Source organism: Manihot esculenta, chromosome 11, assembly GCF_001659605.2.
Source record: "Manihot esculenta cultivar AM560-2 chromosome 11, M.esculenta_v8, whole genome shotgun sequence".
NCBI classification, from domain to species: domain Eukaryota; kingdom Viridiplantae; phylum Streptophyta; class Magnoliopsida; order Malpighiales; family Euphorbiaceae; genus Manihot; species Manihot esculenta.
The window spans coordinates 14,859,436-14,931,524 of NC_035171.2; the positions used below are offsets into that span (position 1 = coordinate 14,859,436).

Consider the following 72,089-nt stretch of genomic DNA (forward strand, 5'->3'; position numbering starts at 1 on the left):
AAATATTTTTTGCCCCCTAAAGCCAACCTTCGGCTTCCGAAAGTCAGGGACAGAGACGAAAGTCTCACATGTTCGGCCGCCGAAAGTGTGTTTTCATCCTGCCCCCTAAAGTACATCCTTCGGCTTCCGAAAGTGAGGAACAGAGACGAAAGTCCTGTATGTTCAGCCGCCGAACATTGGCTTTCGGCCGCCGAAGGTGGTTTGCCCCCTAAGCTAAATGTTTGGCTTCCGAAAGTGAAGGACAGAGGCAAAAGTCACCTATGTTCGGCCGCCGAACATTACCTTCGGCCGCCGAAAGTGTGCTTTTAAGTCAGCCTCCGAAGCCTAAAGTTTGGCTTCCGAAAGAGAGGGACAGAGACGAAAGTCCCACATGTTCGGCCGCCGAACTTAAACTTTAGGCCGCCGAAAGTCCTTTTTTAAAGAGTGATGTTCTTCACCTCAATTGGTTCGGCCGCCGAACTTTAGCTTAGGCCGCCGAACCTGAATTTCTCTGAGAAAGATATAACGGTTATTTCTGAACATGAACGGCTCTATTTGCATTTAATGCATCCCCAACGGCCATATTTATGACTGAACTATAAATACAATGAGTTTTTGATGTGAAGAGGTTACAACAACCATCTAAGCAAATATTTATTGAGATCACAGCATTTTTCATTCTCTCTCTCTCAAAACCTTGAGCCAAAGCATTGATTTCTTGAAAGCTTGTTTTGAGTTGTAATTGGTTGGCTTTTCAGAGTGAGTAAAGGTTGTTGAGAGATTCTATTGTTGTGAGTGTGGCATTGAGCAAAGAATTGCTCTTGAGTGAAAAAGAGATTTGTAAAGAGCAAAGGCTTGCTCTAAGATTGTAAGGGTTTTATTCTTCACCCAAAGAAGAGTTGATAGTGGAGTTGAACTCTCAAGGTGGACCTTGAGGAGAGGACCTAGGCTTGGGATAGCTGAACCTCTATAAATTCTTGCGTTGATTATCTTCTTCTTTATTGCCTTCTAATTTGTGCTTTTCCCTTTAAATTTTTTATAAACCCAATTCACCCCCCCTCTAGGGTTGCTTCAAGGGACAACAAGTGGTATCAGAGTTGAGTCTCCCTATCTTGAAGATTTAATTATCTTGGAGTAAAGATCAAATGGCAGCCCTCAATTCTCAAGAAGGTCAATCGGTTGTGAGACCACCTTTCTTTGATGGAAATGACTTTCTATATTGGAAAAATAGAATGTATTATTTCCTCAAATCGGAAGGAGTTGATTTGTGGGATATTATAGAGAATGGTCCCTTCTTTCCCACAAGAGTGATAGATGGAAACCAAGAGCAAAAACCTAAGAGTGAATGGAGTGAACTAGAGAAGAGAAGGGTAGCCCTTAATGACAAAGCCATTCACATCTTATTTTGTGCTCTTAGTAGAAGTGAGTATAACAAAGTGTGCATGAAGTCTACCGCAAAGGAAATTTGGGATGCTTTGGTTGTCACTCATGAAGGAACTAATCAAGTCAAAGAAAACAAGATGGAATCCCTCATTTACCAATATGAGTTGTTCAAAATGAAATCCGATGAAACTATTAGTCAAATGTATGATAGGTTTATTGAGATCATTGGAGGGATGAAATCTCTTGGGAAGACATTCACAAATGAAGAGTTGGTGAAGAAAATCCTTAGATGTCTACCTAAAGAATGGCTACCAAAGGTAACTTCTTTAAAGGATGCCAAAGACTTGAGCAAAGTGCAATTGGATGAACTCTTGGGGAATCTCATTGACTATGAGATGACTCTAAAGAGAGAGCAAGTGGAGGAACCTAGCAAGATGAAAAAGAACATTGCTCTAAGGGTAGCCTCCGAAGATACTAGTGAGGAAGAAGAAGAGATAAGTGAGGAAGAACTAGCCTTGGTAACTAGGAGAATAAGGAAGTTGCTTCTTCAAAATAAAAAGTTCATCCCAAGGAAGAATTTTAGAAAGGAAAAGGGTGAATCAAGCAAAAAGGAAGTTGTCATTTGCTATGAGTGTAATAAGCCGGGTCACTACAAAGTGGATTGTCCCAAGTTGAAGAAGCCTATCAAGAAGTTCAAGAAGAAGGCCTTCAAAGCAACATGGGATGAGTCAAGTGATACCGAAGAGGAGGAGGTTGGTGATGAAATTGTCAACATGTGCTTCATGGCTCTAGAGGAAAGCTCCGATGAGGTAACTATACTTGATGACTCTACTTTATGTGATGATGTTGTTGAGTTTTCATATGATGAACTTGTAGGTGCTTTAAAATTGATGAATGATGAGCTTGAAAAGAGTCATAAGAAAAACAAGTTTTTGAAATGTGAGTTAGCTAGCTTGAAAAAGGAAAGTGAGAACTCACCTAAGGAACCTTTACCCTTAAATGATCCTTTACAAAAATCCTTAGATGAGCTCTCATTAGAAAATAAAAAGTTGAAAAATGAAGTCCTTGAGTTGAAAAATTCTCTTTCAAAATTTTTAAAAGGCAAGGACAAACTTGATGAAATTTTAGACTCTCAAAGGTCTCCTAGTATCAAGTATGGCCTTGGCTATGATAAATCAACTCAAGTAAACTTTTCTAAAACCGTTTTTGTTAAAGCTACTAACTCACATGAACCTAAGGTTTCTAGCTCAAATGGAAATGTGCCTAAAGCCTCTACTAGTAATATGTCTATGAGAAATGCACATGTACATCAATCCACTAGTTACAACACTCATATAAGACACACACCTAGGCAATTTGCATATAAGAGAAATGATCATTATAGAACACACACTTCTAGTTCACAAAATCACCACTCTAATCATATCTCTTGCTCACATGCTTTTAATAAACAAAGGAAAAATGGCCACATGAGAACTCAAACACACTCACTCACCTATGGACCTAGAATAAGAAGGTTCAATAGTCATTGTCACTATTGTGGCAAGTTTGGTCATACCAATTATAAGTGCACTATTAGAAAATTGCATCTTGGATATGGTAGTATATGGAGATTGGATAGTGGAATGACTAACCCCCAAGGACCCAAGTACATTTGGGTACCTAAAAGTGTTTGAATTCCTTTTTCTAGGTGTGCTTGAAATCCTCAAAAATTGAAAGCAAATGGTATCTAGATAGTGGATGTTCAAGGCACATGACCGAAAATTCAAGCCACTTCATCTCTCTTGAAAAGAAAGACGGAAGTGGACAAGTAACTTTTGGAGACAATGGAAAAGGTAAAATTGTTGGCATAGGTAAAGTCGATAAGGAAAACTCTCCTATTCTTGATAAAGTTCTATTAGTTGATGGTTTGAAGCATAATTTATTAAGTGTAAGTCAATTATGTGATAAAGGTTGTAGAGTTATCTTTGAACCAAAATCATGTTTTGTTTCTAGAATGTCGGATAACAAAATATTGTTTGTTGGTGAAAGAGTTGAAAATATTTATCTTATTGACTTACAAGCTATGACTAACCAAGATATGAAGTGCTTTGTGTCTATTAGTGATAACTCTTGGATTTGGCATAGAAGGCTTTCTCATGCTAGCATGGATCTCCTAAAAAATTTAAGCAAAGATGAGCTAGTTGATGGCCTTCCAAAGATCAAATATGAAAAGGACAAAGTATGTGATGCATGTCAAATGGGTAAGCAAGTTAAGAGTTCCTTTAAAGCTATTAATAAGGTAATCTCTTCTAGACCTTTGCAACTCTTGCATATGGATTTATTTGGTCCAACTAGAGTAGCTAGTCTTGGTGGCATGCATTATGGTTTTGTTATAGTTGATGACTACTCTAGGTATACTTGGGTTGTGTTCCCTGCTCATAAGGATGATTATTTTGATGCTTTTAAAAGTTTTACAAAGAAATTTCAAAATGAAAAGGGTTTTCAAATTTCTTCAATAAGGAGTGATCATGGTAGAGAATTTGAAAATGAAAAATTTGAAGTCTTTTGTAATAAGTTAGGGATCACTCATAATTTTTCATCTCCTAGGACTCCCCAACAAAATGGTGTTGTTGAAAGAAAAAATAGAACTCTTTTAGATATAGGGAGGACTATGTTAAGAGAATATAATTTACCTACTTATTTTTGGGCGAAAGCCATAAATACGGCTTGTTATGTTTCAAATAGAGTTTTAATTAGACCTCTCTTAAATAAGACTCCTTATGAGCTTTGGAATGGAAGGAAACCTAGAGTTAGTTATTTTAGAGTTTTTGGTTGGAAATGCTTCATATTAAATAATAAGGATAATTTAGGCAAATTTGACTCCAAAACCGATGAAGGTATCTTCTTGGGATACTCTATTTCTAGTAAATCATATAGAGTATTTAATAAAAGAACTTTGATAGTTGAAGAGTCAATGCATGTTGTTTTTGATGAATCTAATCCCTTTGCTCCTAGAAAGGAGGTATCTTGTGATGATAATCTTGTAGGTAACCTTGATGAGTTGACCTTTGAAGATCCTCAACCTCATGGAGATCAAAGTCAACCCAAGGAGGATTCAATAGAGGCAAAGGAAGATGAAGTTGGACTTCAAGAGCAACAAATGCAAATTACACAAAGTCAAGGAGTCCAACATGACTTGCCAAGGGATTGGGCCTACAAGAAGGATCATCCCAAGGATTAAATAATTGGTGATGCATCACAAGGGGTAACTACTAGATCTTCTATTAGACATGTATGTAATAATATTGCATTCATATCTCATATAGAACCTAAATCTATAGATGAGGCTATTAGTGATGAGAGTTGGGTTCTTGCTATGCAAGAAGAACTCAACCAATTTGAAAGAAACAAGGTTTGGACCTTAGTTTCTAGACCAAAACATCACCCCACCATAGGCACCAAATGGGTGTTTAGAAATAAGCTTGATGAAGATGGCAATATCATTAGAAACAAAGCTAGGTTGGTAGCTAAAGGCTATAACCAAGAGGAGGGCATAGACTATGATGAAACATTTGCCCCCGTAGCTAGATTAGAAGCCATTAGAATCTTGCTTGCATATGCATCATACATGAATTTTAATCTCTTTCAAATGGATGTGAAAAGTGCTTTTTTAAATGGTTTTATTGAGGAGGAGGTTTATGTTGAGCAACCTCCGGGGTTTGAAAATCATGACCTTCCAAATCATGTTTTTAAATTGTCTAAAGCTTTATATGGTTTAAAACAAGCTCCAAGAGCTTGGTATGAAAGACTAAGCAATTTTCTTTTGCAAAATGGTTTTTCAAAAGGCAAAGTGGATACAACACTCTTTGTAAAAAATCATGAAAATGACATCCTTGTAGTACAAATATATGTTGATGATATTATATTTGGTGCTACTAATGTGTGTTTGTGTGAAGAGTTCTCAAAAGTTATGAAAAGTGAGTTTGAGATGAGCATGATGGGAGAACTCAAATTCTTCCTTGGGCTTCAAATCAAACAAGCTAAGGATGGCATCTTCATCAACCAAGCCAAATACACAAAGGAGCTAATCAAAAGGTTTGGAATGGAGAATAGCAAGCCTAGTAGAACTCCAATGAGCACAAACACCAAGCTTGACAAGGATGAAAAGGGTAAGCCTATTGGTGAAAAGCTCTATAGAGGTATGATCGGAAGCCTTTTATATCTCACCGCATCTAGACCGGATATCATGTTTTCCGTATGCTTATGTGCACGTTTTCAATCATGTCCTAAAGAGTCTCATTTGCATGCCGTTAAACGCATTCTTAGATATTTAAATGGTTCATTGCATTTGGGGTTATGGTATCCTAGAAGTACATCCTTTAGTTTATGTTCCTACTCGGATGCCGACTGTAATACCCGGCTAGACTCCGGTATCGGAATTCCTACCGTCCGGTGGAATCTCGGATGTCGGAGACCTTTAGAAGGGTAGAATCATGTTTTATAAAAATGTTTTCATGTTTTAATGGTTTTAAGTATGAAATTAAATGAGTTTTTGCATGAAAATAGCATTGGAGGAAAACCCAGGTTCGGCCGCCGAAAGTCAAGTTCGGCCGCCGAACATGCATGCGTTTTGGAGGCACGTTAGGCCCCCGAAAGCATGAGAAGTTCAGGTTCGGCCGCCGAAAGTCAAGTTCGGCCGCCGAACATTGCATGGATGCGGAGGCACATTCGGCCCCCGAACGTGGCCTGGCCAGCCACCTATAAATGGGGCACTTAGCCGAAATGGGCGAGCTTTCTCCCATTTTCGGCCACAGCAAGCTTCCGACCTTCCTTTTTCAACTCTTGTGTTCTTCCTCCAAATCTCTTCCATTTTTCTTAAGTTTTAAACTCACATTGCAAGTTTTAAGCTTTTGAAACCAAGTTTTGGAGCTTTGGGAACTCAGGAGCTCATTTTCGTGGATCTCCAAGTTTGGGTCGTCTTCCTCTCGATCTTCAAGAGGTAAGAGCCGATCTTAAGCTCCTTATGTGTTTTAAGTAAGTTTTAAGTGATTTTATGGGGTAGAATGGCATGTATAGGGTTGTATGAGTTTTTAAGTAAATGTTAGGTTTTATGTGATTTTTGAGCAATGTGGCATGTTTGAGTATGTTTGAAGTGTTGTAGTTGGGGTATATGCTTGTTTGAGGCCCCTAGGAGCTTGTATGCATGTTTTGGTTGAGTGGTATGCATGATTGGTGAGTTTGGAGGCGAAAATGCACAAGGGAGCCAAGTTTCTGCCCTTTGGCAGAAACCAGGTTCGGCAGCCGAAGGCACTTTCGGCCGCCGAACATGGCTGGGGAGGCAGGCCTTTCGGCTGCCGAAGTTGCCCCCGAAAAGAGACTTTCGTCTCTGTCTGGGACTTTCGGCCGCCGAAGGTGCCGCCGAACCTACCTGAGTTTCGTCTCTGTCCAGGACTTTCGGCCGCCGAAGGTGCCGCCGAAAGTGCCTTGTTCAGCCACTTCATGCATATCTCTATGTGATATTTTCAGGATGTTTTAGGGGGTTTTTGGGGAATGTAATAGAGTTATGTTTATGTATGTTTGGTCCCTCATTGGAGTCCACCTGTGTAGGTTCGGACCCGAGGAACCAAGGACCCCAGCAGTGAGCCAGCTGCTACAGAGTTTGTCAGAGTCAGCCAGAGGTGAGTGGAACTAAACTTAACCTTTTAAATTAAGAAATGAAATGCTTTTGTCATGCTTCATGCATCATGATCATATTATAGGTTGTTTGCATTAGAATTCACGACTATGCCACATTGTATTGTTGTGATAGATGATAGTGGATGGACATTAGGATGATTCATTAGCCTTCTATATACGAAGTCCTGTGGTGCCCATAATAGGGCCGGGCAATACGAAGTCCTATGGTGCCCATAATAGGGCCGGGCAATAACTCCGAGTACGAAGTCCTGTGGTGCCCATAATAGGGCCGGGCAATACGAAGTCCTGTGGTGCCCATAATAGGGCCGGGCATGGAGTTGAGGGATTTTTGAATCAGTCCATCCGTGGTGTGATTTGTTTGTGCAGTGACGCATTCATGATAGCATGTTTTAAATATTTTCTTTTACAGTTCTACTCACTGGGCATCTAGCTCACCCCTCTCCCCTAACCCCCAGGTTTGCAGGTACGGGATAGATAGAGAAGGCAAGAAGAAAAAGTCATATGTATGTAATAGTTAGTTTGTGGACATGACAATTGTATTATGATGAAATGTAAAAATATTCAGGATGTTATGTAATGAGGTTATTGAGGATAGAGTTATGCTTGACCATAATGTATTGTTAATCCCTTTTGTATATACATGATCTTATGTTATGATGTTTATGTAAACTAACTCAACACAGGTTGTTTTGCCTTTAAGGCTTGATGAGATCCCACAGAGGGACTATGTTATGTATATGTTCAGAGTATGCACATGTTGAGTTAGTAGATGACAGTTTGTATGAAGAAAAGTTTTAATTTTTATGCATGTTGTTGATCATGTATGGGATTATACAGGCTTACAGGTTATATGTCAGGCTTGCTACGGGTCCCGGCGGCCTTAAGTCGACCCGGATCCTAGCGCCGGTAGCGGTCCGGATTTCCGGGGCGTTACACCGACTTTACCGGAAGCATTCTTGATAGGAAAAGTACCTCGGGTACTTGTCAACTTCTAGGACAATCTCTTGTTTCTTGGTGTAGCAAGAAACAAAATTCGGTTGCACTTTCAACCGCTGAAGCCGAATATGTGGCGGCGGGTCTTTGTTGTAGTCAAATCCTTTGGATTAAGCAACAATTAAGAGACTTTGAAGTGTCTCTTGATCACATTCCTATTAAATGTGATAATACAAGTGCAATCAATCTAACCAAGAACCCCATTCAACATTCTAGAACTAAGCATATTGACATTAGACATCATTTCATTCGTGATCATGTGTTAAATGGTGATGTTGTTCTTGAATTTGTGGATTCAAACAACCAACTAGCTGATATTTTCACTAAACCTTTAAATGAAGAAAGATTTAACTTCATTAAAAGGGAATTGGGAATGCTAGATGGTGTTGCTTGTTGAGTGTATATTTTTCTTTGAGTGTCCTTTTGAAAGCATGTCAAAATTGTTTGATTTAATTTTAATTCTTTTTTTAAAAAAAAAAAACAAAAAAAAGGGAGGGGGAAGCCCAAAAATTCTAGGTTCGGAGGCACTTTCGGCCCCCTAACCTTCAATTTCAAGGGCAATATGAAAAGCGGGAAACTTTCCGTCTTTTTTTTCTTTTATCCTTTTCGGCCGCCTAACATTCTATTCGGCCGCCTAACATTGTGAAGTTCGGCCGCCAAAGTTTAAGTTCGGCCTCCTAAACTTGCCCAGTTTCGGCCGCCGAAGATTAGTTCGGCCGCCGAAAATGCGCGTCCCTTAAAAACCCCCCGCGACAGCTCATCGTCTTCCTCGCGCAACATTCTCTCTCCCCGAAGCTTTCTCTCTCTCCCCGAAGCTCCCTTCGTCTCCCTCTCAAAAATCTGCATTTTTGAGCCTCTTTTTCCCCCCAAACCTCCATTTTTCTTCCTTCTCTTCCCTCAAAAGCACAAAAACAGTTTCTTTCTCCACATAGAACCCATTTCGAGCTTTTTCCATTTGGGTAAGTTTTCTGTTTTCTCTCTTTTTTTATACGTTTTTGATTTATTTTCTGTTGATTTTATCCTGTTTTCAGCTCCTAATATGATTAGGATTTTTTTTATTGGGTTTTGTTGATATGGGTATGTAAAATCTGCTGGATTTTTTTTTTTATTGTTGCTCTCTGTTAGCTGGGTTATTTTATTGACCGCTATGTTTATGTATAAAAAAATTTTTTTGGCTCCCTTTATAATGCATTTTGGTAGCTGGGTTGATTTGTTTGCGTTTTTGCATATTATGAAGCACTCATATTTTTTTTGCTCTGTTTTTGAAATGGGCATGATGCAATAACTGGATAGCTGGGTATATGTAAAAACTGCCTGTTTTTTTTTTTTGTTGTTGTTTTGTTCGCTCTCTTTATATTACATATGGTGCAATGATGAATGTTTAGTTGTTATGTGAGTTTGTGGTACTTATTGGTTTTGAATATGGGCTTGGTGCAATAACTGATTAGCTGGGTTAATACATGTTGATTAGCTGGGTTACTTTATTTGGTTGGTTTAGCTTTATTTTTTTAAAAAAAAAAAAATTATGATGCAAATCAAACCCAGGTTTATTTTTTATTTCTGATCTTGAATATTTGTATGGTGCAATAACAGTTATTTGACTGGTTTGTGGTTCTGTGCTTTATGGGTTGAGTTTTGTGATAATGTAATTGCTTATGGGTTGGTATTTCATTGTCTGTTTGTTTATATCATTGCCTCTTTAGCTGTAGTTTGTCTGTGTAAAAATGGGTAGAAAATCCACTGCTCGTAGACATCCATATTTTAGAGGTCAATCCAGTAGACAATCTGAGGCTCCTAGGTCCCCCTCCCCAGACCCTCCTGCCTCTCCCCCATTTGAGTTTCCTGTAGTTAGAGAGGAGGATCCAGCTTTTGAGCCTTTTTCTCTCAGGTTTGTTCATCCTGGGAGAACAGTTCATGCTAATAGTGTTCAGCTCTTTCGCTCTCAGGGATTCCTTCAGCCCTTCAGAGTCCAGGGTTGGGAGCACCTTCTTATCACTCCATCAGACACCCATCCTAGGATTGTTAGGGAGTTCTATGGAAACCTACACACCTTTACCCGTCACACTCCCCCCCACCTGGTCAGTTTTGTAAATGGTCAGAGAGTTTTCCTCACTCCTGACATCATTGCTCGGCATCTAGGTGTCTCCAACTCTGGGGCTGTTGTCTCTACCACTCATAAGTGGATCACTGGTGAGGTCTCTTCCCTTCATCAGACTAGGATTATTTCAGGAGACGTAGATCGTGAGGAGCCCTCTAGGCTTAAGGCCTGTGACCTCAACACTCTCCCTAAAGTTGTTCACCACATAGTCACCTATGAGATTCTCCCTAGATCGGGTCATAGGACTGCACTCTCCTACTCTGACATGTTTGTAGTATCTTGTCTGCTAGAAGGTCGAGCCCTTAACCTGCCACATATTATGATTCACTCTATAGCAGACTCCCTTAGGCTGAGTCGAGGTTGTCTCCCCTTTGGCCGTCATCTCACTCTTCTTCTTCGAGCCCTAGGGGTTGACCCAGGTACCGAGTCGGCCTTACATTTGTCTAGTGAGTACACCCCCTACACTGAGGCTACCCTCCACCACATGGGTTTGACTAGGAGAGGCAATGAATTTTATAATTCTAGGAGAGATTTTGCAGCCCGCAGAGCAGCACATGCAGCAGCACAGGCACATGATGGTTCTGATGAGGAGTCAGATGATGCTTCTCCTACTGATCTTGAGACAGAGCGAGCTCCCAGAGGCGATGCTAGTACCGGGCGATCCACCGAGCAGGGTACATCTTCACGGACTGCATCTGATCTGTATGATGCCATGGGTCGTCTGGAGCTGCAGGTTGCTCAGGTGTCTGATCGCCAGATTCAGATGTTTGAGCGCCAGACTCAGTTGGAGCAGCAGGTGGGACGACTCACAGACCAGCAGCAGACCCTGATCGAGCAGCAGAGATAGATTTTGCACTTCCTTCAGCAGTCATCTGGCGTGCCACCTCCTCAGCCTCCTCAGTGATTTTTTATTTATTTAGTTACTCTTTTTTTTCTCTCTCTTTTGGTATTGCAATATTTTTTGTTTTTTGATGATGTCAAAAGGGGGAGAATGGTATAATGGTACCATATATGTATATATTTGATGTTTTGGATATTGGCTATATTAGTTTAACTCTTTTGGTTTTATAGATCTATTCTTTTGGTTTTATGGATCTATTTGACTCATGATTATTGTGTTTAATTATAGCTCTTCTTGAGATGCATTCCTTGTTAGCACTCATTCATTCATATAGGATCCATTGCATCTCATTGCATTGAGTCAAAACCTCCCTTATGTGCCTTCTCTCATTTTAAATATGGCATAAATTATTTTTGACAGGGGGAGCACATTAAGGGGGAGAAATTTTTAAAATGCACACACTACACTTATGATTATTATTTTATTGTTTACCAATTGTTTGTCATCATCAAAAAGGGGGAGATTGTTGAACCTAAATGTTCTAATCCTTGTTTTGATGATTAATAAACAATTGGTATGCTACTAATTATCTTCAAAGGTGTTTGTGTTGAGCTTGTAGGTCCCTTACCAACAAGAATGAAATTGCTTCTATCTCAAAAGAGAAAAGTGCCTATTTTGGAAGTATACCACAAGAAAGGGATAAGAAAGTATTTTTATTTATACTTTGTTTAATTCTATTCATTATGAATTTCAATTAATTAATTGTGATGGCTCAAGGTTGCTTTCATCTCTAAAAGTTTTTTTTAGATATGGCCAAATTTTAAGAAATTGTCTTTTAGGGACTAAAATGATATTTTCCAAAAGTAATGATTTAGAAATTATTTTTTATCAAAATCAAAGATCTAAAAATATGGGTTACAAAAATTCAAACGGATTGAAAAATGGATTTTTATAGTCTAAGTTATGCTTTTTCAAAGAATTTAATAAAATATTTTTTGCCCCCTAAAGCCAACCTTCGGCTTCCGAAAGTCAGGGACAGAGACGAAAGTCTCATATGTTCGGCCGCCGAACATTGACTTTCGGCCGCCAAAAGTGTGTTTTCATCCTGCCCCCTAAAGTGCATCCTTCGGCTTCCGAAAGTGAGGAACAGAGACGAAAGTCCTGTATGTTCGGCCGCCGAACATTGGCTTTCGGCCGCCGAACATTGGCTTTCGGCCGCCGAAGGTGGTTTGCCCCCTAAGCTAAATGTTTGGCTTCCGAAAGTGAAGGACAGAGGCAAAAGTCACCTATGTTCGGCCGCCGAAAGTGTGCTTTTAAGTCAGCCTCCGAAGCCTAAAGTTCGGCTTCCGAAAGAGAGGGACAGAGACGAAAGTCCCACATGTTCGGCCGCCGAACTTAAACTTTAGGCCGCCGAAAGTCCTTTTTTAAAGAGTGATGTTCTTCACCTCAATTGGTTCGGCCGCCGAACTTTAGCTTAGGCAGCCGAACCTGAATTTCTCTGAGAAAGATATAACGGTTATTTCTGAACATGAATGGCTCTATTTGCATTTAATGCATCCCCAACGGCCATATTTATGACTGAACTATAAATACAATGAGTTTTTGATGTGAAGAGGTTACAACAACCATCTAAGCAAATATTTATTGAGATCACAGCATTTTTCATTCTCTCTCTCTCAAAACCTTGAGCCAAAGCATTGATTTCTTGAAAGCTTGTTTTGAGTTGTAATTGGTTGGCTTTTCAGAGTGAGTAAAGGTTGTTGAGAGATTCTGTTGTTGTGAGTGTGGCATTGAGCAAAGAATTGCTCTTGAGTGAAAAAGAGATTTGTAAAGAGCAAAGGCTTGCTCTAAGATTGTAAGGGTTTTATTCTTCACCCAAAGAAGAGTTGATAGTGGAGTTGAACTCTCAAGGTGGACCTTGAGGAGAGGACGTAGGCTTGGGATAGCTGAACCTCTATAAATTCTTGTGTTGATTATCTTCTTCTTTATTGCCTTCTAATTTGTGCTTTTCCCTTTAAATTTTTTATAAACCCAATTCACCCCCTCCCTCTTGGGTTGCTTCAAGGGACAACAGATACCATAGCATTATTTGATACAGTAGCTGTAACGACCCGAAAATCGGACCGCTACCGGCGCTAGGGTCCAGATCGGCATAAGGCCGCCGGGACCCGTAGCAAGCCTACCATGCATCCTGTATAGCTGGTATAATCCCAAACATGATCAAACATTTCCATAAAACATTTAAAACTTTACCTTTACCCAGTTTGACTTGTGTATGCACTATGACTGAACTCATAGAACCCCTAGGGTCAGCATACCCTATGTCAAACTCGGTCCAACATATATCAACATAATATAAAACTCATACACAAAGGGATTATCCAACTCAGGCCGAGCACAATACTATAACTCTGAACATATTACATAATATCATTTTACAATACAATTCCTTTACATCATTACATAAACTTACATTACATCATGTCCACAACTATTCTATTACATATCATAACCACAGCCATATCCTGATGACTTCCTGAACTACCTCTGGCCCTGCATACCTGGGGTTAGGGGAGAGGGGTGAGCTATAAAGCCCAGTGAGCAAAACTAATAGAAACAGTTTATAATATCATATGCTTTCATGACATGCATCACATCATAAACATATCACATCAAGGATGAACTTGTCACCCATAGCCCTCAACGTATCGTAACATGTCCAACTGTGCCAGGGGCGATAAGGCCACGCCTGGTCTTTTCTTACTTAACTCATATCATAACATGTCCAACTATGCCAGGGGCGATTAGGCCACACCTGGTCTTCTCTGTCACATAATATATTGCCAGGGGCGATTAGGCCACACCTGGTCTTTCCATCTCGTGTCATACCATGTCATATCATATCATATCATATCGTACTGAAGGCTAGAGGATCATTCAAGATTCATCCACATCACTTTCATCATATTATGCAATGCATCATATTCGTGAGTTCTAATGCAAACAACCTATTATATAACATGGTAATCATGATGCATGAACATGCTTAACATTTGATTTATTTTAAAACATAAGGTTTTGTTCCACTCACCTTTGACTAGCTCTGGGCCGACTCTGAAACGGCTAACACTGCTAAATACCTCGGTTCCTTGGGTCCGATCCTACATAGGTGGACTCCAGTGAGGTGCCAAACATACTCTAAACAACTCATAAACAACTCCCCAAAAACCCCCTAAAACATCATAGAAACATGCATACAGAACACTCATGAAAGGGCTGGACAGGGCACTTTCGGCGGCACTTTCGGCGGCCGAAGGTCCCTTCCAGAGACGAAAGTCATGCAGGTTCGGGGGCACCTTCGGCGGCCGAACCCTCTCTCCAGAGACGAAAGTCAGGCACTTTCGGTGGCCGAACATCACCTTCGGCGGCCGAAAGTCTGCCCCAGCTCCGAAGCACAACTTTCGGGGGCAAGGTTTGGCGGCCAATCTAAGCATCCATAGGCAGGTTCGGCGGCCGAACCTGAGTTCTTCTAGAACTCAGCCCTTGTGCATAGAAGCCTCCCAACCCCCCCCCCCAAAACAAGCATCCAACCTCTTAAAGCATGCATAAACTTCTCAAAACCAAGCATAAACCCTTAGTCATGCATAAAGGAGCTTAACAACTAGATTAAACTCCAAAAACAACATCCAAGGCATGCATAGATAACTTATGACCCACATAGGCCAAAACCATCAAAACAACCCACAATCTCATTAGCTCTTTCCCAATCATGCATACACTCTCCCACATGCATAAACTAGCTTAACCCTTCATCATAGCATCACATAAACACACATTGGGCATAAAACCCACATAAACCCTAACATGCATATCCACCCATACCAAAACCATCAAAACATCAATAAACTTACTTAAAACTTCATTAAAACACTAGGAAAGCAAGGACCTACACTTACCTCTTGAAGATCGAGAGGTCGTGCGATCTCTCTTTCGGAGGTGTGGAGGATCCAAGCTCCAAAAGCCTCCAAACTTTCAAAACTTCTCTTTAAGCTTCAAAACTTCAAAAACAAGGGTAAATCTCATGAAAAACTTGAGGGATGGGTAGAGAAAACATGAAAACGACCAAAGGAGGACAAAAACTCACCGAGCTCGAGAATGGGGAGAAAACTCGCCCATTTCCGATCTGAGGGCTCTTTATAGTTGGCCTGCTGAACCACCTTCGGCATCCTAACGTGCCCCCTAAACTCATGCATGTTCGGCGGCCGAACTTGAGGTTCGGCGGCCGAACCTAGGCTCGCTCAAACAATGCTTTCGGAGGCCAAAGGCGCTCCCGAAGCCTTCCCATGTTCGGCGGCCGAACTTAACCTTCGGCGGCCGAACCTGGCAAAAAGCCTCCTTGGTCTTTTCTTTTCAAAACTCAATTCTTTTTCATTTAAAACCATGAAATCAGTAAAAATATTTTAGAAACCACATTTTAACCCTCTAGAAGACTCTGGCATCATCAAAATTCCAGATTCCAACGGAGATTCCGCCGGAAGGTAGGGATTCCGATGCCGGAATCTAGCCGGGTATTACAGTAGCAGATTTACACTGTGTAAAATCGAGCTTGATACCTAAAAGATTTTAGAAAGAAACTAAAGAAAAGTTAACAACTGCAAATAAAAGTAATTTAAATATTTTAGGAAAGACGGAAGCAATAATAGTAAATCAAAATCTAGAAATAAAAACTGTATTATTACTATCTCAACAAATAAATCAAATGGTAATATTAGGAACACCATTTATAAATCTTATAATACCCTATTTAGTAAAAGATGACTGTATAAAGTTTAAAACAAAAAACAAAACAACAAAATTAGTATTTACATAGAAGCCTAAAAGAAAAAATTTAAATCTAATAAAAGCGCATTCCATTAGAGCAATGGAAATAAAGTCAATAATAAAATCCAAAACAGAAGACCTAAGAGATTTAAAGAATAATGCACATTTAAATAGAATAAAAAATCAAGGGTAAACTGCAATTTAGTCCCTATGGTTTAGTGAAATACAACCTTTCGTCCCTCTGTTTTAAAAAACCTTCAATTTAATCCTTCACATTTAAAAAAACTGCAAAATAGTCCCTACCGTTAAATTTTCAGTTAACCTCCCGTTTATTTTAATGAAAATGACTAAACTACCCTTTAAGTAAAAAAACTCAACCAAACAGTATTCACTCCATCCCAACACAGAAGGAGGAGGAGGAGGAGGAGGAGGAGGAGGAGGATGAGGAGAAAAGGAAGAAGAGGATCGGGAGGAGGAGGAGAAGGAGAAGGAGGAGAAAGGATCGGGAAAAGAAGGAGAAGGAGAAAAAGAAAAAGAAGAAGAAGAAGAAGAAGAAGAAGAAGGAGGAGGAGGAGGAGGAGGAGGAGGAAGATGAGGAGAAAAAGAAGAAGAGGATCGGGAAAAGAAGGAGAAGGATAAGGAGAAAAGGGTAGTTTAGTCATTTTTATTAAAATAAATGGAAGGGTAACTGAAAATTTGACGGTAGGGACTATTTTGCAGTTTTTTTAAATGTGAAGGATTAAATTGAAGGTTTTTTAAAACAGAGGGACGAAAGGTTGTATTTCACTAAACTAGAGGGACTAAATTGTAGTTTATCCAAAAATCAATTAGGACAAAACATTGTAAAGACTAAAATAGAAAGTTTAAAAAATTATATGGAAAAGGAATTATGTTCAGAACATCCAAATGCTTTTTGGAATAGAAAACAACATATAGTAGACTTACCGTATGAAGAAAATTTTGATGAAAAGATGATATCAACTAAGGCAAGACCAATTCAAATGAAACCAGATTTAATGGAACATTGTAAAAAGGAAATTAAAAGCCTTGAAGACAAGAAATTAATAAGTAAATCAAGAAGTCATTGGTCATGCGCAGCTTTTTATGTCAATAAAAATGCAGAAATTGAAAGAGGAACACCTAGATTAGTTATAAATTATAAACTATTAAATAAAGCACTAAAATGGATTAGGTACCATATCCCAAATAAAAGTGATCTTCTAAATAAATTATTTAATACTAAATTTTTAGTAAATTTGATATGAAATTAGGTTATTGGCAAATTCAAATACATTCTAAAGATCGTTATAAAACTGCATTTACTGTACCATTTGGACAATATGAATGGAATATTATGCCTTTTGGTTTAAAAAATACACTATAAGAATTTCAAAGAATTATGAATGATATTTTTAATCTATTTTCAAGATTTTGTATTGTTTATATTGATGATGTTTTAATATTCAGTTAAACTATTGAAGAATATTTTAAACATCTAAAAACATTTTGCATGATTATAAAGAAGAATGGGTTAGCGTTGAGTAACACTAAAATGCATTTATTTGAGACTAAAACCAGATTTCTAAGTCATTATATTGAGCAAGGAATAGTTCAACCAATTGAAAGAACAATGGTATTTGGAGATAAATTTCCCAATGAAATAACAAATAAAACTCAATTACAAAGATTCCTTGGATGTCTAAATTATATCATTGCTTGTTATCCAAATCTAAACAGGATTATAAATCCGCTTCATGACAGGTTAAAGAAAAATCCAGAACTATGGACTAATAAACATACAAGCATAGTAAGACATATTAAATCATTAGTAAAAGAAATTCTATGTTTATATATTCCTAATCCAACAGTATTTAAAATTGTAGAAACAGATGTTTTGGATATAGGATATGGGGAAATTTTAAAACAAATGATAGATAATAAAGAAAGAATAATTCAGTTCACTTCAGGACACTGGAATTCGGCCCAAATGAATTATTCAACCATTAAAAATGAAATTTTGAGTATAGCAATATGTAGAAATAAATTTCAATCTGATTTATTAAATCAACAATTTTTAGTCAGAATTGATTGTAAATCAGCAAAAGATGTTTTAAAGAAAAATGTCAAAAATCTTGCTTCTAAATAAATTTTTGCTAGATGGCAAGCACTTTTAAGTATTTTTTATTTTGATATTGAGTATATTAAAGGAAGTAATAACAATATACCAGATTTTCTGACTAGAGAATTTCTACAGAACAATGGGGAGAAAGAAGAATAAACAGAAAGAAATAAAGTCCAGCTCAAGCTACTCCTAAAGCTCCTTCAGAGTATTCAGAAGATTTAAACCAAACCCTAAAATCCCAGTTAAAAGACCAGAGTCAGACAAATCCAAAGAAATGAATTGAAGAACTAAGCCAATCACCAGAAGTGATTAAAGCAATACAGAATATGACGTCTTCATCAGGAGACTCAGGTCTAAAGCGATCGTATCCGCTCATGGTACGGCTAGTCTGTCTCAAACGGTAGACAGTAAAGACTCATCAAATCCATTGAAGGCTATGGATTCGCCAAAAATCAAATCTTCCTATAGATATAATATTGGTTTTCATAAATGGTTTTTAAAGAATATTTCAGAATTTGAAATAGAAGTTGAAAATGGTTTTAATGATATAAACCCATGGAAAGTAATTCGAAAATATTATCTTGAGAACTGGTATTTCACACCAAAAAATCTTTCAAAACCTCAGGAATATTATTGTAGTATTTTGGAAGAAACAGATTCAGTAAAAATAAAACATAATTTTGATAAAAACCATAAAAATTTAGTAGCATATTCTTCTATACAAATAAAACGGGTTATCCATCCAAAAGATTGGCCGACCTCGAATTTATACACTGCCCTGATATTTAAAAATTTAAGAAAGTATTGTATTTCATATAATTATTTTGATTATATAGATGCATGGAAGAATATTTTTAGTATTCAAAACCCTACCAGTACTCACTCGTGGTTAATATATTTTGATCAACATAGTATTAAAACAACCACCATATTTCCCAATTGGTTTTTGAGATGGTGGCAATATAGAGGTATTACTGATGAAATTTTATCACCAGAAGTACTTCAAGTATATTAGTATTTTAAAACTAATTATAAACCAGCTCAGAGTGAAACATATATTCCTTCTTTAATGTAATGCAATTTTTTATCCCTTGGGTATATCAATGGTTTTTTGATTTCCAATATATGACAGGATCCAATATTCCAGTTATAGTAAGAAAACATAAAATAAAATGGTGGGGATCATTCAAAAATACCACCACAGAAATTGTTGTAAAAAATTGGATCATCAAAAGAGCTCAGTTTTCTACTGTCACTTATGCTAGTAAATTAACTCTACAAGAACAACCTTCATTTGGAGCACAGAAGACTCAATGCCAGGCATTACTTGCAGTGGCTAAAACTCCTGAAGAATATAAGATGATTTGCCAGCAAATGTTTAATCATCTTGGCTCAAGAGAATCAGTAAAGAATGAAGAATTAAAGCAAGAAGAAATTAAATCCTCCAATAAAGATTCATTATGAGAAGGAAAAATAAAAAACAGTCCAGTTCGGAAGCGAAGTCGACAGCGTCATCCAGTACGTCATCCTCCAGTAAAATCCGACATCTTCCTATTGTGACAGCAATGAAAATGACTGTTATGAAATACTTCCAGCTATCAAAATAAAGAGCAAGACAGACAAGATAAAAAGAAAAGAAAAGAAAAAGAAAGAAAAAGAAAAGAAAGAAAAGCTAAAGAAAAAAGGAAAGAAAAACAAGGACACCTCTTCGTCCTCATCTTCAAACTTAGGGTAAAGACAGAAACAGTAAAGATTCGGTGGCAGACAAACTATTCATGAGCAGTAAAATTTTTGTCCTCATCTAATCACATGAAAATAGTAAAGATTCGAAAATTTTCTTTAAATAGGGAGCCTTTCCCCTTATGAAAATTTTAGAATAAATCAACAAGCTGAACTAGCGGCTTCACCGCCATCCTCGTCGTCGGCATCTGCCGTAACGGAAAACATAAATAACATAAATAGAGAATTAAATGTAATTAGTAAAGAAAAGATTGAAAAGAAATTTATCAAAGAAATAACAAAGAAGATATCCATTTTGAAAATTTTAGAATGAGTTTTGGGTATGCCAACTGAACCTGTTTTGAGCTAATGATTAGGCATTTTTAGGGTATAACAGGCAGTGACCGCAACATAAGTCAAAACTTTTCAAAAATGGATTCTTTTTTATGTAAATCGATAAGTACAGTTAAATCAGATGATTCAGAATCTTCATAAATTAAAAGAGTAATAAATAAAAATGAGTTAATATTAGAAGATTTTGTTAAAGCTATTGATGAGTGGGAAATTCCTAAAGTAGATAAAGAATAGATTTACAAAATTCCAAAATTAAATATTTTTAAAACAGATTATGTGATAAAAACTGAAGAAAGAGATTTTCAATTTAATAAACATTTTGAAAAAATAACTCTACTATCAGCAAAAACACTAAATCATCATAGAAGTAAAAAATATAAGTATATTCATATTGGATTAATTCAAGTAGGCATCAAACCTTTAACACGTGAAGGATTAAACACTAGTATTTTGGCAGTAGTAAGGGATGCAAGATTTTCAAATTTCCAGGATTCTTTATTAGGATCTATTGCAACAAGTCTAAGTGAAGGACAATATCTTTTGAAGTATATCCAGATATGACAATCTCATTAAATGATTTAAATATTTTAGAAAGCATTGTTTTAGAAATAAAAACCCATAATTATAAGATGAAATAAGGTTCTATCCCAATAGCAATAATATATAAAATACATTATAAAGCTATGAATTCGGCATTTGGAACTAAATATAAATTGCAACCTAAAATGGGGGAAACAGGATTTTTACAAACAGATCTAACTAAAACAAATACAGTAATTTCTAAAACAATCCAATGAAAGGATATAACATTGCCAGATGAATGGATCTTATAAGGAATAGTACCTCCATCAGAACAAAAAAAGATAAAACCAAATACAAATTTAAGTAAAATTGAACAATTTGAAGATGGAAAAGTCTTATTAAAGTTCAATAGAAGTATAAGTAGTAGGTATATAGGATTATCATCCTCAGTAATAACAGAAGATATAGGAAGAGAGTATAATATACCATCAGTAATATATGCAATATATAAAGAAAATGAACCTAAACCTATGATCCAAACTTTAGTAAAACCTAGATTTTCAACATCGGATATTTCAGAATTAAGTAAACACCTTAAAATGAAAGGAGTAGATTATAGTTCTTCAGTTCCACAGGCAGTATATAATCCAGTAGAAAATTATTTAAATCAGCAAGCTGAACTAGCGGCTTCACCGCCATCCTCGCCGTCGGTATTTGCCATAACGGAAAATATAAATAACATAAATAGAGAATTAAATGTAATTAGTAAAGAAAAGATTGAAAAGAAATTTATCAAAGAAATAACAAAAACAAAAAATTTAAGTAAATTAAATAAAATAGTTAAAGAAAATAATTTTGAAAAATTAAAGGAAAAATACTTTGAATATATTAAAAATAACGAAGAAATAAAATTTTTTAAGTGGTTTAAATTATATAAAATAAAAAGCATTAACCCGATAACAGTAAGAGATAAAAGACCAAAATGGATAGTAAATGATATTGTAATCCAAAGTGAATTTCCACTTAAAATAATAAGTAAAATATTATATGGAGATAAAGAAATAATCTGTGCACTTTATAAAATAGCTAAAGAAAATGATACAGATAAAAAGATAATACAATAAAATAATTTTAGTAATGCAAGCCTAATATGCATTGGGACTCAATTAAAAAAGATGGAAAATCTTTTAAAAAATAGACAGATAGAAGAAAAAGAAGAAATAAAATAAAAAATAAAGTCACATATCTTTAAACCATATCAAGTATCTAGCTCAAGTCAAAAGGAATTAAAAAATAAAAATGAATTCTTACAAACTCTAAAAGAGCAGTTAAATAAAATAGAAACGTCAGAATCTAGTAAAAATGTAGCACCAGAAACACCACAGTCAAGAAATATATGGATCATTATCCTCAGTAGTAGCAGAAGATATAGGAAGAGAGTCAAATATACTATTAGTAATACCTCTATATTGCCACCATCTCAAAAACCAATTGGAAAATCTGGTGGTTGTTTTTAATACTATGTTGATCAAAATATATTAACCACGAGTGAGTACTGGTAGGGTTTTGAATACTAAAAATATTCTTCCATACATCTATATAATCAAAATAATTATATGAAATACAATACTTTTTTAAAAAGAAATTAAAAGCCTTGAAGATAAAAAATTAATAAGTAAATCAAGAAGTACTTGGTCATGTACAGCTTTTTATATCAATAAAAATGCAGAAATTGAAAGAGGAACATCTAGATTAGTTATAAATTATAAACCATTAAATTTTTTAAGTGGTTTAAATTATATAAAACAAAAAGTATTAACCCGATAACAATAAGAGATAAAATAACAGAATGGATAGTAAACGATACAGTAATCTAAAGTGAATTTCCATTTAAAAAAATAAGTAAAATATTACATGGAAATAAAGAAATATATATATATATATATATATATATATATATATATATATATATATATATATATATATCCTTATCTTCAGTTATATTTTTCATTCACTCTAGATTTACATCCTTTTAAATGAGGTTAATTTTTATGCTTGATGCATGCATGTGACTTTTATGATTGTTGGGAGATCAATTTAGAGTTTTATTTAGAATGGAGTATTTTTTAGTTTATGTTGGAGGCCGTTGAGAAAGGTAAAATCTTAATTCTGCACTTTATTAAATTCTAGAGTTGGACAATCAAATCTAGTTTCGATCATTGAATTTACATCTTAAAGTTTTCACCTTAAGCCAATCATAGGGGATATATTATTAAATTTTAGGGTTGACAACTAAACCTAGTTTTTGATGGTTGAACTTGCACATTAAAATTGCCACTTAAGTTAATCACAGGGGATCATGTTTAAAAAGTCTTAATATATGCTTGATCTGGACCTAGTGCTGAAACCTATTCTAAATTGAAGTCGTCATAAAAATTATGCCTAACTATCTTTTGAAGCCATTGAAAGTTATCCATTGTCACCACCCCAACCTTATCTTTAGTGTAATTGAAAGAGATCCTATTGCAACATCGTGGCCATCAAATCTCCATCTTAATGTGCTCGAGAAACCACTTCCATTGTAGCCATCAAAGTCTAGCCATTGAGCAATTATGTAGTCACCATCAAACCATTGAAGCACTTCCCTTGTCACCATCAAAACCTAGTCATGATACAAAGCTTTTGTTGAAGTTAAAGTTTCAAATTGAGGTGGGTCACCATCGAAACCTAGTCATGATACAAAGCTTTTGTTAAAGTTAAAGTTTCAAATTGAGGTGGGCCAGACGGTATAAACTAAAGGAAAAACTTATTATGGTGTGAGTATGTTTAGGTTTATAAAAGAAGATGGTGATAGTATAAGCAGGTTACATCTAGAATTTAGATTTTTATCTCTATTTGAAATTAGTAAAATGAGAAGAAGATGGATTGGGATATGAGCAATTGTGGGTTTGGGGAATGACTTGGAGGAAGGGATGAGAGAAATGGTGATGATGGTGGAGATAGTACCATGACAAGTAGATGATTTTAAAGACATAATAGTAAAGTAGGAAGGAGAAAAAAGAGCAAATTTGGCAAATTCTTTTCTCGATGATTGTATAATGGATAAAGAAGAAATTAATATTTATTTTATTCTCTAACTCTGAAGGCTTTTTATGCATTGATAATGGGTAGAAAAAAAAAAAAAGAAATGAGAGGAATTTGAAAATTCAATTCATGATTATGGTAAGATTATAGTTATAAACAGTAGAATCTATAAATAAAAAATATATTTTCACCATTATTCAAAAGGCACATTAGACTTGGTAGTCTTTTATTCGAGCCCTAACTATAATTAATATTAAATTTTAAAATTAAATTAAAATTTAAAAAAATTAGCTATAACAAAAAATCAAAGCAAAGTATTAACTTTTTTTTTCACCCCTATACCAAAATAAAATCTTAAATGTTTTAAAGATGATCTCAAATATAATTAATAATTTCAAAATATATATCATTTATTGAAAAATTTTCCCTAAACATAAAATCATTTTACTTAAAATTTTGCTTATTTAAGTGTTAAAATGGTTATCTTATTACCAACCAACCTTATCTACTCTGTTTTCTAGGACTTCCTAGAGTAATGAGAATGACTAAGTGACTCATATCCATCTCTTATTCTTGTCCATCACCATCCCATGGTTCCCCCTTCCCAACTAGTATTTCTTTTCCTTGTTCCGTCAACTCTGCTATTCTTCTTCCTCCCATACATCTTTCTCATTCGGCAGTAGCACTATTTCTTTTCGATTGTGTGGATAATTTATATTTTTAATCATTTGATAAAGTATATAAGTTTTATTATTTAAAATATACTGTTCCAAATTACAAAAATAAAAATAAAATTTCTTTCATATTTAATTGTTTATCATATAAATAATTTTAAGAAATAGATACACAATACATAAAAAAAATAATATAATGATTATTCTGTAAATTTAAATTTCTCCTAATATACTATCTAATTTTATTTTAATAAAGACTGATTAAATTGAATAATACAAAAATGACTGACATTCTTTTTAGAAAAATATAAGATATTTTAAATAACTAATATATAATTTAAAAAATATATATAAAAAATATTATATGATTATCTATCTTTCATTTTAAAATTTATAATTTAATTTATATTAAAATAATATTTATATTATTACATTATATTTATAATAAAAATAATTTTTTACTGTTAAAAAATATTGATGTAATAAATAAAATGTAATTATTAATTAATATTTTTATATTTTTAAAGAGAAAAATATTTTTTTTATAATTTTATTTATTTTCACATTAAAATTTACTGTTGAATTTGTGTGGACCTATAGCTGCTAAGTATCAAGAGTATCAAGATTTGTTTATTGCTGATGCTGTTGAGTTAAGGCTTAATTTCCAGTATATCTCCTTTCAGCATGTTAAAAGGAATGCAAATAGTTTAGCTCATGCTCTCGCTAAGCTTGGACTTTCCACCATGGAAGATAATATTTGGATGGAAGGAGTTCCATCTACTGTTCAGACAATTGCTGTATCAAACATTCAATTTATTTCAATTTTCGTATTCCTCCTTTTTTTTTTTTAAGTTTCCCTTAATTTATAAAAAAAATCATAATACCAATAAAAAGAAATTTGTACTCATACCAACAATTAGGAGAACGAATATACTCCCCAAATTTAATGGTCCAATCTTAACCGTTCATCTAAAACTCAAACGATCAAAGCAGTGGGTCCAAGGTCCAAACCAATTGGACAACGGATTACATTACCTTACACAATCACAACTCCCACGTGGCGCGATGAAACCAACCAGTTGCTCAATCGCACGTGACTTCTCTTCCAGCTTTCCAAGCAAAAAGCAAAAGCGAAGGGCAATATCGTAATATAGACAGAAAGAAGAAAAATGAAAAGAATTGAGGGACTTTCATCGACGTTGACGCTGCACCAGATTTGCTCATCACTACGCTCTTGTATTAGAGAGGAAAACCAGAGAGAGAGAAAGACAAACACAGAGTGGAAAGAAAATAACATCATTTTCCTTTGAACCAAACGCTCCTCTCTTTCTCTTCTTCTCTCCCTGTTTCTCTTTGAATTTAGTTTTGTGTTTATGAAGTTTGGTAGAGCGGGAGAGAGAGGGTGAGATCGTGGTGAGTGAAATATCGCCGATTTTTACTGTTCCATCAGTTTCCCTTTTTATTTTTCCGTTTTTGCCCTTTGCTTTTACTCGCGTTATCTTCTTCGTATTCTTTCCCTGAGCTTTATTCGACGCGTAAAGTAAAGGTTTTCTCTCCATTTCTCTTCAAATCTACGTTTACAGTTCAGCTTCATTTCATGTCTTCTCTGCTTTTTCCCCCCCTTTTCTTGAGAAAAATAATACATTTGAAGTGATGAGGAGAAATTAGCTTTGCTTTGGAATTGATCAGTGAGATTTCTATTTCTATTTTGTAATTTAATGAATATAGTTGCTGTTTTTTTCTTTTCTTCAGAAAGGCAACGGCTAAATGCATGCAATTGGGGATTTAACCGACGAACATTGTTGTTAAATGCTATTTTTAGTAATAATATAATAATTATTTTTTAATTTTGGCTTTTTCATGAGTTGCAGAGCTCGAGATTTGAGGCAGAAAGATTGAGGTTGAAGTATATATCCCTTTCAGCCCGTTCAGTTCAGATCAGAGAGTACTCAGAGAAAGTGGGAAAACGACAGCGTTTTTCACTGGAGGAAGGAGAATACAGTCGATATTCAGAATTACCTTGTCTGCAGTGAATTGATGAACTGTGTCGACTGTCTTCTGACAATGACACGGTATTTGGCGGTATTTTTTTCTCTAAATTTTTCCGTATATATATACACATTGATACATGAGTGTATATGCATTTATGGTTTGTCTGAGAGGGAGAGAGATGTGGGTACGAGAGCGGGACCATGTCCTAGCGAAGGCACGAGCTTCATGTGTTAATGCAAGCTCATACGGGATTTCTCTTGCTTGGTTTTCAAGCATGGTAGGTGAAAAAGCTTTCTGCTATGACATTGCAATTGATAATTGTTGAAGGAAGAAAAAGAAATGTGATATGGGCTTTTGGTTTTAATCAAGGACTTTCCAATCATGATTACCCATGATTAATTCTTTCATTTTTTCCAATTTTAGTTGGTGTCTTTTTTGTATGATTTGGAATTTTGGATTATTACACACGATTTGTAGCTCACCTGCTGCAGTTTCGAGTTTTTATTTGTCGTTAGCTTTCCCGTTATTATTCCGTTTTCGCGATTGAAAGTAATTATTTTGGGTTGATATGACCCATAATTAGCATTTCATTGGTTGCTTATCTTTGGTATTAGTTGGGTGATAACCATGATTAACTTATAGTTGCCGATACTGCCAGAGCAGCAATGGACTTTCTATCTTTAGCCAAATTCAATAGCCTTGCCTTTAATATCTAAATCTGCCTTATATTTTAGGAAAGCAGGAGGAAATATTAGTATTTTGACTCTTAAGTGTTTGATTTTCGTTCTCAGAATTTGAAATTATGATAATTCTCGTCTAATTGTTGGTGGGTTTGAGAAGACCGAACGTGGAATATGAGAAACAGAGTCAACCTGAGGGAGTGAGCTGCCAAAGAAGGAGAAGATGCAAAGTGCTCGTGAGGAGAATATTCTTGTTTTGCTGAGGTTGAGGCCTTTGAATGAGAAGGAGATTGCAGCAAATGAAGTTGCAGACTGGGAATGCATCAATGACACCACCATCTTGTATCGAAACACCCTTCGTGAAGGCTCCACATTTCCATCTGCCTATACTTTTGGTAAGGACGTGCTTTAAAATATTTTTCAGTGTAAAATTTGAAATAATGCTACCAAAATACCGTCAAGGATTGGGTCTTAACTTAAGGTGCAATCCTATGAGTATCTAGTAGATCCTTTGAGCAATTCTCTATATTCTGGTAAAAATTTACTGGTGTTATGCAAACATTTAAATATTTCTGTATTCGTTCTGGATATGATATGCTTGGTTGGAGGTTATATTTCGTATATTTCTGTAATGCTTTGCTTAGACAAATCTGGGACTCTCAAAAATAGGGAACTCCGATCATAGTCACCACAATGGCAACTTGCTACCCTTTTACCATCCTGCAACTTATTAATGCGTTACTTTCTGAATATATGTAGTATAACCCACGGTAACCTGAAAATCACCGCCAACTGTTTGCTTACTCCTACTGTAGGATGAACAGATGCAGTCTGCTGTCAGATGTCATAGCACACTGAAAATACAGGACTACTTGCGCTTACTTTGTGCAAATAGCATTATTTCTTACGAATTTGATCTGTATACATGTGCATTGAACTATACCTTCAGCTGCTGGATTAACTTTCAAACTTTGGATTAAGTCACAGGACTAAGAACTCTTAACCAGCTTTTCAAAAGCAGTTCTTTTTTCTTTTTTTAAGCTTTTTCTGGTTAAAATATTTGATCTCTTTTTCTTGCCCTTGTTCTGGAAATAGACAAAGTATTTCGGAGTGACTACTCTACAAGGCAAGTGTATGAGGAAGGAGTACAGGAAGTGGCTCTTTCAGTTGTCAGGGGTATTAACTGTAAGTATAACTCGACTTTCTTGCTGCCTTTCACATTACTTGCCAAGAAATGTAGATGTTTTTCACCTCCATTTGTTTTTTCCAGCAAGCATTTTTGCATACGGGCAGACAAGCAGTGGAAAGACATACACCATGATGGGGGTAACTGAGTATACAGTAGCAGATATTTTTGACTATATGCATAGGGTAATAAAACTTTCTAATTTAGTATTGTTTAGTTCCCTTCTCAGTTTTCCAATCATTGTTTTTGTTTATAAATGTAGTTGATGTTGAAATTCTTGCCTTAATGTTATTGTTGCAGCATGAAGAGAGAGCATTTGTTTTGAAGTTGTCAGCAATTGAGATATACAATGAAGCTATTAGGGATCTCCTTAGCATGGATTCTACTCCACTTAGATTACTGGATGATCCAGAGGTGAAAGTCTTCCTCCCCCATCCTCTTCATTTTTTAGCAGATGAGTTGACAAGTTGCTCTAAAGTTTTCTTGCCTTGTTTAGAAAGGGACCATCATTGAGAAAGTTACAGAGGAAACACTGAAGGACTGGAGCCATCTAAAGGAGCTGCTTTCTGTTTGTGAAGGTAAAGTATTGCACTATGCCTGCCATTGTTTTTTGGTGTGTGTATATAATTATTTCATTGCATCCTTCCAGCTCAAAGACAGATTGGTGAGACCACCCTGAATGAGAAAAGCTCTAGATCTCATCAAATTCTTAGATTGGTACGCCAGTTCCTCTCCACTTCTGTTGTAGCTTTACTTGCTAGCAAGCATCTGCTTTGCTTAATTGGTTGGAGTTTCTGATGTTAACCCCTTCTCTTATTTATTATCTCAGACAATTGAAAGTTCTGCTCGTGAATTCATAGGCAAAGAAAACTCTACAACTCTTTCAGCAACTGTGGTATAGATCATTTCTTTTTTATTTTCATTTCAAAAATAATGAAGAGATGGTTTATTGATAATAGTAGGGAAGCCAAGGTAACATGTCTTTTGTGCAGAATTTTGTTGATTTGGCAGGAAGTGAGCGTGCATCTCAGGCATTATCTTCTGGGGCAAGATTGAAAGAAGGATGCCACATAAACCGTAGTTTACTGACTCTGGGAACTGTTATTCGCAAGCTAAGGTTGATTGTTTCTTCCATTTTTGGGGTAACTTTGTAAATTGCGATTAGTCCCTGCAATTTTTATAATACATGATGTATTGTATAAGGCAGTTTACTTGCTTCAGCTGCATTTTAGATTTTTTTGAACACAGCTGATGCCCTCTAAACAACACTGTTTTAATTTAGCAACTACCATTGACAAAAGGCAGTTGCTCGCAGCATTGTGTTCATTTTATTGAAATTTATCAACTTCAGGATTTCATTAAATTCCTATCAACGGGAAGCTAGATGATTCTTGCGTGTTGCCTATTACAATGCTTAACATTGCAGTGTGACACAGATTGTAATAAATATAGGAAGGTCATATAGTTATTGTGATTAGTGCAAATATTTTAAGGCCTTATAACCACAATTGACACACAAATGCTGCCAAATTGATCTTCATTGGGAGCTGTACTGCTAAGTGATATGAGATGGGTAATGCTCAAAACAATTTATTTACTACTATCTATACTAATAATGATGATGAGCTGCCTTCCTCTGTCACCTTCTCCCTCTGCAAGTATTTCTTTGCTGCTGTCCATAATTGAAACACTATAAAATGAGAGGATTGCACCTTATTTATCTCATCAACTTGGTTTTATACTGGATTCAGCAAAGGGAGACATGGGCACATCAATTATAGAGATTCTAAGCTGACACGGTTACTGCAGCCTGCTTTGGGTGGTAATGCTAGAACTGCCATTATCTGCACACTGAGTCCTGCTCGCTCGCATGTTGAGCAAACTAGAAACACTCTTTTGTTTGCTTGTTGTGCAAAAGAAGTTACTACGAAGGCACAGGTCAATGTAGTTATGTCAGATAAGGCACTGGTTAAGCATTTGCAAAGAGAGTTGGCTAGATTGGAGAGTGAGTTGAGAAGTCCTGCCCCTGCTACCTCAACCAGTGATTACGCAACATTACTTAGAAAGAAAGATCTTCAAATTCAAAAGGTAACTATTTGCGTTTGAAACTCATTTGCAAATAATTGTACACATGCTTATATATTTTCATAGACAATTTTAGAGAACTTTCTATGTTATAGTTGGCCATTTATTTTCTTTTCTAACTTTTAATTGGTTCCAATTAATTCTCAATGTATAAGGCATTGATACTTTCTTTATAGGCATTATGTGATGGGTTTTTATCAAAAGTTGGTCTTCCTGGATGATACACACATTTGTAGTTCTGTCATTTTTTGTGTCATGTTTAGCAGCTAGTATAGATATTTTGCACCCACTTTTTAGGTAAGCCACAACCGTGGAGCTAAAATTATACAGCCTGACAAAAAAACCAAATTGGCAAACATCAAGTTGGGATTTTAAATGAAGACAGGAGAAAAATGCAGTTTTCATAATATGTATGATTGCTTTGTCCAGCTTTATTGTAATTTGCTGAGTGAATGGCTAGCCTTGTCATTTTTTCACCCTGCTGTATGATTTGAGCTTATGAAACAGTGTAGATTTTTACGTTGATTACGTGAATTTCTACCATGCAGATGGAGAAGGAGATTAGAGAGTTGACCAAGCAAAGGGATCTTGCTGAATCCCGGATTGAGGATTTGCTGCGAATGATTGGACAGGATCAAACTTCAAGAAATGGGGTATATTTACTGCCTATTTATTTGGACTTTTAAGTAATGTAGACAATTCTTCTTCAACTGTTAACTCTTGCTTTATATTGGCAAATCAGGCTGTGATTGGCCCTCATCTTAATCAGCAAGCAGGGCGTACATGGGAAGATGAATATGGAGACAGTGGAAGCAACATGGAGGAGCCCTACCACCTACAGGATAGTACTGATGACCATTTTGTGTCTGATGATTCTTCATTGATGTCTATTGGAAAGAAGATTGTTAGATCCAATTCCTGTCAGAGTCTGGAGGATACTGCTATTGGACCTGCAGAATGTACTGATGACTACTGCAAGGAAGTTCAATGTATTGAAATGGATGAGGCAAGAAGAGATGGCAATTTTGAACTCCATTCCACATCAAACGGTGAAAATGAAGGAACATTAACTTTGACGATGTTTGGGGATGGTCCTGCAGCAGAGCAGCAACTATCAACTCCAGCAAATGGACATAGAGAAGTGAGTCACATTCAAAATGGTTTCACATATGACATGTTGGAGCATAGACTGCATGACGTACAAAGTACCATAGATGCTCTTGTCAATCCTGATCCTGAGGAAACATCTCCACAATCATCGGAAACTAATATGTCAAGTTCCAGGACTATGAACTTAACAAGGAGCTGGAATAGTAACGAGAATCTCATGACTGGCTCTTCTCCCTACTTTGGGAAGGCAGAACAAATTGGGAGCACCCCTCCAAATGGTTTTGAGAAAAGCTTTTCTGGGAGACCAGACAGTGTCCGAAGGAAGTTTCCTCCACTAAATTATGGTGCTGACACTGCAACGTTATCAAGAAATGATTCAGAGTCTTCTCTTGGCAGTGCCTACACAGATGATTTAAGATCACAGAGCATAAAAACTTCAGCAGATGGGGATATACCTAGCATCCAAGATTTTGTTGAAGGACTGCAGGAGATGGCCAAGCAGGAGTATGAGAAGCAACTAGTTGATAGTCAGGTGAGGGTTCATAACCATTTTTGGTCAGTCAGTCTCAGAAATTTCTTTTATGACATTGCTTGATTTCCACATGCTAGGTTTGGGAGACAGACCAAACAGCTCATACATTGGAGAAGAATGCAAAGGATGTGGGATTGGAACCCATGCATGAAGCATTAGAAAATTCTAGTGATTGGCCATTGGCATTTGAGAGGAAGCGGAGAGAGATATTTGAACTTTGGCAAACTTGCAACGTTTCCTTGATTCATAGAACTTACTTTTTCCTGCTCTTTAAAGGTGATCCAACAGATTCGGTGTACATGGAAGTGGAGCTTAGGAGACTTTCCTTCCTCAAGGAAACACTTTCTCAAGGGGATCATTCTGTGGGAGGTGGTCAGACATTCACATTTGCAACAAGGTTCTCTTCTCTTCTCTCTCTCTTTCTCTCTCTCTCTCTCTCCCCTGAAAATGTATGTTTTCATGAATCTTGCAGACTTTGAAAACGTTTTTCACGTAATGCATTCATCCTTTTCACGTAATGCATTCATCCATTTAAATTTCCTACATTTCTTTTTCGTTTTCTAAAGATCTCCTCCATTGTCTGCTGACAAGCTTAGATGATGAACCAGGAGGAGAAAAAAGTGAGAGAGCAAAAATAGGCAAATCAAAAGTGGCAAAATTCTCTCTCTTGTAAATTTGAACCAACCTTGTCATGCTGAATCCAAATATGTTTTCCATAGGGTTATTTACAGTTTTTCCATTTTTGCTTCTCTATTTTCTCCCACAGCTGCAAATGGCCTCCATAATTTGTGGATAGTTACAGTATTTGGTTACGGAAGAAGAAAATGAGGGTGAGAAGAGATGTGATATGGATGAGATTTGAAGGGTTGCAGTAAAAAAGTTCAAATGGTTTTGAATTCATTTTCTAAATCCAGTTGAAAAACTTTCAAGTTGTTCAGTAAATTATATCCATTTCTTGCACCATGGATTTTTTAAGCAGGCATATTTTCTCTTTGATTGTGTCCAATTATAAATCCCTCAACTCACCTGATATCTTAATCTGATTGATAGTGTCAAAGCCCTACACAAGGAGAGAGGAATGCTGAGCAAGCTGATGAGAAAGAGGTTATCAGAAGAAGAAAGAAAGAGAATATACCTGAAGTGGGGTATAGGGTTGAACTCAAAACGCAGGAGGCTACAGTTGGCTAACCGCTTGTGGAGCACCGCGAAGGATATTAACCACATCATGGAGAGTGCAGCCATAGTTGGAAAGCTGGTGAGGTTTGTAGAACAGGGGCAAGGTCTCAAGGAAATGTTCGGGCTTAGCTTCACACCCCCAAACACAAGGAGGAGGTCCTTGGGCTGGACATACAGCAAATCAACTCTTCTATAGATCATTCTTTGTGGTAACTGGCAAATGTATACTACTAGAGCGGCTGATTTGTTGAAGTGGGTTAGCCCATATAGCATTCTTTACATGATCCCCCAGGAAAAAAAAAAAAAAAAAGAATGATCCTGTGATTGTTAAGAGTTGTAAAAAATTATAGCTTGTATCATGTCCAAAGTTGAACTCTGGCTTTGCGCATATTGTTCATGTAGGTAGCTCTTTTTTTTTTTTTCTTTTTTTTTCTTTTTTGTCACCTGTTCTTATATTTTATTTTCCTTCATTTTTTTTTTAATGAAAAGTATCGACTGGTTCTATTTTCTAAACTTCAAATGCTTCAATTGAAATCTTATGAGATGAAGTTTTTTAAACGTAAGATAGTTTCTAAATTGGAAAAAAAGTTTGTTTTAGGTAAGCCAATGTTTTTATTGAAGATTTCAAAATTTCAAAAACTTACCATCAACTTACTAAAAATTGGTAAATTTGAAAGGTTCGGTACCTGACATTTCATTATAATTATTTTCACTGGTGACGTATAAATCAGGTATTATATCAAGATCACAACATCCATTTTTCCAAGTTTTGTCCACATCGTTGGACTTCAGAGTTGAAATAAAGGGGGGCAATTCATTGAACACTTGATGTACAACTAGCCATGTGTATTTCATACCGTCAAAATTTTTTAAAAATAAACAATGTTTATCTAAATTAAATTAATATTGATGTGTATTTCACTATATTTATGAACTGATATATATAAGTCCTTTCGCTGCTTCTCTTTGGATGGTAAATCCAATGGCAAACTGCCAAACCATGCGTACAAGTGAACGTTAAACAAGATGTCCCTGTTGGCTGTCGCCTTTCCAATTGGAAAGTGGCCTAAAAACGCATCGTTTTGTTCAAAGAAGATTGCGCTTCCTCTCTTAACAGAAGCTGCGATAACTGAGAAGGTTCCAGAGAGAGAGAAAATGAGTGTGTCAACCACGGCGTACCTAGCAAGGAGAGCAGCACAGAAGGAGAGAGTTCAGATCCCCTACCGTCGAGCTCTTAGAGATACTCTCAACTGGGCCGTCCACCGCCACCTCTTTTATCAAGATGTACATTTCCCTAATCTCAACATCTCATTCAGATCTCACTCTAATTCAGCTCTCACTTACGTAATTAACACTAAATTTTTTTTTTTATCAATCCAGGCTTCGAACCTCCGCGAGAAGTTCGACGCCAAAAAGCATGTGGTTCGTTCTCATTATTTAGTGAAATATTTGTTTTAATCACGAAAGCAGTTTTGGTAAGTTTGTAGAGTGAATATGCGGTTTCTATGAGCTTGCAGGAGGATCAGGACGCCATTGATAGAATGATTGCTGAAGGAGAGGCACAGTATAATAAGTGGCGGCATCCTGATCCTTATATTGGTAAAATAATTAGATGCTCGGATTTGCTTTTGATTCTTTTTCTGTTTTGCATTTTGATTCTCGGTTTCATTGGAGAATGATAACCTATGTTAAGGTGATTTGCAATTATGTTCAGGTCAGTTGTTTATAAATTCAAATTATGTGTTGCGGAAGATCGTTTTCATAGTTGGTGATAGCCTCTTATGTCTTTTCTATCAAGTCATGTGAAAAGTATCAGAAATTAAGAGGAGTGCCACAAGATGATGATCTTTCAACTCAATTTATATCTGATAATTGCTTGTGCAAGCCTGTCTTTGTAGCGCGCGCGCAAACACACATATAGAGGAAAGGTTTTATCCTCATTCAGCTCTGACCTAGAAAGCTTATTTTATATTTGGAAGGGTGTTGGAATAAGAGAATTCCTTGGCCAGTTTGCTGTCGTGTTGCAGCTTGCCATCGTCAGGTTTTCAGCCAAGCAGGAATCGGATAAATTGAAGAAAAATATTCTTTGTCTTCTTAAATGACTTCTCAAGTTGTGTCTACAACTTGGAATGGAGAGATTTTTTCTGTAATGATTTTTTGGTAAAGGACCACCGGATATTCAAGGACAGAGTCACTGATTATCCAAGTATATATGTTTGCATTTTTATGCTTATTGTTAAAATTTGTTGCAACGTTACCATAGTGCTCATAGTAAGATATGTGGTCTATTTAAATTATAAGAGCCTTTATGAGGTGTAGGTTTGAGGCCACAAATAAGTTATCTGTTAACAAAATTTTGAAAATGGCAAAATGCTTGTTAGAAAATTACCATGTAGCAAACGCATGCACTGAAATAAGATGTGTGTGTGTGTGTGAGAGAGAGAGAGACAGAGAGAGAGAGAGAGAGAGAGTGAAGACATTAGGATTACACTTGGTTTGGCATTGACCTATATGTGTTCACTGAGAGCCACCTGCTTTTTCTCCATAAAGGAGAAAAAGATTAGAATTGCTTATACAGATTAAGGTTTTCCTCTTTATACTAGAAAAATTATAAGCAGTCTCCCCTCATTCTCTTCTTTGTTGGGACCTTCATGTACAATAATTTTAGTTTAGGATACTTGGATCTCATCTTATTGGAACTATAATTTGATGGATGACTGCCTTTGGTTCTCTCTCTCTACTAGAAAAATTATAAGCAGTATCCCCTCATTCTCTTCTTTGTTGGGACCCATGTACAATAATTGTAGTTTAGGATACTTGGATCTCATCTTATTGGAACTATAATTTGATGGATGACTGCCTTTTGTTCTCTCTCTCTTTCTCTCTCTCTCTCTCTCTCTCTCTCTCTAGCATTAGAAAAAAAGCATGGAATGTTTGCCAAGGAGGTGAAACCAGGTACAAAGAGGAATTATTTCCATGAAAGGGAATCGATGAAATCTATTCATTCTTTCTTCTTTTTGTTTTAAGTGCATATAATTTACCTGTATGTGTTTGTGAGAGTGTGGCGTTTTATTGTGGTACTTTTCCTGTTAAAGCTGCTAATGTAGTTCTCTAACTCATTGATCTCATTTGCTTACAGTTCCTTGGGCTCCTGGTGGTAGCAAGTTCACTCGAAATCCAACTCCACCTTCTGGGGTAATTGACTAAAATATGCTCATCTTGTCTGTATACAATCATGTTATCTTTTTTTCACTTATTCATTCCCCTCCCTTTCTGCATGTTTTTGTTTAGGATGTCACTGAGTTGTTGTGATTAAAACCTTTATGTGCGTGGGTGTTTGTGGAAGTTAAATTTGTTGGCCTAAGTATTGCTTTGGTATTCTTCTTTCGTAGCTAAGATGTATGTGTGGAAATATACATTTCCTGGATAGTGTCATTTGTATTTACCATTTTAAATCAACATAGTTCAGGGATACATTGTTTGTCGCATGCCTTTGAACTTTATTTGGGGAACTTACATGTGGTTTTTCCTGCTGAAAGTGAATCTTATGAGATAATGAGATTAATGTTAAAAAAAGTTTGGATGTTGGTTATGATACAATCTCATTGTTGATAATCATCTTGTTTTTATGATTTCCATTCGTTCTTTAGGTGAATCTGAGTTTTTTTTTTTCTTTTGAGAAGTCCATTTTTTTATTCTTTAAGTATTGTAGTACTAGCGGCAAAAACAGCCAACATACTCTAGACAGGTAGGAAAGAAGGGGGAACAAACTTAATTAAGGTGAGGCTCCACCCACCGTTTATTTTTACTGTATGATGTGGTTCATGGATTTCCTGCAAGTTTCGACCTATAAGACAAAAATGAAACACTGGGTGGGTTAGTTTGGTAACCTCTTCAACCTTTAAATTAATAAAGTCAATATAAAACTGACTAAAGAGAATAGTATATGGAATTAACTAGGAAGAAGGATATCCCTTGCTATGATTATAGATCTTCTTATATCGACTTTAGATAGTGGTTACATTCTTATTTAGCGGTAGTATTGATAATCCAAAAATATAGGGATTGTTATCTTCAACTGAGGTTCTTCTATTTTGTTGGACTTCCTTAGAGTGGCTGAGCCATATGGCTGAATAAACTATGTGACATACTCTCTCATTCTGTTTGGACGAGTTTCATAGTGGTTGAACCATAGAACTGCATGAACCATGTTACTGAACCAACTTTTGGACGTATCAATTATTTGACCAAACAATATGGCCAAACCATGTAACCGAACCCAGTCGAATCATCTATCTGACCGAACGGAGTGGTTGAATCATATTTCCAAACTATGTATCTGGCTGAATGGACCATATGGACTATATGAACCGTGTTGTCTGAATGAACCATGCTACTTTGGGGTGATATATCACTGTGCTATTTCCATTTATATTTGTTATTGCCTCTGTGAAATTCAGTGTCAGAACTAAGCAGTAGTTGATATTTGGGGGTAACCTAGTTGATATTTGGGGGTAACCTAGTTTATATATGGGTATAAATATTCATCAATGTATTTTGCTTTCTAATCTGCATATTTTAATTTTTTTTCCCCTCATTAATTCTGATATTTTGTGGGCATTGCAGATTGAGATAGTTTATGACTATGGTCGAGAAGATAATGATTAATTCTGCATATATTTTCGTAGTAGAAATAAATGTTAGCCCTACAGTCAATTGCTTGGCACACTATTACCAATAAATTTAGGTGTGAGCTTGTACAAAAGGTGCGAGCTTCTGGTTTCTGTAATATATTTTCTTTCTCCCTATTTCAGTTTCATTAAAGAAAAAGAGTCTCAGATAGTGAAGGACCGATACTCAAATTCTTCAAAAGAGTTTGGGATTTCTAAGTAAAAATCATACAACCGCCTGGCATGATAAGACGGGTGACGATCTATGACAAGGTGTGATGACCTGTTGACGGGGTAATTTGCTAAAGGGTAGACTTGCTAGAAGGAAGGGCTGACCTGCCTAATGGAAGTAGGGTGGAGGAAGGCAGGTCTGATGATAGAAGGGTTGAAGTGCTTGGGATGTTCGTAGGGCTAGTGAAGCCCGGATGCTCGTCAAGGCAGTCCGGTTGTCCAGAAGCTCGGATGCTCGGAAGCTTGCAACACAGAAAGAAAAGTCTGGAGGCTCGAAGACTCTCTAAGGCTTGAAGAGCTCGGAAGCTCAGAAGGCTGGAGGGCGAGAGTAGCTCGGAAGCCTGAGGACTCGTCAGGGCAAGAGTAACTCGGATGCGGAAGTTTAGAATGTCCAGAAGCTCAGAATGCACGGATTCTTCAAAGTGCTTAGAAGGCCTGATGCACTGATTCTTTAACGTGGTCGGAACGTCTGAGAGGATTAAAAGGAACTACGACGTTTGATTTTTTGCCTTCATTTAAAAGAAATGAGGGTTTTTCAGTCTTTTACATTGTGCTGCCAAGATCGTTGAGTCTGCTATTTAAGGAGCAGACGTCCCTCTGTTTTGAGTGTGAGAAGTGTGAAAGGTGCGCAAAGTGAAAAACTCTGTGATTGTTGTTTTTCTCTGCCATTATTAATTTGTAATCAAGCTTGTGCTCCTGTGTGGTTGTTCTTTCTTTGTAATTTTTTGTAAATAAAGGATTCCCTCTTTCGAGACGTAGGACGATCCACAAACATTGATTCGAATTCGTAAAACTCTCTGTGTTTTTTTTTTTATTTTCTTATTTTCCGTTATGTCGCTCACTAGAGATCGGAGTTACGATATCAGAGTAACTACAAGTGGTTCCAGAGCATAGTTTGTGAGCGGGGAGGTTCATCGCCGATCAATTTTCTTGAAGTCTAATTGAGAAAAGAATGGCGTCGACAATGTAGAAACTTGATGTTGAGAAGTTTGATGGGAGAGGAGATTTGCTCTGGAAAGAAAAGATCGATATAAGTCTCAAGATCATGGAGCTAGGTTCATCGCTGGTCAATTTTCTTGAAGTCTAGTTGAGAAAAGAATGGCGTCGACAATGTAGAAACTTGAAGTTAAGAAGTTTGATAGGAGAGGAGATTTGCTCTGGAAAGAAAAGATCAATATAAGTCTCGACATCATGGAGCTGCAAGATGCTCTCAATGATGATCCAGAAACATGGAATCTTGAGGAAGAAAATGAATCAAAGGAACCCAAAACTTCAGTCCAAAAAAGAATCATTTCTTTAACTCTAAAAATCTCGAAATCTTTTGGGCTGCTTTAATAATCATCTCAGAGTAAGATCCAAAGAGAAAGAGATTGGGGAGCCGGCCTAATGGTCAAGAAGAGAGAAGTAAGAAGGTCATCTAATGGTCAAGAAGAGAGAAGTAAGAAGGTCAGGAACTTGATAGTTTTGTGTCTCTTGGATTAGATTTTCAAAAAAATGATACATGAAAAGGCTGCTTTTGGAATCTGGAGACTTCTGGAGAAACTCTATTTGGAACAATCTTTACCCAACAGAATGTACCTGATGCAGAGGTTTCAGGCTTCAAGATGGACGAGGGCAAAACCATGAGAAACTCTATTTGGAACAATCTTTACCTAACATAAATGTATCTGATGCAGAGGTTTCGGGCTTCAAGATGGATAAGGGCAAAACTGATGCGGAACCCTATGGCACAAGTCTCAAGCCCACACGCACAAGTAGATATGAAATCCAAAAATTTGATAAACCCACCTCCTATGGCACCCCAAACTTAGAGAAGCTGAAACACTAATGATCGAAGGATTTAGATGAGAATCTGACAAACGCCACAACGAATAGTTGATAAGTAAGCCAAGATTCCTGGTGCAATTGATGAAAGCAAATCCTCACTCTCACTCAAAGCAATACACGCCAAAGGCATGAGAAGAATTCTGAAATTTTGATTAAAAAGCTGCCTCTTACAATTGTTTCTTATCCTTATATACTAAGGAGAAAAACAAATAAAACCCTAAGACACTCTTCTTGGACCTGACTTAAACACATAAGGCCCAAACCCAATCACACACTAAAATAACACATAAGTATTAAAACATAAGCCCAAAACATGGCCCAACACTCTAAAACTTAAAAGATAAAGTATGGCCAGAATACAAGCCCAAATAAAGCTAAAATAAAACAAGTGTTAAATAATAAAAATATAGCAAGCCCATCATAACAAAGCTGAATCTTCACAAAAGTCTTACTTGATCTTCACTTTAGGCTTCCCTTTGTGTAGTTTTAGCCCATAGGTTTGATTAGGCTCCCTAAGCTTATGATTGCAAGTGTTGCACCAAATCAGTCCCATATGAGTTGAAGCACTCCCCAAATATGTATGGATCATATGAAAATGATTTTGAACTCCTTTTAGATCCATTTGAATGACATAAGTTTGCTCCACACCATAACCATTGTTAGAAATTTGCCCTATTGGATCTGTATCATTCTCTCCTTCTTTAGAAAAGATTCGTCCTCGAATCTTGCTGATATTTATGTCAAAAAGGGAAGCTTTAGGAACCCATGTATCTTCAAAGACCTCCTTTTGAATAGGTGGAAATAGGATAAAACTTTCGTCATGAATGTTTTCATCAACAACCTGCACATCAAGAACAAATGAACTAGGCATAAAAATATTAGTCATAGAAAGATCTTGTGGATGTGACCCATTCTCCTCTACAACTTCCAAAACAGTCTCATTCACCTCCTCCACCTCATCAATCACGTGCTGCCCATGTCCATCATCATTCACAACCTCTTCTATGAGTTCATTGATGGAATTTTCAACAACAGCTACATTAGATTCATGCATTACAACTTCCTCTTCAATTTCAATCTCAATGGAAGTTGAGATTGGAACTTTAGCCTCTTCTTTCTCCTTTTCATTCTCCACCTTCCCTCCTTGAACTAGTCTTGATTCTTTCCCAGCCTCTTTACCCTCAAACTCACTCTTTTCTCTCATCTTTTCCGCAGAATTCAAGCTTTCACTCCTCTTTGTGGCCAAGGCCGAAGCCTCCCTCTCCCTCTCCAGCATCTTTATTTGATCAACATATACCTCTTGAGGTGAGTGAAGGAGTACTTGTTATTGAACCCATCATGTTGCACCTTTCTATCATGTTGCCACGGTCTATCCAACAACATATGGCTTGCCTGCATAGGTACCACATCACATAAGATCTCATCCTTGTACCTACCAATAGAAAATGGTATAACCACCTGGTGCGTAATCCTAACCTCTCCACAATCATTCAACCATTGCAATCTATATGGCTTAGGGTGTTTAATAGAAGTCAAGCCCAATTTTTTCACCATATACACACTAGCCACATTTGTGCAACTACCTCCATCAATAATGAGAGTACACACTTTTCCATTAACCAAACACCTAGTGTGAAATATGTTTTCCCGTTGTTCTAGGCTTTCTTCCTTAACCTGCATATTCAGAGCACGCCTAGCAACAAGCATCTCACAATGTGCAGCAAGCAACACATTATGAACCAACACATCCGAATCATCACAGTCGTTATTGCAATTAGGAGTTTTTTGAGGTATTTTTGTAGAAGTGGAAGCTTGTGAGACATTCAAACTCTTCATAGTTTCAGTCAACCTCTCAAGAGTCTTATTGAGCCTTTGTAACTCACCAGTGACTGACTTCTTAAAGAGCTTATAATCGTTACCCATATTCGATTCACTTCCATCAGTACGATCCACCACATTCTTGTCTTTACTTATCCTACCTTAAATCAACAAAGAACAAAAAGAACTAGCAAATATTGTGTTAAAAAAAGTACTCAAGTGTTTGCACTCTTACCATTCTTTTGCTGATTTTTCAATTGCACTTCAGAAACTAAGGTCAACCAACCAACCACAAGGTGCGTTTAATGAAACAAAGAAGAAAACCTAAAGATAGAAGGAAGTGTGCAAAAAAACTAGAAAGAAGACATTGACAATTTGGAAAGTAACACACGAACTAGGCTTTATGCTACTTGAAAAATATCACCTAGAGTATAGACCCAAGCAAACAATACTCCAGCAATGTCAAGAAAACAAAAGCAAGTTTAAACCAAAAAAGAAACTTAGAATTCAAATAAAAAAAATGAACCTGAATAAAAGTTTGAATTTAATTCACTTCAAAGCAAATTAAATATGGATCTATATAAATCTACCCAAAAAGAAAAGTTTCAAAACTCCACAAATAGAATCAGAAAAGAAAAATGTAAATTTCACTCAGATCAGAAACATGGACGAAAATTCTGGTCTTAAAAGAAGGATTTGACATCAAATCGATTTAGATGCAGTTGCCTTAAATGTGCACCTTAAGAAATAGGCAGATTTCTTTTGTCTCCTAATCTGGATTCAACCCAATTCAAAATTCAAACTTGATTCCCATAAACTATAGCAATCAATTGAGATAGGTAAGGAAATATAGATGAAAAAGGAAACATATCACAATTTCGGCCAAATCAAGATAAATATGGCAAAGGCGATTTTTTTTTTTCGTTTTTTTTTTTTTGGATTTCAAATTTTCTTCCAAAAGAGATTATGTGATAATTTATCAAGAAGGTGCAGCCATTAATACAAAAGCTTTCACCGAAATCAATAACGAAAAAAAGAAAACTCAAAAAAATAACTCTAGATCTTGAGATAAATAAGAATTTACCTCACTTTGGCTCTGATACCAACTGATGCGGGATCCTATGGCACAAGCCTCAAACCCACACGCACAAGTAGATATGAAATCCAAAGATTTGATAAACCCATCTCCTATGGCACTCCAAACTTAGAGAAGCTGAAACACCAATGATTGAAGGATTTAGATGAGAATCTGACAAACGCCACAACGAATAGTTGATAAGTAAGCCGAGATTCCTGGTGCAATTGATGAAAGCAAATCCTCACTCTCTCTCAAAGCAATACACGCCAAAGGCATGAGAAGAATTCTGAAATTTTGATTAAAAAGCTGTCTCTTACAATTGTTTCTTATCCTTATATACTAAGGAGAAAAACAAATAAAACCTTAAGACACTCTTCTTGGACCTGACTTAAACACATAAGGCCCAAGCCCAATCACACACTAAAATAACATATAAGTATTAAAACATAAGCTCAAAACATGGCCCAACACTCTAAAACTTAAAAGATAAAGTATGGCCAGAATACAAGCCCAAACAAAGCTAAAATAAAACAAGTGTTAAATAATAAAAATATAGCAAACCCATCATAACAAAGCTGAATCTTCACAAAAGTCTTACTTGATCTTCACTTTAGGCTTCCCTTTGTGTAGTTTTAGTCCATAGGTTTGATTAAGCTCCCTAAGCCTATGATTGCAAGTGTTGCACCAAATCTGTCCCATATGAGTTGAAGCACGCCCCAAATATATATGGATCATATGAAAATGATTTTGAACTCCTTTTAGATTCATTTGAATGACATAAGTTTGCTCCACAACATTGTTAGAAATTTACCCTATTGGATCCGTATCTTAAAACCATTGAGGAGAACGTGAACGTTTTCTAGAAGATGTTGTGCGACTTGCAGAATTTGCAGGTTAAGATGGAGGGAAATTTTCAAGTAGTATATCTATTGAATTCTTTGCATGTTCCTCATGAACAGTTGAGGGAGGTTTTGAAGTATTCAAGAACTAGTATTGCGGCTAAAAAGGTGAAGACTGCAGAAGGTCCAAAGAAGCAGAACTTAATGCTCGAAAAGGTACAAGAAATCAAGGTGAAGGTCTGGTAGGGAAGATCGGAGCATAGAGACAACAAGAATAGGGACAAGAACAAATCGAGGGCAAGATTAAAGTCCAAAAGTAAAGCAAAATGCTGGTATTGTGGCAAGAAAGACCATTTCAAGAAGGAGTGCTGCTCGAGGAAAAACAATAAAAAAGGTTCTCAAAATGAGAATGGTAAAGCAGCAATTGCAAACAACAATATGCAAGATTTTAAAGTTTTGACGGCAGAAACTCTAGAGGTATTGTCCAGAGTCAGAAATTAAAGAAAAGTAGATATTGGATTCATGCTGTACATTCCACATGACCTCGAGAAAAGAATGGTTTGCCACATTTGAAGAAAAAGATGAAGGCAGAGTCAAGATGGGAAACAACACAACCTGCGATATTAAAAGAGTCGAAACATTATGGATCATAATGCATGATGGCATGACTGTGATGTTAACTCAAGTGAGGTATATTCTTGAATTCAAAACAAATCTTATTTCTTTTGGTGCACTTGAATTGCAAGACTGTTGGTACAAGGCTCAAAAGCTATAATGAAGATTGTCAAAGGCTGCAGAGTTATCATGAAAAGAGAGCTCTGATAGAAGGTCTATATGTTTTGCAAGGCAAAACAGTTTTTGGTGAAGGAAATCCATCCGAGGCTACTCAGGATCAAATCTGCCTTTGGCACAGCAAGTTTGGACACGAGTCAAAAGGAAATGGAGACTCTAGTCAAAAAGGGTCTGCTTCAAGGTACCAATCTATCATCTCTAAATTTATGTGAAAATTGTGTTTTTGGTAAATTTCATAAGTTGTTCTTTGAGACTGGAAAGCATACAACAAAGGGAATTCTTGACTACATTCACTCAGACCTATGGGATCACTAAACGTTCCTTTTTCTCTATCAAAGTGTCAGTATTTCATCTCCTTTATTGATGATTACTTGAAAAAGATCTGGATTTACTTTCTAAAATCAAAGGATTAAGCCTTTGAGAAGTTTGTAAGAAGTTTGTGGAATGGAGATGCTTAGTGGAGAATCAAACAGAAAAGAAGATCAAGACGTTGAGGACAAACAATGGTCTTGAATACTGTAATCAAAAGTTTGATTCATTTTGCAGGAAGCAGGGAATTCGAATGCACATGACATGTGCTTATACACCACAGTAGGATGGTGTTGCAAAAAGGATGAATAGGACAATAATGGAAAAGGTCCGAAACTTGCTCGTGAGTCGGGTCTGTTAGATAGCGTCTGCAGAGTATATGCAATCATCTCTATTGTGATAGGCTGTAGACTGGACTTTCAACTTAATCTTAGGGATTGCATAATCATAGGCTTGATTTTCCTTCCTGCTTAAATATCATCTCGCATGTATAAATAAGTTGTAATCTCTGTGATCATAGGCATCCTTCTCTCTCGGGTTGTAATCACGACCTGTAAGCAAGTCGGGTCTGTAAGCTGAAAGTCCGGTCTGCAGCATATCGTAGCTCTTTGATCACAGAGGTATAGTATATGGCATTGATAGAAGCCATTAAAGAGGAAATCTGGTTAAAAAGTCTGGCGGAGGAGCTCGGGTTCAAATAAGAGACAGTGGAGGTGTTTTGTGATTCTCAGAGTGCCATCAGTTTGTCAAATAATAACGTGCATCATGAAAGAACCAAATACATAAATATCATATTGCACTTCCTTAGAGATTTGATATTTAAAGGCATTGTTAAGGTTTTAAAAATCCATATAGAACCCTGTAGATGCACTCATCAAGATTTTATCGGTTGACAAGTTCAAAAGGACGTTGAGCTTGTTAAAGCTGACCGAAAAATGAAGAAGGTCAAGACGAAGAAGAAATGAGGATTCTGAGTTGAAGAAGTTCAAGTAAGGTGGAGAAATTGAAAGACTGATGCTCAAATTCTTCAAAAGAGTTTGGGACTTTTGGGTAAAAACAGAGAGAGATCAGACGACTAGTTGATGGCCTAGCAGATGATAAGACGAGGTGACGACCTATAATGAGGTGTGACGACCTGTTGATGGGGTAATTTGCTGAAAGATAGACCTGCCAGAAGGAAGGGTGACCTGCCTAATGGAAGCAAGGCTGAGTAAGGCAAGCCTGATGAAAGAAGGGTTGAAGTGCCCAGGATGCTCGCAGGGCTGGTGGAGTCCAGATGCTTGTTAAGGCAGACCTATTGTCCAGAAGTTTGGATGCTTGGAAGCTTGGAAGCTTGTAAGGCAGAAAGGAAAGTCCGGAGGCTTGAAGACTCGCTAAGACTTGAAGAGCTCGGAAGGCTGGAGGGCAAGAGTAGTTCGGAAGCTTGAGGACTTGTTAGGGCAATAGTAGTCCGGATGCAGAAGTTCAGAATGACCAGAAGCTCAGAATGCACAGATTTTTTAAAGCGTTTAGAAGTCGATGCACTGATTCCTTAAAATAGACGGAACATTTTAGAGGATTAAAAGAAACAATGATATTTGATTTCCTACTTTCATTTAAAAGAATTGAGGGGTTTTTCAGTATTTTACTTTGAGGGGCTAAGGTCGTTGAGTCTCTTGTTTAAGGAGCAGACGTTCCTTTGTTTTGAATGTGAAAAGTGTGAAAGGTGCACCAAAGTGAAAAGTCTTGTGATCATTGTTTTTCTCTTCTATTGTTTGCTATTGTTGATTTGTAATCGAGTTTGTGTTAATGTGTGGTTATTTTTTTCTCTTCTATTATTTGCTATTGTTGATTTGTGATCGAGTTTGTGTTAATGTGTGGTTATTTTTTCTCTATAATTCTTCGTGAATAAATGATTCCCTCTTCCGAAACATAGGACGATTTATAAGGATCAATTTGAACTCGTAAAACTTTCTATATCTTATTTTTTTTATTTTTTTGTTTTCCGTTACGTGGTTCATCAAAAATTGTAATTACGGTATCAGAGTAACTACCGATAGAATTACTATTTCCGCCCTCCACCCGGTAGAATTACTATTTCCGCCCTCCACCCCCAATTCCGTTTCTCTCTCAGAAATGATTAACGGACTCTGTGTGTCCCTCTCTCTATAGTCTATATACCATTCTCCTTGTTAAATTGAAGCACTGATATTCTATCTGAAGCTGCTTCTTTATTGCTATTGCAGATTGAGATGATCCATGTGTTACTCCAAAAGATCATGAGCGACTCCCATGTCGTCTTTATGTTTATTGCAAGAAGGCAAATTATAGACACTACGAGATATTTCACTGCTTTATATTTGGTTTTCTCTCAAGAAAGGGTATTGTGTTGAAGAAAGATAAAAAGAATTCTTTTAACCTTTGATTGACATGATTCATTTTGTAATATATATATAATTATATAAGATTTTAATTTTTTTTAAATTTAATAATTTTTAAATTAAAAAGAGTTGAATTCTTTCTTTTTAAATAAGATAATTAATATAAAAGAAATCAATTAAATTGAATTATTGTAAAATTTGATGTGAATAAATTTTTATTTTTCTTTTGATTTAATTTATTATTTCAGAAAATTGCCATTGGATTGTAAATGGATACTGTGGTCTGGATTCACCTTTGTCTCTTTGATCGGAACGCTGCTTAGAATAAGGAAAAAAGTAAACCCTGCAATGTAAATATACAACGACTCTTATCTGTTGAGTCACACTGTAAGCAAGAGATCCACGCACGATGACTGATTGTTCCGCCAATTTCCAATTCTGAATTTGTCGTGTCTGTTACGAATTCAAAAGCTTACGTTATCTAATTTCGGGTGTTTGACATTACTGTTAGAAAAAAAAGGCTTATTGAAAATTATTTTAACATAATTTAGGTATAAAGGCATTAAAGTAATAGAACAGTTTTTCTCAAATTATTTATTTTAAACATCTAAAAGTTGTGCTTTTTCTAAAATGCACATTTCTAGCTTTCCAACTCCTCCCAACTCAATGCCAAATAGGTCTTTATCTAATCAAATCCAGTCAACACCTTTCCCTTGTCAAACATCCCATAAACAATAAAATAAAACAAAACACAAAACATGTAATCCACCATTTCCAATCCCCCCCTAAAAATAAAAAAAATTGGTAAGCTAAGCCTGCTTTGGCTTGGAACTTCTCTAGGCACCCATCAAGCTATTTTAATACTCATTTGATCATAACATCTTCCTTCATGCACTGCATCTCATCACCATACCCACAAACAAAAAAGCACTTACATCGACATCCCATCCGGCGAATATGGATGACAAGGTGAGGAAGACCAACCACCGGAGAGCTGCCACTGTACATGCAATAACATTGCAGATTAGTGGGTCTCTAGTTACAATGGTGATGCTGTTATGGGCGATTCGTAATGGCTTCAAACTTGCTACAAATTCTAGCAGATATAAAGGCGTTAGTGATTGGGCTTTTCACATTGGAGTTGTAACAATGCTCCTGGGTTCCTTGTTTCTGATTCTTGGGATTCCAATTCTAGCTGATTTGTTTCTAAATTTGTCAGAACAATTGCAGGAGGAAGCCGGATTTCATAAAGGTAAGCAATACAGATATTAACGCAACTGTCTTGTTCAGTATGTTCTTTTGAGATAATTTTTGTTTTTTCAATGTGATTTCTTTTCCTCTATCTTTGTAAGTGAGGTAGTAGGACAAAAAGATTTTCATTAAAGAGCTATAATACTTGCCCACGGGCTTTAAACTATCGGAACACTTGAATTCTCTGCAGAACTATAAAGTTTCAAATTGGAAGCTTAAGCTGATCCTAAATTATAAAATAATAATAACACTTAATTTGGTTAATAGTGTATTGGAGAACAAAATTAAGTAAAGGGCACGAAATTACTATTTTTCATTTAGTACATCTGGTATGAGGTTAAAGAATAGTTATATATTAGGGAGCTAATAGTTAATTTCATTTAATTATATTTAGTTTTGGTTTAAAATTTATATTAAATTAATAATATCACTTTTAGTGAATATATATTTATCATTCTACTTCTTTCCGTGCAATCTTCGTAAGAACATTATATTAAGTTAAATGGATTAAATTTTAATCTTTCAATATTTTTTATTTCTCATTATTACTAGATTAATAGTTAACTTCATTTAATATCAAAAAATTTCTTTAGGCTTTAATTATTATTTCATAAAAAAAATACTCTTAATTTTATTTTATTAACCCATATCAAACATATCATGTATTATCATGCTATTTCATGTAAACGCCTGAACCCAACACAAATAGAGTATGAAATTATGCACGCAACAAAGGAAATAGTCTATCCATAATACCTATTATGAGGTTGTATTTTTCCAAAGTTAATTACTTGGTCCTTATTATTTTTAAATTTAATTAAAATGTTCTATTATTTTAATTTTTTTAAATAACAGAAGACAACTTATTGATAAAGAAATAAATAATGAGAGAAGAGAGGAGAATCGAGATGCTATGCTTTGAGCCAGCCATCACAACTAAGAGGTCTAGGGTATTCAAACTTGAACTTATCTTCTCAGTTGTATTATGAACACACTCAAAGCATATCACAAATTTTCAAATTTACAATCTCACTACACTTGGCAGCATGGAAAATCAACAATTTCTAAAGCCTTTGCAACTCTGGCGGACCATTTACAGAGGATTTTGCTTGCAACTGACCATAGAAGAAACATCAAATATAATCTCTTCACATCTTCAATTAGAGTGGTCACTATTGTTTCTTATTTGGTCTATGGAATTAAACTATTTTTATCTTTTTTTCTTTTAGATTTTACTTAAGTATGACAATATCTAATACCTGTCATCATATTATTGATAAAACATTTATTCCTCATTTACTACCTTTTATTCACTTAAATAACAACTATATTTTACAAGAATAAACAGTGGGGCAAAAGTGCAAGAAAACTAAAATTTAGGGACGTTATCATCTAATTTTCGAAAATAGAGACTCAAACCCAAACGTTCATTATGACATAATACATGCACGGAAAGAGGAATTTCTCGCTAGGATATTGGGACTTGGCATACTTGGAGAGCTAGTGGTGAATTGGATTTGTTTGATCATTTTCAGCAAAAATGAGACAAGAGAAATGGGCATCACTTCAAAGTTGATGCAAATCAATTATGTGAATTACAACTGTACATTGCTTGCGTCATACCTATCTCCAATCCTCGACCTCATAAAACATTGCTTTGCTAAAAGAATTCAGCTCTTTTCATACAACTTTACATCTTGTGATTTATGAGACCAGCAGTGTACTATTGTCAAGAAAATAATTCATCCCCCCTGGTAATCAAATTAATATCTTCTGATAGCAAAGAACAATGCAGGTTTTCTTTTATGATTTCAAAGACATTGTTTCTGTCACATCTCATGTCATTGAACTATCTTAAACATTAACACACTCACTCTGCCTTTTCAGCAACTCCTTCCCCTGCCCCCCCTCCCCAACCCAAAAAAAAAAAAAAAGAGCTCCAATTTTCTTTTTCAGTTATTATTGTTCGCTTCTTTGTAATTAAACTCTTGGCAAAGGGCAACAAACTTCAGCAATCCAACAAGTTATCAAGTTTATAGCCAAAAGAGGCATCCGCTACACAAAATATAATGAGTTTTACACCATTTATGAGAACAGAGAAAGGATCCTGTCAAAAGCTCTCTTCTTGTGTTCCCTCCTAATAAAACTAAAACCAGTGACAGAGGAAGGAATTTTTTGCTACCATCTTTCTGCGAGAAAGTAAATCCCTCAGCGAGCTACTTTGTCCCTGACAATATATGATATTACCCAGGATAGCCCACAAATAAATAAGCTAATTCTCACATATTACCAGTCAACCACAATGCAAAAATCAGGTATTGCATGTACTTTTACAAACAAAACATATTTGACCAAGGTTTGTCTCTCTGTTTAGAGATTCTCATACTCAAAATTCTCTCAAGTTTTCTCTCAATCAAAAGGAGCTACTTCAGTTGAAGCCAAACAGTTAGTCTTCCATAGTCCATAAAGCATTCAAAAGAAATACTTGCTTTTAGTACTATCTATCAGTTCCCTAAAAATGACTCCATAACAAAGATATCATATCAGAAAAATCCCTACCGACCTCTTTCTAATCTTAATTAATCCAATGAGCAGTCATCCTCTTTATTTTTGGTGCTTAACTGTCGGACCATTTGCTGTCGTCATCCGTGAATTCTCTAAATGGACATGACAGAAGGACCTCATATCAGAACTATTCCTAGAGATATCTTTTCAAGCACACCCAATAAAATCAGGCACTTGGCAAGCTGAATCATCAGTCACTTTAAGAACTCTAAATTCATTATTGCCAAATTCTTCCCATCAGAACTTGTCAGTCCAAACCACGTTGAAACCTAAATTTATAAAGATTTATCCTGTCTTTCAGTGACATGCAACATCTAGAGCACAGATTCCAACAGTTTTGAGTTACCTTGCTATGATAAGAACCCAAAACCTTTGATTTCCTTTTGCATATGTGATCAGTTTCTGCTATCATGTGACCTTTAAGCTGGCTCAGAGCAATTATCTGGAACCCTTGCAATTCACCGTCGCCACCATGATCACATCACTATTGCAGGTTTTAACTTGTGACCTCTGGGCAATGCCTTCCATAATACATCTCTCTGTCTAGTGGTAGTTCCCAATACTCATGATGAATATTTTTCTATCAATTTCAGAGTTAAAGTGTGGAATTATTTTATACAACACTCTTCTAGAAGTATGCCATTTATTTATGCTAATATATCTGCAGCACAAGCGGAGTCAACCAAACCTGACAGAACTATTCGAGTTCATCTGCATATATAACATTGAAACATTTGTAACATTTTGGATGCCTGGAGTTATATCCCAAGTCAAATAAAGAACTAAAATGATAGAGAAAAGAAAAAGAGATTGAATTGATACTCTCAAATGCAGGTTTAGTAAAGATTGCAGCAAACCTCCATATTAGGGTCCTTAAAAATGGATCGAGTTTTGGATCTATGGCTGAAATTTTCTGAGCAAGTGAAGAGGGATTGGGATGAAAATTTCTTTTTGTGCTATGATTGCTATGGAGAACCATTGAGCAACATGGAGAATTACCCTCCTACCACTAAGAAAAAGAAAAAACTGACTTATACTATCTACATCATAGATAAACCACTAAGAACATGGTTTGACACTAAGAACATGACTCTTGAAAACATGACAACAATTAACAACTTAAGAAAATGACAATTGAAACCTGGCAGCAACACTGAAATCTCAGCAACTCGTGGCAGCATCAGCTGTCACTTGCAGCTGGATCTTGTTGAGGCTTTTTCTTCCTTCCATGCGTCAATCTCTTACTCAAAAGGTGCCAGAACAAGACAACAAGCAATACAATAACAAGAAAATAAATCAATGGCTGAAACAGCGCCCCAGGAAGAATTGCTGTGTACAAGAAACTCTGCCCTCAAAATATTCTCAAATTCTCAATGCCCGTCTTCTTCTAAATCCAGGTCCTTTTATAGCTATTCATAACCCTTCTTTCTATGTGACCCGGTCCACATGTCATCATCTTCGAATTCTTCTCTAACTTTATAGCTTCCCCCCTGCTCTATCGGTAACAAACTGCTTCCTGCACCTCCCATTCTGTTAGAGCTCTTTTTTCCCCTTCTAAGTAAACTTTGAATGTGCTCGGTCCAGGCCTTTTATCACCATCCTTATCACTCAAAATGCATTTCTGCTTTTCCCCGTCCGTTCAGAACTTTCAAGCTGAACTACAAGACTCTTTAATGTTTCAGATACTTGACCAGTAAATGTTTTTTCTTTTTTAAATAACATGGCAATCTCTAGCTATAGTCTCTTTGACACCCTAGCCTCTCTTATTCCTACTTCATAGTTTTTACCTTCAGCATTATGCATTAGTCCCTTCCCTCCTAGTTGGCCCATCAATCACTAGACTACTTTGCAAAAGAAGCAAGCACAATACTGAACTGAGGCTAAATCTCATATAATTCAATTGTATAGAAGAGATGGCATAATTGAAGGGTTTTCTCACTTACCGATAAAAAATTGTATCATTTTCAAAATTACAAACGAAAAATCCCATGAAATTTGCAAGGCTACAAAAATCACTGAAATTTAACGGTTTATTCAGCAAACCGGAAAGTTTCAAGAAGATGTACATGTATTTCCAAGGTAAGTGAACCTATAAAGCCAGATCCCAACAATAACAAGAAAGCTACATATTACCAGAGACACAGAGAGCATGAAATAGTTAGCACAAGGGACAATGAAAATTAGATAAGCTTGAAGGGGAGAGGCCAAGGGGTGGACCTGGGAACCTCAACTTTGTCCTTAATGCGTTCAATCTTCTTGTCCTTCTTGGGCCTCGAGTTTCCATACGATCCCTTGAATCTCTTCCCTCTCTTTGTTCTCTTATCCCCTCTCCCGCACAGGATCGGCGCCGGCTTCACCTCTAACCCAACTCTTGTTGCCATTGATGCCGACTGAGCCGCCATTACCCGCCTCGCCATAGCGCCGCACCACTGCATCATCGTCGCCATTACTCTCTTTCACACACAAGCGAGCTGAGTGAAAGGCGAGAGAGAGGGACTGGAGGCTCCAGTTATTTCCTAAGGGGTGTCCACATAATGGACCGGGTCGGATTAAGATGACGGATACCAATATGGACTTGTGGAAGGCTCAATTTGAGAGCAGTCGTTTTTTGAACAAATTATTATTTAATGTTTATGGTATAAAAAAAAATTATTCTTTTTATTTTAAAATATATATTAAAATATACCTTAAATTTAAAAAAATTTACTAGTCATTTTTAGTAGTTAAATTTTGAAAAAAAACTAATAAATAAATATGTTTTTATAAAATAAAAGAATAATTAATGAATTTTAATTAAATACGAGTTAATTTTTGGATTTATGGCATTTGTATTCTCCTTCGACATACTTGATTTGTGTTGTAAAAGCTTGATGTCAGGAGATTAAACACAAATGGTCTATTCTCCAAAATTTATTTTATTTTATTTTGTAAGAAAAAAATTTAAATAAATTTTAATAAAATCATATCATTCTATTTAAAATAAAAACTTTCTAAGTTAAAAAAATAAAAATTTTCATTTTAAATAAAAAATTGATAAAAATGAATTAAATTAAATTTTTTATTCTAAATAAAAAAAATAAAACTTTGTAAGTTAAAAAAATAAGAAAAAAGTCATTTATTTTATAAATTACTCATAATATTTAATTATAGTATTATTATATTAACATGTTTAAAATAATTAAAAAGTTTTATTATTAAATTTATTTTTATACGTCTAATCAAAATATAATACTAATTTTATAATAATAAAATTATATGCTATCAATAATTTTTTATTTAAATTTTAATAACAAAATATATTAAAAATAATAAAAAGTTTTATTATTATAAAAAATAAAATATAAATAATATTATTAAATTAATATAATGTAAATATATTATTATAACATGTTAATAATTAAAAATTTTTTAATTTCACGCTAGGCGAAAAATATCAATCGACATGTTAAAAAAAAAATTGTCATTTTTATAAAAAATGTCTACAAACATGTTAAAGTGGAGTCTAACCGCCATGTAAGCAGTTGATATATTAAAAATAATAAAAAAATTATGAATCACTTTTATAAAAAGCTATATGCGCCAGAGGTGGAAGTTTAACCGCCACGTGGGCAGTCAAATATCAAATCAACAAATTTTTTCCCTAAATCAGCAAATATTTTTTCTCTTTAATTCTAAATTGGCAAAAAAACTCATTTTCTCCATTAATTTTATCTCTAATTGAAGTTATGTTTTTACTAGTTCTTTGATGCTAATATAAAAGATCTTGTCAACCAAAACAAAACATAGTATTATAGGCATAGGTGTGGCCAGAGCCCTGACTTTAGACTGAACAATTCTAGTTTTAATTTCAGTTTTAATTTTATTTAAATTTAATATGATTTGGGATGAAATTTTTAATATTTTTTTATAAGTGAAAATTTTAATTTTGGTATGTCACTGGACAAACCAATCGAAATTGGTTCATCTTTTACTGATTCAGTTCCACAGGAGCCAGCCAAGGAGTTGCATTTTCAGTTTCAACATCCCCATGTGAAAGACAATCCTCTCATGAGAGGGCATGCATATGCAGCAACTGCATATGAGACTCGGCAACCATGCAGAATTCAGACCCAGTCTGAAGCTTGCTATCTATATTTTATATTGTTACGCATTTACAGAAGTAATCTCTTTAACAATTCAGGTTATTTTCTAATTTTAGCTGATTAATAAGTACAATAAGCAACCAAATTGCATATGAACTATGTTAGTTAAAGAGTTGCGGCAAGGGGTGAAAGCAGTGGATAAAGGAAACCAGATTCTACAAGCTAGAACGTAGGAAATCAACGTTCACAGTTCAGGCTGGATGGCAATGTTAGTAATACAACTGAAAGCCCAGGAAAAGCCAAACCAGGCCCAAAGAAGTTAAGCCTATTACAAAAGAAAGAGTAGAAGGATGAAAAGCTTGGTAAAAGAACAGAGGAAGATAGGGGAGAAGTCTCTACTCAAAAACATGTTGGAGAAACGAAAGCAAATTATAGATGTAATTACATGATGCCCAATACAAGCATCAATGATTGATATATCACTCATTTCATATTTTGGCTGTAGCTGGGAGATAGACAATCGGCTAGTTCGGAAGGAGGTCTCCTTAGTTGCTTCTTCTTGTCTGGTTCTAGCATAAAAGAGCACCACTAGGCAACGCTCAAAACCAAGAAGCAACAAAGAAAGAAATTACAATGGATGCATGCTAGCAGAAGTGAAATTGATGGAACCTCTGAGTTGTCAACTAAAGAATAGATAAAGCTCGAGTGTTTTGGGCATAAATCCCAGCACTGAATTTATAAACAAGAACTTTACTCGAGAAGAACTTGTAAGAGCCACAGACAATGACATTCAGCTGCAAGTGGATTAGCATGAAATGTGCACAGCGTCCTATGCAGTAGCAATCTCCATAAATAAGAAAGTGTGACCTATAACATTTAACATTAAAACTGGACAATTCTCAGTATGACCATGCAAAATCAAAGATTCATTAATCTCAATTTATTCATGAAATCATCATATATCAAACAAACGACAGCAAATAAAACAGGCGTAAGCAAAGCACAACCTTGTTTGCCATAAAAGAAAATATATATTGTTTTCATATATTTTGGGTTAATTTATGCCTGCCAAGTGCAGGGGCACCGCAACACATCCCCATGTTTTACCACAAGGCGCCGAGAGGCTAAAAGCTGGAAATCCCAAAATTGTGGTCAACAAAACACGTCTAAATGATAGAAGCCCCTCGAAGAAAACATGTGCTATGCAATGAGACCAACCCGTGTTGAAAATTTACATCATTTCTTCTTCAACTTGCCAAGTATGCACCAATCCATACGGGTCATCATTTGACTGATTCAAGTAACTCATAGGTCAAATTGTAACTCTTAAGTTTGAAGGTATGTCCATTTCTCGTGCCACACTGTTAACCTCACCGAGACAATAAATAAGACAATGATACCCCACAAAACATGATTTCAGAATCTTGCTATCTGGATTTTTTCTCAAAAGAGACGACCCATTTTACAAAATTTTCATTCCCCACAGTATACAATCAGGCCACCGAATGAAGGGCCTACACAAGATCAGAAGTCGGTAAAAAGAATGCAAGCCAATTCAAAAAAGCCACGAACCAAACATGAATATGCTGCTATTCAGTTGGGCTATGCACTAACTCAACTCTGTAACACGCATATACTGAAAAAATTATACGCATGGACAAAAAAACAAAAAAAAAAAGGAGCATTGAACAAAAAACTCTTTAAAAAAATAAAAGAAAAAAGTTATACTGAAGGAACAAATGAAAAAGAGGGAACAAGATAACGAAATTACAAAAGGGTTGGATTTATTTGGTTTCCCAGTCCCCTCTTTTCAGCAGAAGATGCAAAAGAATGTCCTGCATCTTCAATCTTTTGCTCTTAAGAACAACATAGATATCAAAATGGCAATTAACAAAGGAAAAATAAATAAACACAAAGTTAAACAAGACGACCTCTAGCACACAACCAACCATGGATGGTAAAAAAAGTTGGTGGGGATATGGCTTATTAATTAATCTCAAGCACAGCAATAGGACCACTGCTCCTCATCACCGCCAGCAGAATCAGCAGCATCCTCGTTGCAATAGTAGAAACCACCATTATTCAAAGCAGTCAATGAACATGAAGCCACCAGATAAGGCATGTTGTGGAAGAAACGAGCTAAGCTGCTAGCTAAAGCAGTATTGCCCATACCATGATCACTGTCGTTGCCATCGTCACTGTCTTCATCATGGTGGCAGAATTCTTCAGCACGGTGCTTGAGGGTCTCAAACATAAGTTCAGGCTCGTGCTGCATAACCCGGAGGACATCACTACAAGACGGGCCCGGCACAGCGCGAGTCACCGCAAAGCTATGGGGTCCATCACTCTGCGACACCCGAACAACGCTGGGGCCACCGAACAGGTTGTGAACTCCACCAAGCGCCTCCTCGTAAGCCCCGCCCAAAAACATCCCCAAGTAGTACCGCCCACCGCCTTCTAATTCATGCAGCGGCAGGCTAGACTCGCCTCCGATGAATTTGTCAATCTTCCCATCACTGTCACAGGTTAAATCAGACAAAATTCCCCTCACTGCAGGCCTCTGGTCTAGTCGATGAATTGGAACGATAGGAAATAACTGCCCAATCCCCCAGAAATCAGGAATTGACGTGAAAACTGATAGATTCACATGGTAAGTGCGAGTTGGCTCAGATAATCCAATTGCTTTACCTACCAATTCACAAAAGCCATCAACAGCAGCTAATTGTTCCATACCAATACTACCTTCTTTGAACTGATCAACACATCTTTGTTTCAATTGCTCAGCATAGAGCAAACAGGTTTCATACTCGCCTCTCACCACTGCTGCTGATAAATTTCTGTAATCCGAAAGAGCATCCTCTGTAAGCCCCTCCATAAAATACTGAAACCCTGCATTAGTCATCGATGCAGCACTAGATACGCTTGCAGAGACGGCCTCAAATATCAAGATGGAGTGATGAGAAACTATAGCCCGGCCACTCTCGCTGCAAAGCACCGGGTGCTTAATATTCTTGCGGTCGCAAACAAACTTAACAGCTTGGACAACAGCTAAAGAATACTCTTCAAGCCCGTAAGCCACGGAGAGATCTGAATTACCAGATTTGGATCCATCGTAATCGATACCCAACCCACCACCAATATCGAGTACTTGCATGTGGGCACCGAGACGGACTAATTCGCAGTAGATCTGCGCGGCCTCACCTACACCATCAGCTAGTAAGGCAGTAGAGGGAATCTGAGATCCAATATGGAAATGTAGCAGCTGGAGACAATCAAGCATGGATGTTTCCTCAAGCTTCTTCACAACCCGTAAAATCTGGGTCGTTGTTAAACCAAATTTTCCTTTCTCGCCAGAAGTGGACCCGAAATGGCCCGAATGTTTGGTCCTCAGTTTGGCTCGCACTCCAATCACTGGCCTAACAGACATTTTCTTGCTCAATGCCAGAACCAAATCCAGTTCTTCTTCTTGTTCAAGCACAATCACAGTGTTCAAAGCGAGTTTTCTAGCAAGCAATGCTAGGGAAATGTACTCTCCATCCTTGAAACCATTGCAAACAAGGAGAGCTTTCGGATTTCCCTTGCACAAGCAGCTCATTGCCAAGAGGAGCTCCGGTTTAGACCCGGCCTCCAACCCAAACCGGAATGGAGATCCGAATCTCACGATATCCTCAACAACAAAACGGTCCTGGTTACATTTCACCGGATAAACACCTTGATAATGAGCCTCATAGCCCTGAGAGTGGATTGCAAAATTGAAAGCTGATTGCAGAGACTCAAGCCGGTTCTTGAGCACATCAGGCAAGCGAACAATTAGGGGCAGCTGCAAGCCAAGTCCGCCCGTGGATTTCGGATCCGAAACTTTCCTCACAATCTTCAACAGATCGATTTCCTGGTGAGGCAGGGTGTCGGTTCCATAAGGACGAACGGCGATGTTGCCGGAGGAGTTGACAGAAAAGTACGGAGCACCCCAAGCGTCGATCTTGTAGAGTGCAGATGAGAGGGAAGATGACCAATGAGAAGGAGAGCTTTCGATGGAGGCAGTGGCGGTAGTGGTTGGTGCCGGAGGTACGCCGGAAAATTGGACCGGCGACGGAAGGGAGCCATCCCCGGCATGAAAAGCGTAGCCGGGAGGCGCAACGGCAGCATCTACGCAGCAAGCCAGGGCCGGCATCGTCTTCCGCGACGATCTGTTAAAAAGTTAAGGTTAGGATAATGATTTTCTTCTCAGTTTGTGAAGGTGGGGGCTTTAAAACCCGCCGAGGCCGAGGCCCCGGCTACCCCCTCAAAAGAAGCAGTAGAGGATCTATTGAGACCGGACCAACCCCCTCTCTTTACCCTACTCGTCTCTCTGATCCCCACTCCGACCACTCAGAAGAATTTTAACCCAAAACAACAACTCTAAATCCAACACCGGGAACTGGAAATCAAGCAGATTCTATGCACCGAAATAACCCCACACCAGATCTAAGAGATGAAAGACACCCGTGTAACAGAGAAAGAGACAGAGGATTTTCCCGGAAAGGGAATGAAAATGAGGGAAACCAGCGTAAACGGTGGAAAAAAGGACAACGATTAAAGAGAGCGAATTAGAGTTTGGTGTTATCGTCGGAGAAGACGACCAGCAAAGGCGGAACTTGGCGAGGTTTGCATGAATGGCGAGGGTGCATTATATAGGGGAAGATGAGGGAGGCTAGTTGGGCTAGTGGGCCCTATTTTGGGCCTGTGCAAATTTTCAATTTCTCGTGTTTTTAATTTTTTTTTTTCTTCATTATATTTGGAGCGTGAGATTCCTTTGCTTGAGAACGATTAATCAGCGTCGAGTTGCCGCGTGGCTCTGCGGCGTGTGGGACCCAAATAATACTCTGTTGAAGTATTTCTCACCCGAGGCTTGCTCGCTCCAGTTACAGCCTCGAATAAACGAGAAAATAGGGGTTAGGTTTAAATATCGTAATGAGAATATCGTGTGATATTTTTTAAAGGAAACTAGCAGGAAGCTTCATCGTGGCTTGGATTGCTATAAACGGACGTGATTTTGCCACGTTGAAATTTAGTTAGTTGCGGCTGCCGTATTTGGCTTTCAGATTCTGCTGCCGCTGTGCTATGGTTTACAGGTGGGCTCCAATTGGCATTTTTCTTAAAAATAAAATTAAAAATTAAAAAAAAGAGAGCACCGTTTTTCATAGGAAAAAATCTCCACGTGGATATCACGTGCCCCCTTCCGTCGGCGAGTCCATGGGTCAAAAACAATGCATGTCCGTTAATCTTGCTTACGTGTAAATGATTGTCATTAATTAACTAATTAAAATTCATGACAACGTCGTTTTTATTTAAAAAACATAGCCAAGGATAAGATGGTAGGCTGTCGAGTGATATAGCTAAGAGCTTAAGGATTTATTTCAAACGATTTATATATAAAAAAATATATTTATTTATTGAAAGTGAAATTTTTTAAATTAAAAAATCTATTATTTTATTTTAAATAAAATTTTTATTTCAAATAGAAAATAAGTAACTAATATTTTTATAATTTATAATTATTCATATTATGATTTAACAATTATATAAAATGATTTTAACTTTGAATTAATAAAATATCCTATTTTAGATATAGTAATATATTGCTCACAATATCTCCCCATATATTTTACCTCTCAACAACTTAGATATACTAAACTGTCGGTTTAGGAAAAATGTTTAAAACAATTTTTAATTATTTTTTAAATTTAAATCTAGATTATTGTTTATTATTTTTATTTTAATTTAATTTAAAATTTATTTAAATTAATTTAATTTAATAATTAAAAATATATATAACTCATTTGATATATTTGAGTCAAAATTTCTAATTTCCTATTTAAAAAGAAAGGTTTAAATTTAAAATTTTATAATTTTTAAGACAAGTTTGATAAAATCAAATTTTATTGATGGAAACAATTTTTCATTATATTATTTTCTAACATTATTTTATTAACCAAAATTTCTAAAATAATTTATAATACTAAATAAATTACTGAAAATATTTTATTTCCTATCTTCTATAAAAATATATTTATTATTTTATTTGTTCTAAGTTATAAGCCACTTTTATTTTTGATATATTAATTTATTGATTGATTTTTAATATATCTATATATAATATATTTTGAAAAATTAAATTTATTAGTTCTAATAATTACAGAGCAATATGAATGAAGAATATATTAAAAAATTAAAATGAAATTTATTATTTTTAATTATATTTACTATAATAAATAAATTTATTTTTATGAGATGAATGGAGTTATTTTTCTAATTTAATTCTTATAAATAAACAATGTGAAATAAGTTTTTCGCTAGGAAAATATTTTTAGAAAGAAAATATATTTTTATTTTAAAACATTTTTTACATATAAATTAATATTTTCCAAGAAAAGGAGCAAAATGCAGGTGTCGCACTATGACACCAAAAAATAGATTTGAGCATGAAAAGTTAGGGTACTTGCCTTGTTCGAAACATAAAAATCATTTTTTTTTTTTTTATCAAATAAAAGTTTTAAGAAAAATCCCAACTAATGTAATGGGGACGAGCGAATGAAAATATCACGATAAGAAGAATTACGAAAGCGGTGAGGTAATAGTAAAAGCGCGGCGCTGATCCTTATCTCCGAGAGAATCTCCAACTTTGACGCTTCATTTTTGGTTTTAAAAAATAAAATAAAAAAGAAAAAGTAAGGCATTAGTTTGACAAGTTAACCCCTCTGACGAGCAGCTCATAGTTGACGCGCGCCCCGCACGTAAACCAACAACCAACCCTTTGGATAAGAGCACACCAATTGCAAAATGTCCTGCAAGCACCTTTCCATTTAAATTTAATTCCTCTTTTATTATTATTTTATCAATTTTTCCTATTAACAATTCAGATCTTAGATCGAATATAAGAGGAAAACTTATTGACACGGATTAATTGATTTGATTTAGTTCATTTTTTCTGAATATGATTATTTGAGTTCAACAAAAAAGAATGAATTTTATTTTATTTTTTGAAATAAAAATTTTTATTTTTTATTTCAAAAATTTTCACTTACCAAATAAAGAAGAATATATTTTATTTAAATATAAAATATATGGTAGGATTTCTCTCTTTTAAATGTGGATAAAACATACCTTTTTATTTTCATCTACTGCATATAAAATCTAAGTAAAATATAGTCATAAATTTATGCTTTCTTTCATTTTGCATATTTAAGTCATGCATGAATTTTATGTAAAATTATTTACACAAAAAATCTAAATTTAATATTTTTAATATAATTTATTTCATTGTTTATTAAATTATATTTTATAAAAAAATTACTTCATAAATATATTTAGCCTCTTATTTACAGAAAATAATTTATATTTAAAAAATATTTTAAGTAAAAATACTTATGACTATTTAAATCATCTTAGAAAAATTGAGTTATATGATTTCACGATTTAGAATAATTAGAGAAGAGTTTTCTATTAGAAAAATATTATGAATATTTAAATTTAAGGGAAAAAGTTTACTATCAAAAAGTATTTTCTTAAAATTTGTATTAAAATTTCTAATATAAAATAATATTTATGTGAAATTAAAAATATTTGTACTAATTGTTATTTCTTAATACACCCTTTAATTAAATTGTTACAATATTAAATTTTTATTAAAATTAATATATTTCAGTTTTTTTAATATGTGTTTGATAAGAATGTATTAAAAAGATGATGAATAAAGTAAAATAAATAAAAATAAATAATTATAACGGGAAGGAGGATATTTTTAAAAAGTGAGCGATTGAGTAATCATTACATAATTTAAAATGCACAGGTGTTTGGAGTAGAACAGAAGTTTGACTTGGTTCAATGTCACCAAGTCAGAGGTCTTTTACAAAATCCACCAAGTCACCTATGCCCTAAATCCTGTAAAGGAACACCTTGTTTGAATACAGTAGTAAAATAAGGGGAAAAACAATTAACTCAATACTTGGTTTATATTTTTTAAAACTTATATTAAAATATTTTTTTAAAATATTTATTAATTAATTTTCCAATTAAATATAGTTAAATATCCTACAAAATTTTAAAATTCTCAAATGAAAAAATAAAATTCGATTCAAATTAAAATAATTAATCAAATTTAAAATTTTATTTTAATTTAATTTAATTTTACTTTTTTAATTTAATTTAATTTAATTTTAATTTTCGATTCCACTCAATTTGTCCACTACTACTAGACTAAATTGTAGTTATTTTTAGATAATTTGATAAGAATATGTATATCATCTTTGAAGTTTATTTTAATGAAATGTTTGTTTTTTTCAATGTTAAATTTATTATTTTTTTAAAAAAATTAAAATTAAAATATTTAAATATTAAAATTAAAAAATAAAGGTTAAAATTAAAAGTTCATCAAATCAAAATAATTTAATTTAATTAGATCTGATAGTCTCTATAATTCGATTTGATTTCTATAAATTTTTAAAATTTAATTAATTTAATTTGTTTTCAAACTAAATTGATTGAATGCGTATTTTAATAAATATTTTTTATAAAACTAAAAAATTATTTATTTATTTATTTATATTATGAAAATTAAATAGTAAATACTTACTAATTAAAATTTTGACTTTATTTTTTTTCTGAAAATCTAAATTTTTTAGGATGGAAAAAGAGTAAAAAGTGAAAAATAGAGGAAGGAAATAAAAATAGTGAAAAAACTCTTCTCTTTCTTTTCTATTTTTTGGATGCCATAAAGGAAATTCAAAGATAAATAATTTTTATTCATTAAAAATCGTGATAAGTAAATTTTAAAAATAATTTTTTAAATATTTAAATTTTTAAAAGATATTATTTTAAATACCTAAACTCTTAAAAAATTTTATTTTTAAATATAACTTTTAAAGTATGAATTTAAAAAATTACTTTTAAACATAGTCTTAAAATTATAGATTTAACTATAAATTTAAGAATTACTTTTTAATATAATTGTAGAATAATAAATTTAACAAAATTATATTTAAAAGTAATATTTTTTTAAAAATTTGAGTTTATTAGATTACTATTAAAATTGAAGTGTTTAATAGGTAAAAATATTAAAATATAAATGTGAAAATATATGTTTAATCAATTTTTTTAATAATAAAATATCTATTTTACCTTTTATACTTATAACTAAAATAAATAGTTATGAAAATAAAAAATAATTGTATTATCTTTCCATCAACTTTCTATTTATATAATACTATTTTTGGATATAAAAAAAAATAAAGAGAAAAAAATTAAAAGAAAAACAATTAGAGAGAAACATAAATTTTTATTAATGTGTTGGGATACATAGAGTAAAATATAAGAGAAAAAGTTAATTTTTAAATATTAAAATTACAATTTTAATCCAATATATTTGAAAACATATGATAGATATAGACATATTTATAATTTAAAATTTTTCATTCTCACTTCCCCTCTAATTTAGAGAGGATATAGAAATATATTTTCCTCTCTTTCAAAAAAATTAATAAAAAATAAATTATTTTCCTTTTAAATTTTTTCCCCTACTTTTTTTTTCTTTATTAAATATGATATAAAAAGAAAGTAAATAATAATTTTTAAAATTTTTTTATTCTTATTCTAAACTCTTCCCATCCAAACATAACATAACATAAAATAAAGAGTAGAGGGGTGAAATAGAGAAAAGGTGAAGAATCTAGAAAAAAGAGTGCCCACCCTAAGCGCCTAAACCTGCTCTAGCGTTGGCCTATCCACGACGGTCTCTGGATAGGTATGAAATATTATTTTATTTTACAGATTCTCTTATAGTAGCCGTTGGACTCAGCCCTTTGCTTAGGTGGGCCCTCTTTTCTTGCGTGGGCACGCCTCCAATGGGTCCCATTTGAATCGTTAACTCCGGAATAAAAGCTTGTCAGGTCCCAATTCCCAACAGCTAACCAAATAACATTGGCTCTTCGATTTCTCCCCACCTATCACTGCTTGCCACCTCAGAAACCAAAAACAATATCACATTCTCTTCTTTTTCTTTCGCCGAAACATGTTTTTAATCAAAATACCAAAACGCCCTCCTCCACAATTTTATTTGCTTTTCAAATTTTGTCAATAATAATAAATTATTTAAAAAATATAAATATTTACACTCATTTATATTTATATACAATTCTTTAAATTTGCAAATAAAATTAAATATTTTTAATTTAATATAATTATAGTGAAAATAATTAAATTAAATCAGAAAACTTAACGATATACTATAAAACAATCCTTAAATTTTATATTAACAAAACATATTTGATGTAAAATTTATATTGAGAATAAATATATTTTATATTTGCCGTACATAATAATAAATACATTATATATAATAAATATTTATCATAAATAAATACCGATTTATATAAATATTATATATAAATTTTATAAATTAACAGCAACCAAGAACCAAGACATGTGGCCTCTGGCTTGGCTAATGCATGTGATAATGACAACTCTGCAAAGTTGAAAACAAATAAATTTATAATTTAATTTTTGAATATTATTATTATTAACAAGTCTGTATCTATAAAAATCTATTAAAACGTTCTTATATTTTATTTTTATTAACGAAATAGTCATTTTGTTCACTTAAAAAAAATTAAAATTTAATTTTATTCTCAAATAAAACTCTTTATTTAGTTCTTAGATATTATTATTATTAATAAGTTAGTCCTTACATTTTTAAAAATCTATTAAAATATTTTTATCTTTTTTCATACTTATTAAAACGTTCTTATCATTTCTTTCCGTCAATGAAATAGTCCCTATCTTTTTTTATATTTATTAAAACGTTATTATCGTTTCTTCCCGTCAACGAAATAGTCCGTTCTTATTGTTTTTTTCCGTCAACGAAATCTTACCTCCCTATATTTTTAGAAATCTATTAAAACGTTCTTATCATTTATTTTTGTCAACGAAATAGTCTCTATCTTTTCTTACATCTATTAAAACGTTCTTATCGTTTTTTTTTATCAACGAAATAGTTCTTATCTTTTCTTTCCTCCTCCTCCAAAAAAAAAGAAAAAGAAGAAGAAGGAGGAGAAGAAGAAGAAGGAAGAACAAAAAGAAAAAGAAGAAGAAAAAAAAAAAGGAGACGAAGAAGAAAAAGAGAAAGAAGACAAAGAAGAAAAAGAAGCAAAAGAAGAAGAAGAAGGAGAAGAAGGAGAAGGAGAAGGAGAAGAAGAAGAAACGGAAGCAAAAGAAGAAGGAGGAAGAATTGATGAAGAATAAAAGGAAGGAGGAGGTGCAGGAAAATAATGGGGGTAATTTAGTCTTTTACCATATTTTTAACGGCAAAAATACGCGGAATGACTATTTCGTTAACGGAGAGAAAAGATAAATACGTTTTAATAAATTTCTAGAAATACATGAATTGACTTATTAATAATAGCAGTACTTATGAACTAAATTGTAAATCTCTCTAATCTTAATTTAATGATAAGTGCATCTTACTAAATTTGAGAGTTCTCAGATTTTAATCTCTTAATTTTCAATCTCTATTTAAAAAAAATAATATTTTTTTAAATTAATAAAAAATTAATTAATATTTTTTTAAAAATTAATGAATCAATTTTTCTATATTATAAAATTATATAGTAAATTTTTCAATAGAAAAAAGATTGCCAGTGGAGTGAGTGAAAAACATGAACATTTAAAACCACGTGAGCCTCGTTCAAAACAATAACTCGTTTGTAATATTTAATTTCGTAAGAAAATAATTTTTATATATTGTTATAAAATTATATATGATTTTTTTTAAATAAATTTTTTAAATTAAAAATATTTGATTTTTTTTATTTTATTAGAGAAATTAATAAAAAAAATTAATTAAATTGAATTTATGTGAAATTGTAGATTTCAAACCGGAGAAATTGAATTTCTCTAAACCTCTCCCATTATCATTTGGACTACTAATTTACTATATTTTTATACCCTTGATTATTTTTTTAATAAATTGATTAGATTTAGATTTTCATTGCTACATTTTTAATTTACTTTTTACCTCATAAATTCTTTATATTTTGTTAAAAATAATTATTTAAAAATTTAAAAATATTTAATTAAAATATTAAAATATATTGTATAAATTCAACCGTTTAAATATTTAATGTTAAAATATTAACTTTTACCTAACTAAGAAGTTTAATTTATATAAATGTTTTAATTATAAAAATATTAAATAACTAATTTTAATAAAATGCACATACCTAGTAATAATTTCATTATTTCATAATCGGCACTATTTGATATTTTTTTAATTATTAAATATTAATAATTTAATTCGATCAAAATATTAAATATTAATTTTAAAATTATTACTTAATAAAGTGATAAAAAATAAAAAATCTAAGCATGAAATTTTTGTTAGAAAAATAAGGGTATAAACTGGTTTTGAATAGTAAAAAAAAAATTTTTTTTTTCAAAAATTAATTATTGCATTACGCTTACTGTAAGACTGTGATAATATTTCTTTAGAACATAATAAAATTATAGATAATGATTTTGTGATTTTTTAAAAAAATTTAGATTAAAATTAAAAAAATATATAAAATTTGAAGTAAATTGATGTTTGGATAAAAATGATTTATAAAAAGGAATTCGTGGGTACTATTTTGACCTATTATTTGTCCCACTTCGTAGATAAAAATGATTTATAAAAACATTTTAAATTTCCCCCAAGACAAATAAAATTGAAATATTTGGAAAAAGTATATATCTTGAATTAGTTTGAAATATTAACATAACAATTGAATAATACAAGAGGGAGAATTCAATAATGCAATGACTAAGAAAATTAAATATTATTTAATTTTTTATCTGAAATGCAAATTTTCTTATTTGAATGAAAAATATTTTTCAGAAAATTAATTTCAAATAATACTTTTCATATATAAATTATTTTGCATAAAATAAACAAAGAACAAAGAAAAGAGAAGGTATTGAGCAAACTCACTTTAGTAATTGCATCTTAACTGATTTTCCCATTTATATAACACATTTCATTAAAAATGTCATATTTTTATTTTCATGGTTTTTAATTATTTTAATATATTATTTTAACCCTCATATTTTTTTACTATAATAATAACATCATATTTTTTAATCAAAAGGGTTTTTTTTTTTGAAATGGAATCCAAAGGGGTTATAATGTACTAGAAATGGAGATAGGTAAGTGGAAATATTTTTTCGGTTTAATTTAAAATAAATTAAATAAATTAAAAATTATAATTATAATATTGATTTAGTTTAATTTGATTCCATTTAATAGATCCAGCGCTTTAATGAATTTTTTTTATTTTCTATTTTATTTTTAATATTTTAAATTTAATTAAAATATTTAAATTTTAATAAAATATATTTATATTATAAAAAATAATATACTATTATCACTAATAAGTTGGATTTAATTTTTTAATTAAAATTGAATTAATTAAAAATTTTAAATTAAAATTTAAATTAAATTCAAATAAATAAAAAAATTAAATTAATTTAATTATATCAATTTTTTTAATTTAAACTAAATATTAATTACTTCTAAAATTAGAGTACGATAGTTGTTTCTTTTTTTTATTATTATAAAAAACTAGATTTCCTGTTGGAAAAAACATGTTGTTTGATATATTAATTAAAACTATTTAAAACTAAATATAGCATGGCTTAGCTGTAATCAAAATAATACAAATTTAAATAATTTTTGGAAAGTTATTTTTTTTCTTTTTTACTTTTAAATTTAATGCCAAACAAAATTTAATATTCTGATGTGGAGCAGCTTTCTTGTAGTACAGTAGCTGACCTAAAGTTTCGTTTGATGTTTCAAAATAAAAGAAATTTTTGTATGCGTTTAAATGTATATATTTATTTAATTTAATATTAATATATTATTTAAAATTATAATAAGTATTATTTTAAATATAATATGATATTATATTTTTAAGTAGCTAATTATATAAATTAATTAGCACATTTAGATATGTACAAGATTTTTCTTTAAAATAAAAAGGAAGATATTAATTCTTAATTATTGTGGAAAATAACTCATTATTTAATATTAGATTTCATTTATTTGTGAAAATAATTTATATTTAAAATTTTTTTATGAAAATATTTTTTAATAAGAATTTATTTTCTATTATTTAACTTTAATTTAAAAAATAAAATATATTAAATAATTTATATCTTTAGATTTTAATAATATTTTTAAAATATAAAAAATAACTTAATTTTTTATTAATAAAATATTTTTTATTGATTAAATTTTATGAGCGTTTCAAATTTCATAATATTTAAAAAATATTTTTTAATAAAATATTTTTTTTAAATAAATGAAATTTTAATTTTAAATATTTTTATTTAATTTTGATTGAATTTTTATATATTTTGAAAAATAAAATATTTATTTATTTATTATAAACTATAATTTTAAAAATTAAAATTTCATTTATTTATAAAAAATAATTTGTATTTAAAAAAATGTTCTAAATAAAATATTTTTTGTGAAAAATATTTTTTAAAGAAATAATTTATCTTTTATTACTAAATTTTAATTTAAAAAATAAAATATATTAATAAATTTATGTATAAATAGTTTAATAAAAATTTTAATGTGTAAAAAATGACTTGCTTTATTGAGTATAATAATTTATTTATTTTTAATAATTTATTTTTTTAATTAAAAAATATTTTTTATTAATTAATTTTTTGGCTGTCTTTAAACATTAAAAAATATAAAAAAGAAAATAATTTTAATTTGTTTAGAAACATTAACGATATACATCATGCATATCATCATTAATAGTGATGCTGATGAATGTTGTTTTATGTTTAGGAAATATGTTTTTCATGTTAATATATGTAACACTAGCACACTTTTAAATTTTCATAGTTTAGTTTCTTTTTTTTTTAAAAAAAAATTATAATATCATAAATAATTTTAAAATTAATTAATAAATTTTTTAAAATTTTAAACATATTTTAATATATTTTTTAAAATTAAAAAATTAATGTATGAGTTTTATTATATTATAAGAATTAAATAATTATTTTTTTTAATTATATATATATATATATATATATATATATACAGCAAGGGGTGGATGGACAAAAGGGTAATTTCAAATGTGAGGCAATACGCAAGCTATGGCGTCGTCGTGGTGGACTGGAAGATAAAGAACTTTTTGACGCTGCTTCTGGTGGACGCCCAAATGGACCCATCTCATTCCTCGGTAACTTCTAACTTGCTCGGTAAGTAAACTCTTTATTAATATTTTATTATCATTTTAAATGCTCATTTTAAAATTAATTAAATATATATTTTTAATGAATATATTGTAATTTTATTTTTAAATTTAATAAATATTAAAATATCTTATTCAACTTTTTTTTCTGAAACCAGAAAAAAACTACATTTTTAATTTTATTGACTAAAATTAAGGATAAGTAAATTTTAAAGAGTTAACGGCTAAAAAGTATATATTTTTAATTTTATTATAATTACGTTTGATTTTTTTATTAATTAAAATTTAATATTTTAAAATTATTTTAATTATATTTATTATTATTTATACTATTAAAAGATTAATAAAATTATTATATTATTTTATTATATCAATGTTTTTTTGTGAATAAAATTTAAAATTAATCATAAAAAAATTTTATATTTTATTTTTATTATAATTTTACACTATATTTTTATTTTTTTTTATCAATTAAACTCTTTTTATATTTGATTAAATGCATTACCATTACTTATTTACTTATAAAATTATTAAATTAGTCTTTTTTACTATTAAATATATTTAAAAAATATTATTATTATTTATTTTTTTAATTTTTATCAATAATTTTATTATAATAATAATTTATCTTGATTTTATTTTGATTAAAATTATTATGAATTCATTATTTTTTTAAAATTTTTATCAATAATTTTATTATAATAATAATTTATCTTAATTTTATTTTAATTAAAATTATTATCAACCGATTTTTTTTAAACTGTCTAAATATGCCTGCAATTTAATATTACTTTTAAAATTATCATTAAAAAAATAATTTTATTAAATACATTAGTTATGAGTATTAAAAATAATTAAAAATAATATTTAATAGGATTCCGTTTAAAAATATTAAAAATAATAAAATAATTTTTAAGATGTTTTTTTTAATTATTCTTTTAACTCTCAAAATATAATACTAATTAAATTTTTTTTTTAATTATATTAATATTTAGAGTAAATTGTTGTTAAATGACTAAAAACATATGTGATTTATCTAAAATTATAAATTTAATTTTCATTTCTCTATCTCATAAAAAAATAAAATAAATAATTATTAAAAAATTTTATATTTTTAATTTTATTATAATTTTATCATAAAATTTTAAATTATTATTAATTTTATTCTAAAATTTACTGATGTGGTATGCTAATAAGGTATTGACGTGATAAATAATTTATAATTTCATTAGTTTTTAATAGTATAAGTAATAGGATATTAACATGGCAAATGATATAATAATTTTGTTAATTTTTATGATAAGTAATGGTAGATATAGATAGTTATAGAATAATTTTAAATTGTTAAATTTTAATTGAAAAAAATTTAAAATATAATTATAATTACAATAAAATAAAAAATATAATTTTTTTAACTATTAACTCAATTTTAAAATATTTAAATTAAATGAACCTTAAACGGTTTATTTAATTTAATTTTGCTATTTTATTTTATTAACCTAGTAAAGTATTTTTCATTTTTATCGTTGAATATAATTGTTTCTTTTCTTCATTTATTATCTATAATATTTAACGCTAAACTTGTTTGGTTTTAAATATAGTTAATTATTCGAACGCCTGGTTCATCACAGCATAATAATAATAATAATAATAATAATAATAATAATAATAATAATAATAATAATAATAATAATAATAATAATAATAATAATAAGCACTCCGAGGCTTAGCCTGGTGGAAAGTGCATCCTTATAGTCTTGAAAGGTCTAAGGTTCGACTCCCCCAACCCCTATTTCAAAAAATAATAATAATAATAATAATAATAATAATTGATAATCTGAGATCCAGAAAATATGATTTACAAAGTGTTCTGTAAAACTTAGTCTGAGAGGAGGGTGTTCCTCTCCTTTTATTCCTTTCTTCGATCCGTCAGTGACGTGTAACGACCTTATTTCCATT

The 72,089-nt window shown here is 33.5% G+C and overlaps 4 protein-coding genes across 12 annotated transcripts; 2 read left to right on the forward strand and 2 right to left on the reverse strand.

The window, feature by feature from the left end:
- Positions 1–25,469: 25,469 nt before the first annotated feature.
- On the forward strand, positions 25,470–33,418 carry LOC110626512 (kinesin-like protein KIN-7E). Of its 7 annotated transcripts, none has more exons than XM_021772444.2 (15): positions 25,470–25,957; positions 26,141–26,351; positions 27,053–27,336; positions 28,037–28,126; positions 28,212–28,312; positions 28,428–28,541; positions 28,624–28,705; positions 28,777–28,844; positions 28,957–29,022; positions 29,120–29,244; positions 29,879–30,215; positions 30,761–30,865; positions 30,955–31,854; positions 31,932–32,251; positions 32,905–33,418. In XM_021772444.2, the coding sequence occupies exons 3-15, from the start codon at positions 27,165–27,167 to the stop codon at positions 33,224–33,226; spliced, it is 2,802 nt and encodes a 933-aa protein (XP_021628136.1). In that variant the 5' UTR covers positions 25,470–25,957; positions 26,141–26,351; positions 27,053–27,164; the 3' UTR covers positions 33,227–33,418. The 7 variants fall into 7 exon arrangements, with proteins under 7 accessions (XP_021628136.1, XP_043818001.1, XP_021628137.1 ...); XM_043962066.1 differs by having other exon boundaries at positions 27,102–27,336; XM_021772445.2 differs by having other exon boundaries at positions 26,141–26,341.
- Positions 33,419–33,995: 577 nt separating this feature from the next.
- On the forward strand, positions 33,996–47,903 carry LOC110625912 (NADH dehydrogenase [ubiquinone] 1 beta subcomplex subunit 9). Of its 3 annotated transcripts, XM_021771605.2 has the most exons (7): positions 33,996–34,314; positions 34,411–34,452; positions 34,548–34,629; positions 35,941–35,985; positions 36,170–36,225; positions 46,820–46,954; positions 47,203–47,903. In XM_021771605.2, the coding sequence occupies exons 1-7, from the start codon at positions 34,057–34,059 to the stop codon at positions 47,221–47,223; spliced, it is 639 nt and encodes a 212-aa protein (XP_021627297.1). In that variant the 5' UTR covers positions 33,996–34,056; the 3' UTR covers positions 47,224–47,903. The 3 variants fall into 3 exon arrangements, with proteins under 3 accessions (XP_021627297.1, XP_021627298.1, XP_021627299.1); XM_021771606.2 differs by lacking the exon at positions 35,941–35,985 and having other exon boundaries at positions 34,000–34,314; XM_021771607.2 differs by lacking the exons at positions 35,941–35,985; positions 47,203–47,903 and having other exon boundaries at positions 34,000–34,314; positions 46,820–47,040.
- A 4,786-nt stretch (positions 47,904–52,689) lies between these two features.
- Positions 52,690–53,307, reverse strand: LOC110626047 (30S ribosomal protein S31, mitochondrial). The gene has a single exon (XM_021771782.2). The coding sequence runs from the start codon at positions 53,215–53,217 to the stop codon at positions 52,951–52,953; it is 267 nt and encodes an 88-aa protein (XP_021627474.1). The 5' UTR covers positions 53,218–53,307; the 3' UTR covers positions 52,690–52,950.
- Positions 53,308–56,536: 3,229 nt separating this feature from the next.
- Positions 56,537–59,503, reverse strand: LOC110627135 (arginine decarboxylase). The gene has a single exon (XM_021773382.1). It carries the CDS (start codon positions 59,021–59,023, stop codon positions 56,849–56,851), a length of 2,175 nt encoding a protein of 724 aa, XP_021629074.1. The 5' UTR covers positions 59,024–59,503; the 3' UTR covers positions 56,537–56,848.
- Positions 59,504–72,089: the final 12,586 nt, after the last annotated feature.

Bases quoted from the DNA above. Each gene is read 5' to 3' on its own strand.
- LOC110626512 (XM_021772444.2), top strand. From the start codon at position 27,165: ATGCAAAGTGCTCGTGAGGAGAATATTCTTGTTTTGCTGAGGTTGAGG. The intron at 28,127-28,211 runs GTAAGTATAACT...TGTTTTTTCCAG, and splicing joins AGTTGTCAGGGGTATTAACT to CAAGCATTTTTGCATACGGG. The intron at 29,245-29,878 runs GTTGATTGTTTC...TACTGGATTCAG, and splicing joins ACTGTTATTCGCAAGCTAAG to CAAAGGGAGACATGGGCACA.
- LOC110625912 (XM_021771605.2), top strand. From the start codon at position 34,057: ATGTCCCTGTTGGCTGTCGCCTTTCCAATTGGAAAGTGGCCTAAAAAC. The intron at 34,453-34,547 runs GTTCGTTCTCAT...ATGAGCTTGCAG, and splicing joins TCGACGCCAAAAAGCATGTG to GAGGATCAGGACGCCATTGA. The intron at 34,630-35,940 runs GTAAAATAATTA...CTCTCTCTCTAG, and splicing joins GCATCCTGATCCTTATATTG to CATTAGAAAAAAAGCATGGA.
- LOC110626047 (XM_021771782.2), bottom strand. From the start codon at position 53,217: ATGGCGACGATGATGCAGTGGTGCGGCGCTATGGCGAGGCGGGTAATG.
- LOC110627135 (XM_021773382.1), bottom strand. From the start codon at position 59,023: ATGCCGGCCCTGGCTTGCTGCGTAGATGCTGCCGTTGCGCCTCCCGGC.